This window comes from Centruroides sculpturatus, unplaced genomic scaffold (assembly GCF_000671375.1).
Source record: "Centruroides sculpturatus isolate CEXI.00-Female unplaced genomic scaffold, Cexi_2.0 scaffold45, whole genome shotgun sequence".
In the NCBI taxonomy this organism is placed as follows: domain Eukaryota; kingdom Metazoa; phylum Arthropoda; class Arachnida; order Scorpiones; family Buthidae; genus Centruroides; species Centruroides sculpturatus.
Window position 1 is genome coordinate 201,078 of NW_019384310.1, and position 72,089 is coordinate 273,166.

The following is a 72,089-nucleotide window of genomic DNA, read 5'->3' on the forward strand; positions in this document are numbered from 1 at the left end:
TCCAAAATGAAATAGCATCAAAGTTCTATATATATATATATATATATATATATAGGGTTTAGCAATGTTGGCATTAATGCTATTAAGTTTTAGTGATTAAAGGTTGAGGAGGAGCAAGAGAGAGTCGTGCCATCACAGGATCGTGAGGATTAGACTTACTGAAGATTTTACTTGTTATCAGCATTTACAATATTTTATAAAACTCATCACTACCCTCAAAATAAGCATTTTGCCATTTTATAATAATTAATAATATAAAAGTTATTTTTCAAATAAAATCTCATAACAGCCAACAAAGTTACATAACTTGCTGAATTTTTTTCTTTCCTGTTTTCACAAATTAATCTTTGAATTTCAATTCAAGAAATCACTATTCAAAACTGTATGAAATTTGATCATTTTTGAAATTCGGCACTTGGGCAATATGTAAGTTTTGCTGCAAAGTTGCTTGGTTTATTTAATTATGAAAGCATGACACAGGAAATAAAAATTATGGTTTTAACATGACTGGAATATTCATTGTTGCAAGTTAAGTTAAAACAACAATTATCAAGATGGAATTTCAATATAAAACAGTATAAGTTAAATTTACCTAACCTTAAGATTCATTGGTCTAGCAGCTTCAACAATTTGAGATGACAATTTGAATTTTGTAATCATTAGTTTGCACATCTGAATATCAAAATGTCCAAAATTATCTGCTGCTACATAATGTAAGGGTTTAGAAAGTTGATTCTAACCTCAAAATAAAAAAAAAATCTACCAAAGTTACAGTTAGTGTTGCAGATTTCTATGACTGGATCAAAGGACACTTCAAAATGATTAATGCTACCACTTTCAAACTTTCATGGTATCCCATCCTACCCCAACAGAGTGGAATTGAAGGAATTTTTAGTTAATAACTAAGCATCCTTTTTTCCCTCATGCAGTTTAGTGGTTTGGATATCTGGCTTTCACCCAGAAGGCCTGGGTTCAATGCCCAACACGGTGATATTTTAGTCAGATAGATGGCTATGATGGTTAAAGCATCAGCCTACTGTTCTGCAGAACCCAAGATTAAATCTGGGTGGTCTGTCCTTCACCATCTGGTCATCCCAATATGGGCCAGACTGATACTTGATGGGAATGACAAAAAGGTTCTCTTAGTGCCCACAGAATGAAAAAATAAAAACAAAAAAAATTGTTCATATTTTTAGATTTTGATTTTAAAATTATAGTTTTTCACATTGACTACTAATATGTGCAAATTTTTGTTTAAAATATCTAATAATAAACCATAGCTTTCTGTGGGAAAGATATGAATGGATAGATATTTAAGGATAGGAATATCCGTGCAGAAATTTGCCACTGTCATTACAAACCAACGGCATTGAAAAATGAAAATAAAAGACAAATTGCATCTTTTTCTTTCAATAAAAAACAATGACAGTTTAGTTAAAATAAAAAAAATATTAAACACTTTCCATTCACATAAATGCACTAAATCATAAAAAATAAATTTTCTTTAGTTTTCACAGTATTCTTGATATTACGTGATTAAAAACGAAAGCACGGGGAGCTCACAGGAAGCCGATAAAAATCGATAGAAAAGATAGCCGAGTATTTCCGAACACGAGTGCCACATTCTTTTAAGAAAACAACAACACATTTGGAAGTTTTTCTAATCATTAATTAAACTAAATTTTTGTGATAACTCAGGATGTATTTTCTTCATAATTGAAGTTTAGACTATTTACAAAAATTACAAAGAAAAGACATCCAGAGTTATCACAAAAATTGTAAATATACGCAAATAACGTAGACACCTTGTAACTACCACTAGAGAGCCAGAAGCAGTTTAAAAGTGGATAAAAATAATATGGCGCGAAGAATTTTGCGTTTTTAACGTAAAAGTGTCAGGACCTACAAGAAAAGGCTGGCACTCGATCTCTTTTAACATTGTGGAGTTTTCTACCAATTTTTTACCTTTGTTTAAGAAGCGTTCTTCAAAGCAATTTTAGACCGTTAATTCCGTGGCGGCGTATAAGGGATTAAAAGATAGACTCGACAATTTAATTTAATTTTTGTAAATAGTCTAAACTAAATTTTCTCGACACGCCACTATTTATCAAAAATATTAAATTTCAATACCGAGACTGGCTTTTTAAATCCAACAAATATCTTAGAATACACAACATACCATAACATTATACCACAAAACAATTGATTTTTCATCATAATCCAATATAACTTCGAATGTAATTAATCGTAATATACACACACGGTAGTCACAAATTCCGTCCGCCAAGCAATATAGGATTTATTTTTGAAATATTCCCTAAAACAACAAATCAGATGTCTCCTTATAGCCCAGACTTAAACTTTAAGAATTTACGTCGAATTATTGTAAAAGAGCTCACCCTACAACTGTAGAATATCTAAGAAAACTCAAAAATAGCTTCAATGACTTAACATCGAATTGAATTTGTGGCCATCGTATATAATTTTTACTTATTTATTGTTGATATTTTCGAAAATTTTAAAAACATAATTTTGCCAATAAAATAGTATCTGTACCTAATGTAAATAAATAAACAAACAATCATTGGCAAGATAGAATACTTTCACTTTCTGTTTACCAACGTTTGTTTTCAGAGGGGGAGAAAATACTCAAAGGATTCTTACCGAACAAAAAGCAATACAACAGAAATTTCTAATTAAAAACTATTCAATTACAACTTTAATCAAATGTTATCAAATTACCGTAAAGCCTTCTCCTTGCTCGGTCTTCACTATTTGACATATTTCTTCCGCTTTTTGTTTGCCAGTGATCTTGTAAACAGCCATATTTACTTAATCCGGACGAATTACACTAAATATCTGACGACTTCATTATTCATTTTAATGTTATTTGACGTTTACCGACGAAAACGGATAACTTATAATTGGCGACGAATAACCGCCCATTGTTGATATTATGGAGACGGGCTTCAAGAAGTGTTGCCGTATGGACAGCGGATGTAAAAGTCTAAACAAACCTAGCGTTAATATGGTTGATTTTCCTTATAAATATATAGTTTTCTGTTAGATAATATGTATTAGTTTATAATAAAAAGTTAATATCGTAAAAATAAGTTTAAGTACAAACTTTTTATGTAAATGGTTGGAACCTTTTACGTTTTTGTCTATTTCCGCTCTGTAATCACCACAGCCCTTTTTTCTAGGCTCATAGTGGATTCGACCGGGACCGCAATGGTGTTGAGAGAGAACGAACTAGAATATACTACATAGAATGGTTGTAGCGACGCCGTGTTTAAAGAAAATTTGAATACGCGTCCGCCATTTTCTTTTTAGTCAAGGAGCGTGCCACTTGTTTACAGGCAATGAGCTGGAATACAACGGTGATTTGCTAATTATGACTCGAAATCACTCTCGGATATCTTTCGTTCTATTTGTCGAATATAAATCAAATTTTGAAACCTGGTAGATGTCACTTTTCTTTACATTCTAAGAACATTTGAGTTCAATTGTTATAAAAGTGGAGGCAGCAGTTACGAGCGAAGTTGATGTGTGCATCGAGCTTCTTTCCGAAGATCTTTCATCCCGCGCTGTTGTAAAAGTCCTCAAGAACAATGGAATTCAAGTTTCCCAGTCTACAATTATCAGAGTTCTTGATAACAGAACGAAAAAGTGATAAGCGAATACTTCTGTGAGTTACGCCCAATATTTCCAAGGGCTTACGAATCTCTGAGTAAGGATAAGATAAGGAAAATTAAGAAAATGATTAGAAAAGAAAATCCACTTACCCAGAAAACCATAGCGAAACGTCTGGGTATATCTCAGTTCACAGCAGTGGCGTAGCGTAATGGCACTTTTTAGGGGGCGGCAAAATTTCACAGTAAATAATAATAATATCTTGTAAAAATTTGAACCATTTTATTTCATATTTTCGTCGCACCTACGATTCGGACCGATTGAAATGAGCACGGAATAGTGTTACCAACCGGACAGTCAGGGAATCGACTCACCGTCCGGGTGAACTATTAACTTTACCCGGCGATGTCGTGCGCGACCTGTCAACCTTTTTTTTTTTGCTTGTAAGATTCATTCGTAGTCATATACACCTCCAATATCCAATAGAGCTAAGTCATCTAGGTTACCTACGTTACTCCTACCCAAGCCTCCCCAGTCCCTAACTGTAACTGATTTTAAACCGGCATGCACTGCACATTATTCTTCGCATTGCGAAATGACATACGCACGCGTCAGGAACTTCTGTTCGAACAAACCTCACCCGCCGTCCGGGTCGGCAATTTTAAAAAGGTGGCGACGCTAGCACGGAATTTTTCATTACTTATTCTGTGACGAAACTGAATTTTAGTCTATTAAATTGAGATACCTAAATAAGGGGACGAGGAAATTTTCCTTTGCCCCGGGCGGCTGACACCCACGCTACGCTACTGGTTCACAGTTAACACCGTTAAACTTCTCGGTGTCGTATTTTAAAATATCAAAAAGTGATTCGATACGCTTTGGAGTACATTTTATATTTATTTATTAAGATTTTAAATTCATATTTCTTATATGTAAAATAACGATAACATAATATAAATAAAATAAGATCCGGTACAATAAAAATAGCATTACCGTGTAAATGCGGTAAAAAGTTTATTTCTGAAATTTGAAATAATATAAGAGTGCTTTTAAGCACACTTATGCTTTATTTTCACCATACCTATTATTAATACCCCCCTTAGAACTCAACCATATCGGTGGTCTCTCTTTTCTGTCCTTTCACCTTTCATCTGGCTTATCACACCAAAACTGCCGACGGGTATTTTAAACTGCACGAAGACAAAATAATATTCAAATACTATATAAAAATACAGTAATTTTGAAACGAAAAACAAAATTAATAATTCATATAGTTGACTTGAAAATTTAATAATTGTTTCGATGCTATTATTACAGAAACAATGATGATGATTGTTGCATTGTAAGGCCGTTTATTTCATAATTTATTGCTTATAATGTCGAGTGCCCGGGAGCACGCTTTCGTCTGACGTGGAATCCGGAAGCTCGAATCCGAAGATTCTTATTATAGTTACGATATTTATTATTACAGGAATGCTAGATACTTAGCGCCAGGTATACCACAAATTACACGCACCGTCTGACCCGGTTTGGAGTGCAATAAACTGTCCTCGGCGCCAGGTGGGTATTAGTCCGTCAATCGGAACGAATTTCAGGTTCGGAAACAAATGGATGGACAAGATAGACGACGTCGTAATGCTGGTGTTTGCAGAGGAGCGGCGAAAAGATAGAAAGACATCGAAGTCTTCGATCCACGACTGCACTATATCGAGGATGAAGAAGCACGAATTTCGTTATTTGGACGATTTCGACGGTTTCATTACAACATATTCTTACAAACACTTCTCGCCGTAACATTCACAATTGAACCATTATCTAGTTTGTTCGTCGCATCCAATATTTACATATCACGCTTCGTTATAGTAAACGACACCGTTACATAACACCAACACTGCTTCCCGAAATCCAACCCGTAGGTCCTCGTCCTGGGAAGTGGAAACGTCACTCGATGTTTTCGAGTGGCGGCTAAAGGGGCTCTGGTACTTCTTATGCAACTTTGTCAACACAGATGTAAGGATATTTAAAATGCTAAAACTTTCTAAAGATATTTTCATTGAAGAGCATGGATGCTGTGTTTCATAAGTATAAGGGAATCATGTAATTTATATATATATGAAAATGTTTGTTTGTTTGTATCGCTATACACTCCTAGGACGTTCGACCAATTGCTACGAAACTCGGTAGTTCTAACTCAGATCACTTCGCATATCCCATCCCTGAATATCTATTGAATTTCTGTGAATCAATTAATTTCTATCTACATTCAATTTTCTGATTTACACGTAGCGCCATATATTGGCAATAAATTTAACAAAATCATAAATTAAATATAATTCTTTCAAAACAAAATATAATTTTACATTCGCTCAATGGACATAGCTATTGCTTCATCTGTATCAAAGCCAACAGTAAAAAAAAAAATTGCAATAAAAATACAAATTTAAAAATTAAAACAGTAAAGCACGTTGAAACTTTACTAATCAAAATTAAATATAAAATTATAAAAATTCATGTAGCGGCTTGCAAATGAAGATCTGCAAGCCGCTACCAAGAAAAAAGCATCTGGACATCGCCTCACATCTACACACAAACAGAACCGAAATACTAACGCAAGGAAGCTCTATGAGAATCATCTGGCTGGAGGAAAAAGCAAGTTCATGACCATCCTAGATGAAGCGTATATATTCCTTGATTATTGTAATGGAACTTGAAAAATTCTGTACGTGTAGCCCGGACAGGAAGTGCCAGAACAATGACTTCTCAAATGTTACGAAAGATGGCCTGAAGATTTATGATTGTTGGAGGAATGACGGGCCAGGAACACTTCCCCTTAACACAGTGCCAAAAACTGTGAAAGTTAACGCTACTTACTATGTGGAAAACATTTTGAAACTATATTTGGAACGTAAGATTCCAAAGCTGTATCCTGGAGAAGCTAAAGCGACTCTTCACCATGACAAAGCGTCTAGTCACACAGCTAGATATACAACCACTTATCTCCAGAAGTTGAAGGCTGACTGTCGACCGAAACAAATTCCTGTAGAGGACATACCCATCAAAGCACTTGACATCAGCCTCATGGATTTCCTCGGATTTGACTTTCTGAAGCAACGTTTTTCTTCGTAAGGCTACAACATTAGATGATCTTTGAAAAGTAATTCAACAGGAGTGGTCATCGGTATCGGTCGAAACTTACAAGGTCTTCGAATCATGGAGACGACGACGTCATGCTGTGAGCCAACGAGATGGAGAACACATCGAGCAGACAAAGACGATTCATCGACGGGTGCTTCGTGAAATAAATTAAACGAAAAAGTGAGTCACAACTTGAAAATCACCCTCTGTATTCTAATTCGTTGAGTAAACGTAAGCAAAGGAAAGAAATTGTGGTGAGGATCAAAATACTCTACTTAGTTTTTTATTTAAGTTTAAAAATAAATAACAAGACCTTTCCTTTTCCTTATAGAGGAGTGTATTGATATTCGCTTTTACTCCGAAGAGAAGAGAGACAGGAGATAGATCGCAAGGCGACAGAAGAGCTAGCCTTATAGAAGACGGCCAGAAGATACACGAAGGGAGATAAAATGCCTTCCGGGAGGACTTTTTTGGGTAGCTGGCCCCTATTTAGGCGTCATCTACAAGGAGAAAACCCGGAAAACTCCAAGCTGCCAGCCTGTCCAATCGAGGCGCGAATCCGCAACCGAACGCCCAGTGTTTAGGGTCTAGTCACCGCCGCTATGAGCGGAGACGGAGTCTACTCGGCTACTGGTTGGAACAAGACATTGCTTTCTTTAACCCTTTATTTAAACGTTTCTAAACAAGACAAAATATTCTGTAGCGGTAAGTTAAATACAATTCTAAACATTCTTAATTAATTTTACTTTCCCAGCTATTATGTATACATAAAAAGGGAAAGTATTGAAATCGCATCAAATTTGACCCTCAGAGTTTTTTGCAAATCTTCACGTTTTGAGACCTCCTTAACCCAAAAATAGAAAAAAATGTTCCATTTGTGTGTGTTGACGTCTGTAAGAAACGAAATTTGGCATGAAAGCTTGTATATAAGCATTGATGCTATTAAATTTCCGTGGTCAAAGTTAAATGGGTGAGGAGATAGAGAAGTGTCATAGGTCATATTTCGAGAGAGGTCGGACTTAATGATGTTATTCGTTATTTACATTTATAATTTGTAAATTGGAAACCATTTGTCAGTAGAGGGAGACAAATTATTTAGTAATTAATTTAAAATAATCGCGATATAATAGCCCGATATAATCCGGAAGTTGTTGGCTTATTACATGGAATTTCTATTGTAAAATCGTTTAATAACACTGTATTGTTGAACATGGTTTCTTTAATAAAGATGCTATACCCATCGCTACGTTGATTGAAAATAATCTCTCTTTGCTGTATGAATAACTCCTTTCTTTTATCCATCGACATCTGCCTAAATTTTTTCTTTTTCAAAATTTAGATCAAACGCATTACACTTTAGATAGAGTGACCATCCGTCCCCGATTTCCAGGGAAAGTGCTCGTTTTTGCCCTGTCTCCGGCAAGGAAACGTCCACAGAATGGAGTCTTATCCCCGTTCTTTCGTTTCCTCGCGTTTACCGTAATATTGTCGCTCACACAGTTTTTCCGCCAGAGGAAACGCCCAATGTCTTCGGCATTCCAGGTAATTTTTTAAATGAAGCAACCAATGTTTTAAGGAAATGCCAGAGGAGTCAAGTTTTATAACGAAAACGAGCAATTATTTATTGTGGCATCGTTAAAATGCCAGGCAGCAATTTGTCGTTACAATGTTTTCAACGTTTAGTAGTGTCTTGCCCCTATACATCACACTTTTCCTTTAACAATAGAGTCGTGCCGGTCATCTATTTACTGTTTTCAGGGAAAAAGTTTTGAATTGAAATAACGTGACTTCCAGTTTTCATCGGAAGTTCGTATATAGTTAGTTGGAACCTCCCGCCCCTAAGGTTTCCATATCTGTTCTCGTCTTTCATACATTGGTGAGTGGTTTGTTTTATTTTATATAAATTTCAATCTAAATATTTTTTTCTATCTGTCCTATAAGACGACCCCGATTTTTTAAAAAGCTTTAAAATTCACAACCGTATTCCGACTGCAAGATTCCGTCCATTAGTTTTCATCTATCAATAGTTTGAAAACTGAAGAGTTACCCCATTACGTAGTTATTGTTAGTCGCATAAATGAACTACTGGACCAAGTTCACACGCGTAGTCATTTGTCAGGCGAGGTAAAACTATGGTACGATACTCCAACATTAGGATGTAAATGAACATAATGCTCTATTTTATCATTCCGATCAAACGAGAGTCGTAAATAGTTCTATGAATATGCATAATTATATGACGTTGTAATTGTCATAACAAGTAACACTCTTAAAATATTATAATCTCCATTATTAATGTTTAAATTTTAAATAAATTATTAAAGCTGAAAAATATAAATCCAAACTTTAAAAATTTTCATCACACAAAATTTTCTTGTGTAAATTTTCTGCATTCTGAATTATTGAAAGATTTAATAAAAAAAAAGAAAAAAAGCATTCACAAACCAAATATTTGCAATAATTAAGATAAATTTCTATAGAATGACTAGAATGTTATATACAAATTTAAGTATCCACGAAAAATTAGCAGCATTAAAATAATATAAATTACAATTTTCACTGTATATAATTTAGTGCCGACATGTCATAGCTCTAATCGTAACTGTGTATATTTCTGAGATGATGCTTAAAACAACTAGTAGTAATAAGCTTCCAAAAATGCAATATTTCACTAGCGGATAAAAAATTCGGAATAATCAATTTGTTTACGTCAACAATTTTCTTATACTGTACTTTATCACAAAATAACACTAAAATTTTGTCTTCAGTTTTCAGATTTACGTAAGAAGAGTGCGTATTAATTTGTTAAACGAGTTAAAAGTTGAAAATCTTATATAAAATAGGTATTAAAGTACAAGAAAAACGGAACGTAAATTGTCTGATTACTTCGAAAATGAGGAGTTTCCCTTCTGCAAAGTACTGTATTAATTAATAAATAAATTGTAAGATTTTCCAAGTCATTCGAAAACAAATAAATCTTTAAACGAACGGATTTATTTTCGTTCGATTCAGTTGTTATTAGTTTTATTATAACAAAAAATCTGAAATCGCACTCTTCTACTGCGAATAATGCAGAATCCGACACGTAAAAGCTAAAATAAGGTAATGTAAATAGCATTCTATAATATGTCAAGAATACGTGAATAAATAAACAACAACAACAACAACTGTTAAGGCTACTTTTTAATCTCTAGAAATGAAATAAAATTATTTGTCTGCATTCTGTATAATAATTATCTTAAATATAATAATAAAAACTTTAGAGAACATCAATTATATTAGAAATATAAACTTTTATTCTATTGAAAAAAGGCACATTCAAATGATTTTCTTTTGTTTTCATACAAATTTTCAAAATAAATTTATATATATATATATATTTGTAGTAAATTTATTAAGCGTTTCACAAGGCACATGTTTATTTATTTACCAAAAACACAAATTATTATTAGTTAAATTCTAATAGCAAAATTACAATTGATGAAATTAGATAAACTGAGAAACAATATACAACATATATATATATATATCTTTTAAATTAATTCCTTTATCAAATAAGTCAATTCCATAATTATAAAAAATTTTTAGAAAGGAGAGAAAAATATAACACAATTTTTTACTCTTTTTTCTTGTATTTTTATGGCACTACACACAATTTTTCTTGTTTATAACCAAAACAAACAGAAGCATAAAAATACGAAGTAATTTTTTCTTAAACGTTATCGTTAATAACTCTCTCTCTAAGAAAAATGTACGTAAAAATTCGTGTCACATTCGTACCGAAACCCAATACTGCAGAGATACAATCCAACAATGAAAAGATTTAAAAAAAATTAACTCGAATATATTCGTGGAATGATATAAAAAAATTTTCGTTTGGCTACACGATATAAAAATTTCTAGAAAAGCTCCTAACACACACAATTGTGAAATGAGATCATGGTTAGTGCTGCTACTCGGGGAACGCCCCTTGTCGAGAATTATCACAATTTCGTGGGAATTCTTTGGAAGAAATGTAACTTTTGCAGCTACTGAGCACTCCCACGTTTAAAAATCCAAGGCACTGTGTAATAACTAACTATATAAAATCTAATTATATAAATCCAACTTTGTGCTTTTTTTTTCTAGAGATCATACGAGAGAACTCACAACCGAGCAATTTATTATTTACGATAATACAGTTCTGATTCCATCAGCAAAGCTGCAATTATCACGTTATTTTATTTTTTAATTTTTAAATCGAGAAATTTTATCAACAATCATTCATTGCTAATAAAATTATTATTATTACAATAACAATTCTCTCTAACGTCAACGTCGTCATATTAGCAAACAATTTATGATCACAAATTCTTCATCTAACGCAAGATTATACTCCAGCATCTTTTTATAAACAATAAAAAACAAAATGCTGATATTTTCTTATTACATTACATCTTACGTAAATATCTTAAATACAATTGTATTAGTAAAATCTTCATTAATAAAATTAATAATATAATAATAATAATAAATTTAATCATCTTTTCTTAGAACAGAAAATGTTTCCCACAATTTGAATGAAAGTATGACGAATAAAAACCGATAGAAATCGTTATCATCAATTTTGAATCAGAAGTTTATTGTCAAAGCTGCCAGAACGGCTGCATTGCAGCAATATGAAGAATTCCATAGAAATTTATTTTAGTTTCTCCATCAAAATATAATTTTAAGTATAACTTTCATTAAGTTTAGTTTAATCTTAGTTAATTTTTACTTTATACATCCTAATTTAAAATATGATTTAACTACATTTTATAAAATAGTAATTAATAAAAATTTTTTGATTTATAAAATTTTCAATATTAACTTTACTTATTGTAGCCGGCAGATTTGATCCAAAAAAATAAAAATGATGCTCGATAAAAGAACTATCGATAATAACCGGATAAGAATGTATGCCAAGCGGACAAACAGCCATTAAGTTTAAATGTCTGTTAATTAAAATATCGACTTCATTCATTTTTACATTTATGGAAATGTGTATTAAGGAAACATAAAACTGTTACATAAATTTAGTCGATAGTTAAATTAACAAACATTTCAAGCTCATTTATTTTTCATATACTCCTATCCAGTAATTGGTTAGTTGCTTAAGAATAATACAAAGTCAGAAAAGATTACAAAAAAGAAATTTCTGAATATTATGTAATGAATACGTGGGAAGATAGATAAACATTTAGTGCATTTTAAAACCTGATATCTTTCCTTAGATAATTTTTATAAGAATGCATAGATTTTATCCAAGATTATGAATTCAGATAACAATATAAAATTTGTTATATATTTTTTAAATATTATCTAATACTTAAAGAAAAAAAATACAAAAATTAGTATATTTCAAATTTTAACAGATAATATTGCACAATTTGATCATTTTAAGCTAAAGCTATTGTTTTTTTTTTTCCGAATGTCAAAAGCTCTGCTATTTACTTACATTTTTATTATAAGTAATTTGCAACTCGTTATTGCTTACTAATTTAATAAATTTTCAAAAAATTTAGTTATTTACAATAATTGAAGTGCCTACAAAAATATAAACTATTCTTAAATTGCACTGTAATAAATTGTGGCAAGTTAATTAAATTATTTGTAATTTTTGGTTTAAACAATATTTAAAAGATTTCACTATTCAATAAAATGAATAATAAATCTTTTCTTTAGACTTTATAATTTTAATAAAACAAAAATCATTATGCTGTAATTAATTAATCTTTACTTATATTTAAAGAATATGTCATTATTTGCTGGTAAACTTCCTTGATTCTGAATTAAATCCAATAAAAGTTAACTAAACTGTTATAAGAAATCAATAAACTTCAAAGNATAAAACCATTGAACACTGGTACTTGGTCATGGATTTGTGCCTCTCCAACGGACTGGCCATGTGGAGTATTTTGGATTTTCTTCACATTTATAACACCTAAATAAGGTATAGTTTTCCTCAAAAGCCCTCCCTAGGCATATTGCCCACATGTTATGTTTGCTACTCTATTAATGTGATAAATATTAAATTATCATAATTATTAAATTTGATAAGAGCTAGCACGTAACATCTATCTCTGATACCAAATTACTTAAAATTTAATTATTAATAGTAGCAAAAAATAGACCAATACATTACAACAATCATTTAGCTTTGATTAATAAAATGATTTGAAATGTTTACATGTATATATACACCATGCCTGGATAAAGCAATAACTGTCTGAGTGCCATAGTGGATGATTATAAAGGCTGTGGGTGTAGGCATAGTAAAATGCAATTTATAAAATATTCTTATAAAAAAATTACTTTTTCATGAATTATTTTATGAACTAGTAGAGAAAGATCTTTTTCTTTTCCAGCAGTCGGGATGTAATTTTTTTGTTTTCTCTGCCATCACTTTTGCTTCATATGCATAAGCATCACGTTCTTCACTTTTTAATTTTTTCCAATGATCTCCCAGTAAAACACTTATAGCTCTGAAAACAAAGCCAAATAATTCATCAAATGCAAAATTTTACTAAATCTGATTAACTACTAATTATTATATTAACAAGTAATATTCTATTATAATAACAGAGAAAAACTAGAAGTTTTCTTGTTAGTTTGCATTTCATTTCAAATAAATTATATTTTATAATATATCCTATGAGACTTTTGGAAATTTATCTAATATTTACAATGTAAGGCAAAAGTTATGCAAGCGTAGGAACTTTATTATTAATACTCTGAGTCTCATGTAAGAAATACTGCTTTAAAAAAAATAATTTTAGGTTGATGCAAACATGGTGTAATTAAAAAGAAAACCCAAATACACAGATGAGTGGTGTAGCCCAAGAGAGAGTTATCATACGGCTAGTAACATCTACAAGGATTGCTGTAAATTTGCCACTGGAAACCCTACCTTTGTGTCAAGGATCATTACAGGGAATGAGAATTGTGTTTACAGTTACAACCCAGAAACTGAACAGCAGTCACCTCAGTAGAAGAGATCATATTCACCAAGACCAAACAGACAGGAACATAATAAAGACCTTGTTGATAGTTTTTTGACCATGTGAGAATTATGTACCAGAAATTTGTTCCTATCAGATATTAAGTTCAGACCTTTACTGTAACATTTTGAGCCAATTGCATGAGGATGTTTATTGTCAAAAGACCTCAACAGAACCTGGTTCTTTCAACATGACAATACTTCTGTACACACAACCTTCAAAGCATGAGTATTTTGGAAGAAAACATGAAGACCTCTTTACCTTCCTTACTCACTATAAGGAGTAAAGTCTGATCATTATTTTATGTTTTGGGCATTATTTTTAGTTATAGTTATTTTCTTTTCAGGGTCTGTTTTAAGACAGAAACTCTTAAGAAACCCCCAAAATGTGTTAAATTCGAAAATAAGAATTTAAATATACTATTTACATCAGTGACTGATCCCATGATGTGCTGACATGTAAATAGAGTAATGCAGAGTTACACTGATAGACAAATAAATGATGATATACCTGTTCAACAGTGTGGTGTAGCTCCTAACAGCTATCTTTATCAAAGCAAATTGTCTGGCATTCTTTGATACACAATCAGCTCTTAAGAAGTATATTCTTTGTTTAATTATTTTGGTGGAGATTTGATTAATTATATGAAAAAGAATTTCTTTCATTCATTGATTGTTTATTTTGTATATAATTGATCTCTTGGCGACGGTTTTTTTTTTTGGAATATTTTAAATATATACTTATTACTAATTCTTGTTATAATCATTGTTATTTTATATATAACTAATACTGTTCAATATAATAAATATTATTGTGGGTTTTTAATTATAAAAGTGTTGTTTTGGATCATTATATTTTGCTTCCCATTAAGTCTAGGCCTGGTACTTGATTTGAACACTAAATTGTGTAACCCTGCCTTTTGTGTTGTGTGGTACTGTACATTACACCACTAGATTTAGTCTTTTGTAACATTGACTTCTTTTTTCTCCAGAACAAAATTGAAGCTCAAAGGGCAATGTTTTGATATGGTCCAGTAGATTCAGGCCAAATAACAACAGGTGCTTTGAAATTTTCAAGAAAAAACCTTTCAAGGAGCATTTAAGACAGAAGCAGTGGGACTGCTGTAGGAAGGACTACTTTAAAGGGAGATGGTAGCTAAATTCCGGTTAGTTAAGTGCTAAAATCTGTATAGGCAAAATCTGGTGTTGTTTTGATTACACCTTATATTTCACACTGTCTTAAATAATAATATTTATTTTATATTTTTTTGCAAATAGTGTAAGCCTATCAGTGAACAAGTGGATAAAACCATTGAACACTGGTACTTGGTCATGGATTTGTGCCTCTCCAACGGACTGGCCATGTGGAGTATTTTGGATTTTCTTCACATTTATAACACCTAAATAAGGTATAGTTTTCCTCAAAAGCCCTCCCTAGGCATATTGCCCACATGTTATGTTTGCTACTCTATTAATGTGATAAATATTAAATTATCATAATTATTAAATTTGATAAGAGCTAGCACGTAACATCTATCTCTGATACCAAATTACTTAAAATTTAATTATTAATAGTAGCAAAAAATAGACCAATACATTACAACAATCATTTAGCTTTGATTAATAAAATGATTTGAAATGTTTACATGTATATATACACCATGCCTGGATAAAGCAATAACTGTCTGAGTGCCATAGTGGATGATTATAAAGGCTGTGGGTGTAGGATTTGTCCCCAGTCAGTCACATGAGTAACTGTAGATGTTTATATAGAGAATTAATTAAATATGTCTAGAGGCAAAGAATCACTTGGAGATCTGACTAGCATAACTGGCAATGTAGCCTCACAGTAAATGGGAGTTGCAGGTTTAAATCCTGCTCTGGGTCAATTCTTTTCTTACAGACTATTCTAAATTATTTAATAAATATTAAATTTGGTAAGAGATGGCACCTAATGTCTACCTCTATTACCAAATTACTTAAAATTTAATTACAAATAGTAATGAAAAATAGCCCAATACAGTACAGCAATCATTTGGCTTTGATTAATAACATTGGGTTTTCAGATGTTTATACAAAGTCTCTGTATTTGGTTAAATAAAATTTTTATTTTTCATATTAATTTTCAGATTGTTATATTTGAAGTGAGCACATGAGGAAACTGTCCATAATATTGATAATTGAAAAAGTGCTGCAACTATGCTACCCTATATCATATCAGCCTTGTCTTTTCTGCCCATCCACAGTAATGTCTGAAGCTTATTTGCTTGTGGTGACGTAGTATGTAACTTTGAATGAAAATATCTGAAAATAATTATGAATAAATAATAATTTCAATTAACCACATACAAGAGTTAAATCTACATAGACTTAATTTTTGCTAAACAGGAAATGATGTCACTTTTTAAAATTTTTTATTTATAAGCTTTAAATGTGAGGAATAATAATAATAATAATAATGTTAATAATACTGTAAAATAAAATAATTTTGTTATATAAAAAAAAAACTAAAATTGCAATGGTTTGAGCCTATGTTGTGTAGGTTCAAACAGCAGTGCCTAGCATCTTACCCACTTGGCTATTGTCATTAGAAGAAACGAAACTTCTGAAGACTTATAAGCAAAACACAATTTTCAGAGAACCATTTTTTGTAAACACTTGAGAAATGGATCCGATTATTTGGACAAGGAGCTGTTTGTGTTTAGGGCCTATGTGCTCACCAAGTTTTGTTCGAATCAGAAACCCAAATGTCTGGCAATCTTGCAATTATATATTTGAGTTCAGTCAACTGTCAGTTGGAAATTAACTATTCTCATAGCAGCTGAAGCAGACGAAAGTATTTTACAGACTAATTTATTATATTATTCATCAAATTGTTACTTTTTGCATTTATTGTATTTAATCTTTTTCTTTAAAATGAATAAATTTAAATCCATTTTTGAAAATTAAATAATGAAAGTGAAATTTTTTTGGCTAATTAAGATGTATGTTTCTTTATGTACTCAAAATTTTTTCCAACATAAATTAGTTATATCCATTTTTGGATTCTCATCATAAATTTTAGTATAACTTTCTCTTTATAAGAGAAATTTTAGATTAAAATATTCAGTTACCCGGTGATTTCTTTCTTATAAAAGGAATCATAGACTGACATTTAAAAAACAGACAAGCGAGTGTCAGATTCGCACATTTCAAATTCATCAGAGTCAACTATTTGTATATTGACTCCATTACACTGCTTAAGGGTAAGACTATAACTGTTATTAACTGTAGCCAGAAACACTTCAATATTAGATCTATTTCTCCATATAATTAAGATATCATCTACATACCTAGCAATAGGACTACTTGTTGGAGTAACTCAGGGTAGTTTTGATCTTTCTAATGTATGTATAACTAAGTCACATGAATCCCTTATGAGAGATTCATGTGACTTAGTTATTGGAATTAACAGATTAATGCCTACTGGAATTCCTACCCTAAAAAGGTAGGTCATTATATCTAACAAATGAGATGTAGCAGGGCTAGTTCTAGAATCTGCAGATAGTAATGGGATGAGAATTTCAAATGTTCCAAAAGGAAAGTTCTTCAAAAAAGCAGAAACAGGGTTGTAAGTATATCTAATGTCAGATATTATGATATATTCATCATCTATCAAAACATGGAGCACAGCTTACAATGCATCACTGGGCCTAAGCGGCCCAGTGATGCATTGGAAATCTGTATATGATCTCCTATGTAACTATTGGAAAATGGTCATCACAAAATTGATACAAAGAGATAGTTTTGATGGATAATGAATGTATCATAATATTTGACTGTTTTCCTTCACCCATCCATATGCTTACAACCCTGCTTTTGCTTTTTGAGAAACTTTGAAAAATGTAGCTATTTTATTACCTTTCTTTATACATATATGGTGGGTGATTGGTTAATGAACAGTTTGGTTAACGAACAAATCGGATAATGAACACTTTCACAAAAGGTTTTTATGTTCGGACAACAAACACATGATCGGATAACAAACACCTCACAGAACAAACACAAGAAGAAGCGATGTAAAATAATGAATACCGATTGGTCTTCCATTGTCTTCAGACAACAATTCAAAACTTTTTGGAGTGCAACAGATGTCGACATCGATGCTCAACCAAGTATATACTGATCGAATAGTATTCCTCCAAACTTTGAAATTCTCCCTTGTAATTCCAGCCTTTTATTTTTCTGACAAACAATTGTTTTATAGTATTTGCGACACTGTTGGATGGGCACTTGTTAAGTTTTGCGTTGGTTTTTATTTTTGAAAAGTGAGAGTATAATAGCAAAGGTAGAGAGTGGGCAAATGTCTGATGTTACTGGGCTGAGTATGGCTCAAACAGGTCTACAGTAGGCTGCAGTTCAATCTTACCTAAGAAAGATAACAGTATAATCAAGAAGACTCAAGCAGATTAAGGAGTAACAAAAATCACATCTGAGAAATAAACAACATTGAAGGAACATTGAAATGGAACTCATAATGGAACCTAAAATTGATCTGACAACAGAAGAACGCCAAGAATTCTTGAATGACAAACACCAAGAAACTTGGCAAGATATGTTTTCTTCTGAAAAAGAATATTAATGCCAATATCTGCTATTAAAGATCTTATGAAGTGGGAGGATGTCAGAACAACAGTCTTAGAATGGCATCCAAACCAGGTTGAGGTTAATAGGCTTAGGGATCTCTACAATTACAATGCTATTAATTACTTCTGAAAAATCCTGAAGAAGAGAGAAAAGCAATCGACATTAGACAGATTCTTTAACCCCCACAAACAGAAAAAACATGACTAATAAAAATGCAAGACTGTGTATATATGTATTTTTTTTTTATTATATAAAAATAAATGTAGTAAGAAAGTGTATATTTTTTATTTTTTGGAGTCTCTGGAACGAATTAATCAAATTCCCATAAAAACCTACGGAATATCAATAATCTGTTAATGAACAAAGTCTTAGAAAGGATTATGTTCATTAATTGATCACCCACTGTATATATTAAATATATATCCTGGATATTTCTGGCATTGACACATTCATTTAATTCAGTCACCTGGATTAGTTGTAATGCTGATGCATCATTCTCTTCAACTGATGTCATTTGACATCAGCTCAAAAGAAAGTGCAAATTGCATGATGGTACGCTGAGATAAACTTTGTGCAAGTTCAGCAAAACTTTCATTATGAGTTTGGAAAGGATCCTCCATCAAAGCATGGAAGGAACAATTCCTGCCACACAAGGAGTGTGTTAAAAGGTCATGGATGTGGAAAACCCTGACTGTCAAATGAGAATATAAAGACAATCAGGGAGCCTTTCCAATGAAGCCCACAGAAGTCCATTTATCAGGTAGCAAGACAACTCAGAGTTAATCCCTCAACTGTTTATGTGGCGCATCACAGATTATGCAATTTCTACGCAGCAAGAGTAAAACATGAAGAATTTATGATTTTATATAAAAAAAAAGGCATAAAATTAGAACTGTATCAATTTTTGCAATAAACTTGATGAGTTTGCCTTCAAATTGCATACCCTAATTTTACTGTAATTATTACCTAATTTTACTTACAACCTTTCAAAATATGTCAGTCTCAATCAGGATATTCTTTTTATCTAAAGCTTTGTCTCGTGATAGCTATATTTTTTATATTTTCTTTCATCTTATATACACAGTTTCTAAACTGTACAACTCAAAATTTAAATTGTATAAATACAATTTGAATTTTTAGAGTAACTAATACCTTACTGCTCTACCCCAGTAATCCCCAGCACATACACTGTTTTTCATTTCTGTTTCTCATTTATATATAATTTGGTATTTTATGCTCTTTTATATAAATACTAATTTATTTGTAACATTCTAAATTCATTGAATATATATGAATTAGACTAATCACTGCTTCATGCCTTCAATGCATCATAAAGATTTAAATATGCATCACATTTAAAATGCCATAAAATTTTAATATATTAAATATTTTTGTTCATAAAATGTAATGACAGAAAGTAATTACTAAAAAGCAAATATAAGTTTAAATTATCATCATATCTTCCTCAATTAACTATTTACTTTCTCCAATAATTAATTAATAAAATATAAATATCACAGCCACATTTAAAATAAGAAATAAAGCTCTTACCTGTTATCCTTTCCTGGATATTTCTGGGAGTACAATACTCTGAATTTACGAGCAAAAAGCATAAAACCATTCATTGGACGTTTTGGTTTTACCAATTCTGTTAAATTATCTTTTGCCTTGTTTTTATGTTTAGCAGGATAAATGTAACTTTTTAATTCTGTGAACTTCTGTTGCTAAATTGGACAAAGTTTCAATTATAACTAATACCAAAACAATAGAACAGTTTTTTATTAATGAAAAAAATTTATATCTTGTATATATGTAATGATATTACAAACTAATTTTTTATTATACAAATTAATTTAATAAATATAATTAGTTTTTTAATTTTAAGCTTCTTTCTTCCAATGAATTACTTAATTATCTAAAACTTCCAATTAGTGGAGACATAGGAGACTTATCACACTGTATTGAAGTGACAAAATAATTGAGATCACATCATTAAAAGAGTAATTTTAGTCGTGGAATGCATTTGTTTGTGTATAACTTAGGTATAAATAAAAAAGTAGCTGAAGAGGGTCTGTATATGACCATCTTCAGTAACTTTTTTATTAATATCTAAGTTAAAGTTTGCAATTTGTAACTATCAATATAAAAGTGGCTGAAGAGAGTCTATATAAAACTGAAATGCATTACATAAATAAATTTAGTCTTTTAACAATGCAATCTCCAATATTTTATTTCTCCAATAGAGTTTGATAATTCTCCTATATCTCCACTAATTGGAAGTTTGAGATAACTAATTAATAATTAGTTTTATTTATTTTTCAGCAGCATTCACATAAATTATAAAAAGTAATTGAATTAACTGACACTTACAGAAAGTAAAAAAAAAATTAAGTAAGAAAGAGAACAAAATTCTGTTAATAATAAAAACAAAACTATATCTTAAAATCTTCTGTGAAATTGGAATTTATTGTTTCTTCATTTTTCATTAGTTAGACTAAATAAAAGCGCATTTTTGTGAATTTTAATCAGTATACCTGACATTAAATTTCAATATATATTGATTGCATAGTCTTTTCACTGCTTTCTAATATATTTAATCTATATATATAAGGACCTTGAATAAGTTCTCGCTGTTTTTTGTGAAAATTAACACTTTATTTTAAAAAAGTCGTAATAAGCACGTCACTGAAAGTATTGTCCATCACTAGCCACTACTTTCTCCCATCGTTCTGGCAGCATTTGAATTCCATGTCGGAAAAACGTCACGTTTTTTGAGGCTATCCAAGAATCAACCCATTTTTTGGCATCTTCATAAGAACGAAAGTGCTGCTCAGCCAGGCCATGTGACATCGATCAGAACAAGTAATAATCGGAAGGGGCGATGTCTGGTGAATATGGCAGGTGGGGTAGGACTTCCCATTTAAGCATTTCCAAGTACGTTTTCACCGGTTGTGCAACATGTGGCCGAGCATTGTCATGTTGCAAAATCACTTTGTCGTGTCTCTGCTCATATAGCGGCCGTTTTTCCTTCAATGCTTGGCTCAAACGCATCAATTGTAGTCGATAGCGATCTCCCGTGATAGTTTCGTTTGGTTTGAGCAGCTCGTAATAAACTACACCTAGCTGATCCCACCAAATGCAGAGCAGAAGCTTCGAACCATGGATATTCGGCCTTGCTGACGATGTTGATGCATGACCGGGCTTACCCCACGATTTTCTACGCTTAGGGTTATCGTAGTGTATCCATTTTTCGTCACCCGTCACGATACGATGCAGAAAACCTTTCCTTTTCTGCCGTTGAAGCAGCTGTTCACATGTGAAAAGACGGCGTTCGACATCTCTCGGCTTCAACTCGTACGGCACCCAATGTCCTTGCTTTTGAATCATTCCTAATCCTTTTAAACGTTTCGAAACTGTTGTGTGATCAACTCCTAATGATTCTGCAAGTTCAGCTAGCGTCTGACATGAGTCTTCATGGAGTAATGCCTCTAATTCCTTGTCTTCAAACTTCTTTAGTGGACCAGATCGTTCTTTATCTTCAACATCAAAATCATTATTTTTGAAGCGTCTAAACCAATCTCTGCATGTTGTTTCCAACAGAGCATGGTCGCCGTAAGTCTCAACAAGAATTCTGTGTGCTTCTGCTGCAGATTTTTTTTGAATAAAATAGTGCAATAAAATTCCCTGCAAATACTCTTTTTTTTGGCACGAAACTAAACATGTTTAACACAATGAAAAAATAAGTTGTTTAACACTTCGGTGAAATGACGTATACTGAATTTCAAGGTGACTTATCACCATCTAAAAATAAACACACGTGGTTCTGGTAATGCCATCTGTTGGAAAACAGCGAGAACTTATTCAAGGTCCTTATATATAAAAATGAATGTGTGTGTGTGTCTGTCCTTCATGCATTACCACACCGTTTATCCGATTGCTGTGAAACTTTGGGAAGTTGTTTAATATACTCCCACGAAGGTTTCTGGCATAGTATGATTGCCATGAAACTTTGGAAAGTTTTTTAGTACACTCCCACGAAGGTTTCTGGCATAGTACATTTATCCTACAATAGATGGCGCGCGTTATACGAGCATTTTACTGTGTGTTCAATCGATTTCAAATTGTGAAGACCATTTCCCCCTCCAAAAAATATCTCTATATATGCATTTGTGAACTGTTATTTATGATATTTGTAATAATTTTTGTTTAATCACTTTATTTCAATTTTTTTTTTTTTGCTAATTATGTATTCGCTCGAACTTTGTTAAAACCTTAACTGTATCCCGAACAACAACCGAAGTTGTAGGAGGAAATTCGCCTATTTTACCGATCTAGGGATCCCCCTTTTCCAAATTTTAATATCAACTCAAAATAATTTAAAAAGACAAATTACAATAAAACGGTTTATTATCCAACTATCAGAAATTTCACAACATGGCAAGGAAGAGAGGAAGGAGCAAATTAAATAATTAAAATTATAAAGGATTAAAAAAAATATATAAAAATGGGGAATATCGCACTTCTGACAATCACTGCAAGTGTGTAGGCTAAATTTGGAGAATCCGTGCTTCTCGCATGGACAACTGTATGTGGCCAGCTCACGCATCGGAAAACCTTCTGATTTATTCGTGTACGCACCAGATGGAAAAAACAAAAAATATCGTGTATCCACAAGCACTCCAATAAATAAATAGAATTGAAATGACACTTTGAAATGTTTTCCCAACGAAAATGAATAATAACAATAAGTGTCAATAAAAATGATAAAATGTAAATTGAATTTTATTATAATGAGTTGGCTTGAATTTTGTTTCTTCTGAGATTGCAGCAATGCGCGACGGGTAAGCTAGTAGCAAATAAATATATTTTATCATTTAATAAAGTTAAGATTTTTAAATTATACTCTTTCAGAAATGAATCTAAAATGATTAAACAAACTTAAAACATTGTAATAATAAACCGAACATTAATAAATAGCTTTAAATGCATGAACCAATATCCTTTTTAAAGTTTTAACATTTTTAGAATAATTTCAATCACTTTCCTTAAAGTACAAATAAATAAATTAATTAAATTTAAAAATAGAAAACAGATACATAATTAAGCTCTGCCCAAACTTGAGATTAAGGCCAATTTTTTTTTATGTTTTGTTTTATTTCATTTATATTTCAAGTCTAATCACCGATCTAAAAAAACTATTCCTATCCCCTAATATTACTGTCTAACTAAAAGATTCAAAACTTGATACTGAATGTGTAATTTCCTAAACATCTTCATAAATCATTCTCCATTTATATTTTAATCTAATTTTGTGTTGAGACATCTTTCTCTTCTTATTTGATGATTCTTTTAAATAAGTTTTGATAGGGTATATTTTAATAAACAAGATAATCAAATTTTGTTTTTAACCTACTGTATAACAATTTTTATATTTTTTTGTTAAATTTAAAAGAAAATATTTTGATACTTTTCTTTAATTGGTTGCTTTTAACAAAGTATGGGTCATAAAAATAAATGTGTTTTGTCTTTATTTTTTAAATTTAAAAGGAATTATACTCTAATTTTTTAATAATTTTTTTGTAAAAAATAATTATTATTATACAATATATTCTGAATTATTTAGTTGTAAAAAGTGTGTTTATTAAAATATTATATGTGCATGCAAATAAAATCTCTCTCAGATAATTTAAATGCAAAAAATCTCATTTTTAGATATATTTCATAGTGTTTCAAGCTGTTTAAAATTTAATTATCTGTCATCAATTTTTAGAAAACTGCTAAAATAGTTATATATTTTATTAAGAAAAACCTTGTTAGAGAAAGTTCTGAATAATTTAATTTTCAAATTTTTCCCCTCTCTTTCATAAATGTGAATACAGTGATATCCCAAACTTACGCGATAGGTGAGACCAAGTGATAACCGCGTAAGTCAAATTCGCGTAAGTCGGGGTATAATTTCGCAATTTGTGTAAAATTCAAGTCGGATGTATGTAAGCTAATAAATGTTCTCGTTAATCTTATCTTGTCTTTTGATTCGTTCATGGTTACAAGAAATCAGCACATAGAGTCTCTGAAGGCTCTGTAGATATAACAAACACAGAAATAAATTGTAGCTATGTGTCGATTCCGCAAGACACATCCGAACATGTAAGCTGAACAATAGTGTGGGGGGAGTCAGTAATTGAGAGTTGCATGGCGCTCAAACAAAAGACGAATCAATGAGATTTGAAAATCGCGTAACTCTGGGTTCGCGTAAGTTGGGGTAGCGTAAGTCGAGGTATTACTGTATACAAGAAGATAATAATAAAATTACATTATATCATTGGCTATTTATAATTATTTCAGTATGATGAACAAGAATTATAAAATTGGTCATGAAAGATAACTTCCATAAACATTCGGAGAGCTTAAAAATTTACAAATTAACAAGGATAAATCCATAAAGTTTAAAGACCACAGATTATTTCTCAAGCATGAAAAGCATGGGGTGATATCCTAGTGAATAGGACATATTAATTAAGTTTTTCTGATATTTAGAAAGACAATATTTTGTAGTGTGTTATATATCTGTTTTTTTTCCACTGGGTTTAAACAACATTAAAATTGTATGTTAGCCTGAAGATGGCTAGTAAAAATAGCTGAAAACATTTGCTTAATTTGCATTAAAGTATACAATTGCTGATTTAAAAAGTTATATGACTTATTTTTATAATTATTTCTCTGAAAGTAAGATTTACATGTTTTAGAATTTTCAATTTTGATGTTTAATTAATGTAAAACTGTACATTAAAAAGTATCTAATTATAAAACAAATTTTTATTTGATTACTTGACTTAGAATAATCATTCTATGATACTAAACTAATTTAATAATAATAATAATAATAATAATCTTTATTTGGCGTAAAAGGCTTTCGCCTGTTACAAGGGCATTTGATTTTTTAACAATGCGTATTAACATCTCATATAATCATGTCTTAACAACACAATACTAAACTAATTAAAAAAGATAAAAAGTTATACTTAAAATTATTTAAATATTATATAAAAATAAAGATATGTTAATTTATATTTTTTTGTTATTACTAACCTGAGCCATTGTACTTAAAGTGTATGCAGCTGAGGTATCCTCAGGTGTCAAATCAGTCCTAAAAAATTTTAATTAAATGTATCAGAAAAAATTACTATTATTATTAATTAAAATGACAGCTTATTTTACTAGTTATTTGATTTAACAAAATTAATTATTTCTACTGATATTAATATTATTAAACTGAATTATTTTAATTTAAAATTTTAATAATTTTATGTTTATCTTTAATTAAAAAAAAAATCAAAATTTTACTGCAAGAAAGAATTCAGTAATTTTACATTATAAAAAGTTTTATGATGAATTAATCAAATCAAATGAAATATACTTAAACAACCACTCAAACAATATACTTATTCCTCTTTTTATGCAATTGATTTTATTATATGGGAAACCCACCGTTCCCAACTTCATACTTTAAACATTTTATTCCTTTTACTACTAAATACAGTAGAACCTCGCTTAACAAGCATAATTCGTTCCAGAATCTTACTCGTAACGCAAAACACTCATTAAGTGAAACAATTTTTCCCATATAAATTAATGTAAAATATGACTAATGCATTCCATGCCAAAAAAAATACTCAAATATTTTAGATATAACATTTATTCAAAGAAAATTATACAATATTCATTGTTAAGGAGCATGAATCATCATCATTATTTCTTCTAGCATGGAATGAACCAACCTGGAATGCAATTTGATTTTCAGAAAAAAAAAAAAAAAAAAAAATTTTATTTGGAACAGGTCATTAAATTTAATATGAGATGGCAGCATAACTGCCTACCTCTAGTCAAATTATTTAATTTCTAATATTTAATTATAGCCTTTACATAGCCCAAGAATTTAGCATATTGTTTGGCATGTTTATTGTATAAAGGAGTATGGTTGTTGATGTTTATATGTAATATTTGTTTGGAAAAATGTGTGATCACAAGCAACACTAAGATGCTAGCGAAATGAGTGCTAAACACAGACTGATGTAACATGCACACAATCCAGGACTTCCCCTCTTCTCATCACTCATTATGCAAAATGTTACTTGTTAAGCAAGTCATTTTTTACAATTTGTTTTGCTCATTAAGCAAGGTTCCACTGTATTTTCAAACTTTTGAAAATAATTAATAAATAGTTGTCAATTTGATAGTTATTTGATAAATATTATTATAAATTATAAAAATAACACTAATTCAACACTGGAGTGTAGTAAACTAACAATATCTTCAAACCTGTTACTGGTATGTTCTCCACCAATGACTGACAACGTAAAAATATACAGTTCGTTACTAATGTTTTCGAACTGAACAGGTTCTTCTTCAGGTAATGTTGAATTCCTGATGGAATGCAGAATGAAGAAAACAAATTTGAAACTCAAACATGCGCTTCTCAATTAAGTCTTCTTGGGCATGTGCTTCCCAGTGCTTGACAGTAATCATGAATTTTTGTCCATAAGTGCCTGCCACACCACTGATAGATTTATCTCTTCCTTGTGATTGATGCAGTTATTACTGCTAAGGTTAGCTATGCACACAGCCTCTAACCACCTGAGGTGGTGTGCATGTTGTGTAGTAAGGATAATCCTCGCTTGATTAAAATCTGGCTCTATGTCTGGATCCAATGCGTAAATGGCTAGAGCAGTGGTGGTCCTTTCATTCTGTATATCAGCTGAGTGTTCTTTCAATCTAACTCCTAAGGAGCACTTCGTAGAGCCTAAGTAGATTAGGTTTCTATTGCATCTGTGATCCATAATCGGGATGGTGTATACACTGGGGAGTCTTTTCTGGTCAGGCTCATCTTTTCCGTTACATAGGATGTTAAAAACAGATGTACATCTACTGTAAGCAATGCGGATGTGTCTCTTTTTAGTTATCTCAGTATACAGCGATCTGAGATAAGGGTTGTAAGTGACCAGAATGATTTCATCTTTCTCAGGATGGTCTTCTACCTGGGAAAGGACTTGGGCAGGATTTTGGTACAGGTGAAATTTGTCAATCAACCTGCAAGTGAGCCTGTGGTATCCGTGTTCATTAGTGTTGCATAAGGCTTAGCTCAGTCTGGAGAGCTTGCTGCGTGGATGCGTGCACGTGTGCTCTCTTAATTAAGCCTTCAAAGGCTGCAACTTTATACTGTGGTGAGTCACATGAGCCCACTGGTATGTACAAGCCCGTCAATCCGGGTTTACGGTACACCCCCATATGGATTGCCGTCCCTTTAATCTTGATGCTAATATTGAGGAAATGGTCCTCTGTGGGGTGTGCTTGATCTATTTCAAGGGTCAAGCCATACAAGTTGTCATTAATGGAGTTGACAAAAGCTGAGATGTCCAGAATCTCCTTCCAAAAAATGATAATGTCATCAATGTACCTCTTATATAACATGATGTTGTGGTGGTGTGGGAGGACCTTGGATTCCAGTTGCCTAATCACCATCTCACACAAGTCCACTGAGATGGGACTTTCCATCGGGACTCCTCTACCTTGCGCGTATACTATACCGTTAAATTGAAAAATGGATTATAACATAATAGACTTGCCAGCTCCAATATTTTTACATTGTCAGTCGTTGGTGGAGAACACACCAGTAACAGGTTTGAAGATATTGTTAGTTTATAAATAGGTAATAAATAAATAGTTGGAGAGTTTAAAATTTTTTCTGAAATTACTATCAAAATTTTAATAATTTGAATTATTTTTTAAAATGACTTAAATTTTTAAATTCTATTTTCTACCTTGAAATATTTATAATTGTTTTAACACTAACACTAATGGCAATTTTAAAGTTTCTATAAAAATGTTTAAAAATCAATTGAAATCAGTTTATTCAATGAAGATTTTATGCTTTATTAGAAATCATCATGGAACTATTTGACATCACAGAATAATACTTATTCATAAAGTGTACTTTAAGTTTATAATTAGTTGCTTTGTCTAATCATTCTCTAAAAACCAAATTTTATACTTACTGGTTGTACTTTTGATATATGTGTTCTTCAAAATGATATGTATTTCTTTGTTTAATTGTTGATTTCACTTCAGACACATCTGTTGTTGCTTTGGGAGGTCTGGCATAAGAATGCAAGGAAGACAAACTAAAAGATCTGAAAATTCAAAACACCAATTAACTTAAATAAATCTTCATTATTTTTTTTAATTAGAGACTAATATTAAAAAGAATTTGTTTAATACATGTAATAAAAAATTTTTTGATGATGCCTTTAACAAATTCTTAAATTATCGAAGTACTTTGTTGTAATAAAACTGAGTAAAGAATAATCTTTATCAGGAAACTCCATACCTTTTTCTTTTACAGATGCTTTCAGAGATTAAGAATGTCATCTTTAACAAATGCTTTAAAAAAAAATGAAACTTAAGGTAATGAAGCCATTAAAAGGACAACCTTTAATAAAAGTAACCAGTTCTTCCTGAATACATGTTACAAAAGATGAAAATACAAAAATATAAATTAGTCTTAATTAAGTATAATTTCATAAAGCATAAGAATAAAACATAAATAATGTTTAAGTCTTAATTTAAACATTCCATAAGTCTTCCTCAAATGTTTCCAGGGTTTAAGCTGTCGCTAATTTTTTTGATAAAATGCTACAAGAATTTAGATGTTCAAGTATTTTATTATTATAAGTAAACATACTAAATATTAAAAATAATTTTATCTAATATTTTTTCAATTAAAATATAATTTTGTTTATATTTTAAACTGTTTTACCAAAACTTAAAAATATTTTTATTGACTGCTGGCCCTATTTAAAATTGCCAGCCAAACCAACCCAATACGGGGCAGGTAGAAACATTAATGTCACCTTATCTCTCCCAAAATGGAACAATTTGTACCGACTGAGTATAATCTCTCATTGCTCCAACTACGCAAAAGAAAAGCCCACCTTAATAGACATCACCTTGTGTATGGGGCATCATGCATTCTCTTCTTTGTAGACATGAAAGTTTCCAATAAACAAATACTTAATTGTTAATATTGTAATTTTAAAAACAATTTCTGGAGTAGGATTTGTTTAAAAGATCTTTCACTGTTAGATGTAAGGATATGTAACCTGCTAAAGTTTATAAAATGATAGTTGTAAATGACCTTCTCTCAGATTATCCTCATATAAACAACAGTTATTGAATGTGTTCTTTCACATCCAGTGCACACTGTTGTGTGTGAAAGGTTTCAGTGAGACAACATTAACAAAAACTCCAATTGGAAACTGTCTTGATGTAACAAATGTTAATTATCTCCATAAATAGCCTCCCAGGATGGGAATTTGATTTTCATTCAGCAGTTGTTGCCTGGTGTGAATCAAAACCAAGAAGAATTGTTCAATAATGCAAGATACTTGTGGATTGTAGCAATAAATTTACGGTTATATTGGTAGTGCAGTACACTAATAATGGACAGTACCAATGAGAATAAACAAATGTTTAAACAATAGTGTATTGTGTATTGTTCTGGGCAGCCTCACAAATGATAAATGTTAGCTACAGTTTGTTAAATTTTGCTAAAACTTTTTTTCCTAAAATTAGCTAAAATGCTACAGAAAACTTTTTCCCAGCTTAAATCCTGACAGTTTATATTTTTAAACTGTTAAAACTATAAAATATATGCAACTGTAATTCTTATATTAGATCAAAATTCAAATTAAAATATTCACAACAGTTACAACAGAACTCCAGATGTGTATTTCCTATCTCACTTTTTCTACAGTTTAAACATTCTGTTCTCTATGAATGATATCATCCAAAGATTGAAGTTATATACTGTCAAAAGTACCTGCAAAATATATATTCTTCTGTAATGCTGATAGACAGTTGTGTGACTTAGCTTTTTACATTAGTATTTGGCATCCACAGTTATTTCTATTTTATTGATTTCATTCTAAACCATTAAACAAGTTGCTTTAAGCTGAAGACTGTCAGATATTTCACCAAAATATCTCATTTTTTCATTAAAGTGTTGGCTATCTGAACTAAGTAGTAATTTAATTTATCTATCAACAAAGTGCCAATTTTTGTGAAGTTTTTGTGTACAATATAAATCTTTTACAATTATTGCTTCTTTTCCATTTAAATGTTATACTGCTTTCATAAAAGAACTGCTATTTAATTAAATTAATACAACACCAACAATATTATTAATAATAAAAGAGTCTAACTTTAATAATGATCTAATTTTAACACAGTTGAACCTGTCTATCATGAATCTCATAGAAACAAGAAAAATATTTGATATGTATGTTACTGTGAATGACCGATATCTGGCAAATGTCAACATTCTCCGGTGAATGTCAGCATTCACACAGTCGTTTTGTGTATGTGTTACCGCTAAAGCTCGAAATCCGTTAATGTGCACATTACCTAGCTAATCTGCACATTAACTAGGGTGATCCGTTAAAGTTGCTAAAATTGTTCTATTTCTCAAATTACCTAGGTAATGTGCACAGTATCTAGGTAATCTGCACATTACCTACTAGGCACTCGGTAAAGTGAAAATAAGATTTTTGTTGGAACAACAGCAACATTTCTGTACGCTTAAATTAACATAATGTTATTTATTTAATTTTCAATATCCAAAGAATCAAGTTAAAGTTTAATGGAATTTTTTACATAGACTTATAATGGGAATCTGAAATTTGACGTATTGTCATTATTGTTTTTTGAGAAGAACTTCTGTGCAAGGTATAATATGGTTAAGATATGCTGGGTCAATTTTTCAAGAAAAATAGGGGTAAAAATAGGCATTTTAAAAAATTTGGCAAAAAGAACTTTGCCGTATTTCGAATGTTGGGTAGACGATCTTTGACCTCCGAAATCTCCCGTTCTAAGAACTTTAAAATTTGTCCTCTGTCACAACACGCCATTTTATTAGCAAAATTTCGTTCGAGTCGCTACTTCACAAGATTTGTCAATTTGAGTCGTAATTCAAAACCACTAAAGTTTAATAGCATCAATGCCTCTTATCCACAAGCTATAACAAGGGGACAATAAGATGTCTAGAAGTTAATATCTCAGGATGCGGAAATGATTAAGAAATAAACTTTGATACTGTAGCTTGTGTATAAGAGGCATTGATGCTATCAAACTTTGGTGGTTAGAGGTCAAGAGGGTAGGGAGATAGAGGGTGGGTCACGTGTGATATTTCAAGAGGGTTGGGGTTAATAGATTTTACTTGTTACTAGCATTTGTAATTTTTTTTTTATAAAACTCGTTTCTACACTTAAAATTAATCCTTTTGCGATTTTATAATAATTAAAAATACTGTATGAAAAGTTTACATAACAAAATCTCATAACAGATGGCGCCACACACAATTTTATTTATTATAATATAATTAAAAGTATAAAAGTTATCTTCTAAATAAAATCTCACAACAGCCGAGAAAGTTACGCATCTCGTTGCTATTGATAAATTTTTAAAAATAAAAACAATTACATTTCTTGAAACGAGCGATCTTTTTCTCAGTTTGAATATAGAAAGATCTATATTTCATTGTTTCGTGTAAAATACATACACGATATTTTCTATCGGTCAGGTGAATTCATAAAATTTGCTTATTTAATAACACTAATTAACGTTTACGTAACTAAACTATAATACGCATATTTAATATAATCGATGACGTCAGGTAAGCGCTCTTAAAATGGCGTCGGATAAACGAAATATTACGAAATTCAGTAAAAATTGCGCTGTCGGTCAATCGGAAACTTCGTCGGAAAATACCGGACGAACGAGAGGGAGGATTTCTTCTAGTTTTGGGGGTGGCGAGGTAAAGATGACGTTCGATTTTAGAAAATCTCGCTTCTAACCCCTTGTGGAGAATGGAAACCGAAGGCGGAGGGCGGTAGGGAGAGTCTCGATCCCAATCCGTCGTCACTCGGGGGATAGAAACGTGAAAAATGCAGATATTTAGCCTTAAAATTCAAAAAGAATCCGTGACGTCAATCGCATTCGAATTCGTTGCGAGCTTTCTAATCTCGCAACAATTGCCGTTTCTATGGAAACGCGTATTGTTGCAACACGATTTTGCGTCACTTTGCACGTTTTTCGCTTGCCGGACGGACGTGTGCGCTCTTTGCTCTTGTTTCTGCTGTGTTTTTTGCCTTTTTTCTGTGTTTTTTGCCTTTTTTACGTGGTTTTAAGAAGACTTGTGGACGCCGACATTACACCAAGTAAGATTTTAATTAGAATTTAGCTAGCTGTAAGATTTTATTTTCGTTTCGTTTAGTCCAACTTTCGGAGACGACATCGGCCGACTCGGACTTTGCATATTTGCGTTTAAATCTGCCGTCGCTTGTGTTTTTCGTTTGAATTACCATCCGAAACGCACCTCTTTCGACTTTTAAACGAGCCGCCACATTGGAAAGCGACCGAAGCGCCGAAAACGACGGAGGCAAAGGATTAAGTATTTGTTCATTGGTTTATTTTCGTAATTAATTAATTTAGATTATATTTTATAAACACGGTGAAAGAATAAGGATTATTTGCAAATATCTTATTTATAGAAATTCGATTAAAACTTATTTAATACTAACTCTAAATACGAATTGCGTATCGTAATTTTAACTAAAATATACACTCGAAACCGGATGGACCGAAGGATACACGGAGACCGCATTCTGAAGCATGACACGTTCCTTCGACACATCCGGGACGTCAAAAATTTCGCCCTTTCACCTCCGACTTCTCCATTGAATCTACGTATTAGTTACAACGCTTTTCAATGGCTTACTTTGCGAGAATTAAATTATCTGCAGCTGTGCGACTTAAAACACAATCTAATACACTTAACAGTTATCTATACAGGCTGGACACAAAGAATTCTTTTCCTTAAGCTGTTTGTCTCTTTCCACAACGCGGTCTTTTCCGAGTGCAGTCCATCTTCCACACTTACGTAACCCTTTGCAAATGCTTTGTGCCACTTAAACGTTCGTGTCCCGGCTGCGGGCACGTCTTGTGTTTTCGTCGACTCTCGTACGGAATTTCTTCGCACGAAACTCTCTTAAATGCCATCGTTGCGGTTAGGTGACGCACGTTAGGGTAAATTGCTCTAGAACGAAACTTGGGCTCGAGATCGAGTACGAGTGCCTTTTCGCATGGCTACTTTTCTGTCTTGTCTTTACTTTTCTGTCGTACAAATAAATACAAATTACACGCAAGAGAGTTTATTCGTTCCGGGTCGGTCGTCTCTACTGTAAATGCAGTTGGAACCTTCTAGCAATTTCCGGTAGGGTCTAACGCGAGTTACACGAATTCCGATCCGACGTGAGTATAATCTTGAGCTTTTTCTGCGTTAAGTATATCCGCATCCCATTAATATATATATATTTTTTTGTTTCTTTACAGAATGAAGAGCTGGCGGTTTTGGCGTTGGCTGCGGCCCAAGAAGATGAAGAAGTGTGAAGGGCGTTCTCCTTCCGCAATCGATGAAGAGAGGGTCTTTTCCCCCTTTGAGCGGGGAGAGGAACTCTCTTCCATCGATTGCGGAAGGGGTTCTTCCTTCACGGGATCGCCTTCGGGAATAGCGGATGTCGACAGCATTCTCTGTTCCGCGTTGAACGGAGAGGAGACATTTCGCCATTCGGACGTGTTCCGAAAGGTGAAATGTCTCCATGTTGACGACATCATCTTTGACGCACTGGGAGGGGAGGAATGTTTCGATCATTCCTCCCTTTTCCAACGAGTGGGATCCTCTCGTTCGGTGTGGGCAAAGATGGAAAGGAAAAAGCGTCGCTTCGTAAGAGAAGTGAACGACTTTTTCCTTTGCTATTTCTGAAGGATATTACTAACCTAGGATAAGAAGGCAAGAGGTTTTTTTCGTTTGTTTTTTCCTCTTGTCATACTAACAACATTTAAATTTAAGGTTTTAGTTTCAATTTACTAACGTAGGATAAGAAGGCAAGAGGTTTTTTTCGTTTGTTTTTTCCTCTTGTCATACTTATATTTACTAATTTAGGATAAGAAGGCAAGAGGTTTTTTTTTTTTTTTTCCTCTTGTCATACTAACATTCAAACTAAAACCTTAAATTTAATTTACTAATCTAGATGTAAGAAGACAAGGGGTTTTTATTTTTTTTCCCCTTGTCGTACTCACATTAGTTTAGTAATTCACATCCACGCACATAAACAACAACATCCCTCACGCTGAAACACACAGTTCAAACAACGACACATTCGTCGCATCCAATCACCAACCATTCCATTCACGTGCATTATAAACAACACCGTTTCACAACACGAACACGCTTCCCAAAATCCAACCTCTGGGTCCACGTCCCGGGAAGCGGTAACATCGGTCGATACGACCGATGGCTGAAGAGGCTCTGGTAACAATTTACTTTTCACTTATCTTCGCCATTAAAATTTAAATTCAAATTCTTGTAATGATTCGTTTACTTGTATTCAAATGAATTTTTGTTAATTATATAGATAAAAAATTTTTCACAGCATGTACAACAGTTCTTTTAGAGAGCCTATACATTTCGATAAACAGTTGATCGTCAAACTTTTCAATAGGATTGGATCGATCACAAATTAATCGTCGTAGAATTCGAAAGTAACTTTGTATTATTTCGTTTTCATACATGTACTCTGCAAAGTAAGACAAATCTTCTGCTATGTTTGTCGAGATTAGGACACTAATCGCCCGAATTTGTTGGATTAGTTACTAATCTTAAAATGATGTATAATAAGTAATCCTGGATTTAAGATAGTCGTTAATCCTGCAATTTGTCTAATCGTCTGTTGGTGAAATAGGGGGTTAATTTAGTTTAAAATACTCCTGTATTTAACAGAATAATAATAATTAATACAATCAAACAATCAACAAATTAGTTGATTNTCCTGGATTTAAGATAGTCGTTAATCCTGCAATTTGTCTAATCGTCTGTTGGTGAAATAGGGGGTTAATTTAGTTTAAAATACTCCTGTATTTAACAGAATAATAATAATTAATACAATCAAACAATCAACAAATTAGTTGATTGAATCAATCATCAATCAATTAAAAAAACTTTAATATTCAAAAATCAAACGGTTTAAAATATTACTACTATTAGGGAAATGAATTTGCAAAACATATGATAAAATTGTACTTACTTATTAGTGCAATCTAAACATTGGTGACATTTTGAATTACATAGCAATTGGTTTTTGTGACAAGCATGCCTATTTGTAGTACATTTAGATTTGCAGTCACATTTTCTGAAACCCTGCCCAGTACCAAGGGATTGTTTTATTGCTGTTTGGCGTAAAGATATTTCTACAGCAGGGACATCCATCTTCTTTTGTTAAAAATCTCTCTTTGCAAACACTAAATTCAGATTTTGCATACAAGCATACAGAAACGTTGCTGTTGTTTCAGCAAATATCTTATTTTCACTTTACCAAGTGCCTAGTAGGTAATGTGCAGATTACTTAGATACTGTGCACATTACCTAGGTAATTTGAGAAATAGAACAATTTTAGCAACTTTAATGGATCACCCTAGTTAATGTGCAGATTAGCTAGGTAATGTGCACATTAACGGATTTCGAGCTTTAGCGGTAACATATGTACAAAATATTTGCTAAATATCATTATTTCTCACTTACACCGGCAAATGTCGACATTCAGCATGCACTGATGGTGAATGTTGAATAAAAATATTTTTATTATGTTAAGATAAAAATGCAACATTTTAATATGTGAAAATAGGAGAAAGCTTAAGTAACGGCACATGTAAATAAACTGTCGAACCTAAAACGAACAGTACATTCTTAATCATTAAAGAAAATAATACAATAATAAACTTACACATAAATTATGTGATTAACGTTATACAATCTTATTTATTGCAACAACTTAAACTGTTATGGCACTTTGAATTGCATAAGAGTCCCTCGCTTTTACAACTGCATTTATTCGTAGAACACTTTTTTTGCAATGACAGCGCGTATAGCCTCGCCCTCCACTTTACGAATTAGCTGCAGCTGCTGCTCTCAGTGATATTTCTTGAGAAGAAATCTCATCTGGAAAATCATGGAAAGTAACTTTTCTTTACAAATTACAAATTGATCTGTTAATGGTGTCTTTTATTCAGACATCGCTGACGCCTTACCGATGACCCCTCTCATCCTCCATCACTCGACCTGACAAACCGATCCCCACCTCATGGGATCAAAAGACCTTGTCCTACCTCTGGCACCCACAAAGAACAAACTGTCGCCTCTCTCTGTTGACATTGGCTTCTCGGGTGTCGTTTCGACCTCCACCAAAGCTTATCTGTGCTTGTCCACATATACCGCCGATTGTTCGAATGTATAATAATATAACCAAATATTCAGTCTTTCACCAACATATTTTGTACGTGTCGACATTCACCGGAGAATATCAACATTCTCTAATTTCGGTCTTTCACAGTAACATATACAGTAGAGCAGCAATCCCCAACCTTTTTATCTCCACGGATCGGTCAACGTTTGATAATTTTACCGCGGCCCACTGAGGGGGAACGTTGATTTTTTATATTTTAGATTGATTTAATTTAATAATTTTAATTTAATTGTATTTAAACATGCCTTCAAAATACAGTTACACCAAAAAATAAATATAATGTGATTTAACATTTTAACTCACTAGAACGCTAAATCAATGAGAACCCTGAGCACGTTTCTTTGTAACGCGACAGTTCCATCTGGAGGAAGTAGGAGACAATAACACCCGAAGCGTGTTTCTTATGTCCAGTTTATTTCGTTGTTCCGAGAGAAATACACCATAGTAAATAAAACGGAAATAATTTAATGTTTCTTGGGCGGCCCGGTCCCATTTGATCCACGGACCGGTACCGGTCCGCGGCCCGGGGGTTGGGGACCACTGCAATAGAGCATCGATTATCCGACTCCCGATCAACCGTCACATTGGTTAACCGACCGCATTCTAGTAGGCAAATTCAAATGTCCGCTGGTGATGTGGTGCTATAATATTTAGCTAGTTTGATATTATTTTTGTTAAATTTTTGGTGTTTTAGCTGGCAACACTGTCTTAATCATGAAAGGGATGCCAGTATTTAAACGAGGCTTAATTTTCTAATTATAAGTGGTTGCTTGTTTTGTGAGCAATAAAATAATTTAAAAATAATTTTTAACGATACAATAGCGACGATTATTATTTTAAAAAAATTTTGTTAGGCTTAACATCAATGAAAATTCAATGCGAAGTAGGTTAATAGCAATATACTAATTACATGGGATATACTAATATACTATACTAATAATGTATTTTTTCATACTTTTCGGTTATCCATTTTTTCAGTTATCTGACCAACCCCAGTCCCCAATTGAGTCGGATAATCGATGCTCTACTGTACATATTTTGAGATATAGAGATTCCTACACAGTAAATAGGAATAGGTTTGATTGGAAGTATGGTATTTTATTAATACAATAGCATGTACAGTATATTCCTGTATTAGGTCTTAATAAAAGATTTTTGACATATCTTAACAGAAATAATTTGTCAATAGTTTCTGATGCCTGGCTTTCTTCAAGCCAAACCTCATAGCAAATCAGATAAAAGCATCATTAGTTGCACCTATATATTGTATTGTAGTTGAAATGTTTCTCAACTACAATTTATGCTATGAAAATATAATAGCTGAGCTTTAAATTTGTAATTGACACTTCAGACCATAATTTGAGATATGGAGGTTTTGGGAGAAAATTATTTGAGATAAAATATGAAAAATATATTGAGTTTAGGCTGAAAATGCAGAGAGAAAACTAAATTTGAAGATAAACATGTTTGACATAGACAGGTTTAACTGTAATTGATAAAAGATTTTTTTAGATTATTTATATCTCATGTCAGTATTCAAACAACTACATTAAACATACATCCAAACTAGAGTTCCAATTCTGCATCTTTTTTTGAAAACATTTCAAACAACCCTTCAAACATTGTAATGAATCTACTTCATTGAATTTACAGAATGTTTTTTAAAAAGTCCACAAGCACTACTTTCACAAGCCTTCAGATTTTTAAGATTTGAAATTTTAAAATTTTTTTCAAATCTTAAAAATCTTTTAAAAACTTTTTTGCATTCCTATATTCACAGACTGTAATTAAAAAAAATTATGCAAAAGTACTTAATCTCCAAAATTAATATGTATAATCAGATAGGACCTTGGTCTTCAAAACTGTACTATGAAAATTATACTCTTGGACGACATTAATCGCATTTTTCTCTATTAATCGCATCTTTAGTCCTTTCTTATTTCTTCAAGTCAGATAATAGTCAGACTCAAGGATCAAGATCATTGTCTTCAACCTGGGTCTAGTTATCATCTGAGGAAATAATAAATTAAAGATGTGACGAATGTCCAAGAATATGCTTTTCATAGGGCTTGGGATTTTAAAGCTATGCTAAGTGATTGCATTAATCAGTAATTTCAATATACGCTGAGTGGCCAAAAAATTAGACACACCTCTTATTTGAAAGTAAATCAGTTCGACAGTGATGTAAAGTGACATAACAATGCAGAGTTGCTTATATACGGTAAGCTCAGCTTTGGATAATGTAGTTATCATGGAAGTTAATGTCAAAATGGGTAAGACAAAAGATTTAAGTGACTTTGAACAAGGGATGATCATTGGTGCAAGAAAAGCTGGTGTCAGCATCTCTGAAATGATGACTCTTTTAGGATTTTCTTGCCCAACAGTATCTCAGGTGTTTAGAGAGTAGCAGTTGAGAAAAAAACTTCAAGCGATAAGGACAATTCTGGACGAAAAAGGCTGGTGAACAAGAGAGGTGAAAGGCGATTAGCATGCATAGTCTGCAGCAATAGAAGGGCAACAATACGACAAACTATAGCTGAATTCAATGCAGGTGCATCACAAAGCATATCCCAACACACAACAAAACATACTTTGCAAAGGATGGGCTTTAGCAGCAGGAGACCATCAAGAGTGCCTTTGGTATCACAGAAAAATAGGAAAAGACACCTGTTGTGGGCCCAGGAATGATGACTTTGGTCTCTTGAGGACTGGAAAAAATTAGCCTGGTCCAATGAATCTTGTTTCCTGCTCCATCATGCAGATGCCAGGATCAGAATATGATGCAAACAGCACAAATTCATGGACCCCTGCTGCCAAATGACAACTCTTCAGACTGGTGGGAGTGGAATTATGGTGTGGGGATTGTTTTCCTAGAGTACACTAGGTCCCTTGATATTTGTGGACACATCTCTGAATAGAACAGCTTACCTCAACATCATTGCCAATCACGTACCCTCATTTATGGCTGTAATGTTCCCTGATGGAGATGGTCACTTCAGCAGGACAATGCACCTTGTCACTGTGCTCAATTGGTCTCAAATTGGTTTGAGGAACATCAATCATAGTTTAACTTGCTTTCATGGCCAGCTCAGTCCCTGACCTCAATCCTATGGAGCATTTGTGGGATGAAGTCAAAAGATCATGTCAAAGCTTGGAAATGTCACCATCCAATCTGACCCAACTTACAGCTGCAATTATGTTAGCATGGGCCAACATTCCTCAGCAACGGTATCAGCAACTTGTTGAGTCCATACCAAGAAGAATATTGGCTTTGATCAGAGCTAAAGGTGGACCAACTCGTTATTAGAGGATGTCTTTAATTTTTTGGCCACTCAGTGTATATTCAATTTAGTTGCTTGGATACTGACAAGATATAAATAATCTTGAAAGACTTTTTTGATTATATTGTTATTAAAATTGGATTCCTTTATTATTAATAGTGTTGTTGGTGTTCTATAAGTGTAATAGAACCAATAATGATTAATAATATAATTAAATTAAACACAATAAAAATAAATAAATAATAACAGCATAACAAACTCGTTTTTCAATATCAAATGCATAAACACAAATGTTTTTAAATAATACAGGTTATACTATAAAATTAATTACTACTTAATTTATTTGTTAATTACATCATTATAATTAATTATTTGAATCATTAAATAATTTAAAATCTTCTGATATATTTTTAATTATAAAAAGTAATACAACTCTAGCCAATTATTAAAATCTGAAATCTGTCCAACTCATTACACTTTGAAACTTGTCCAACATTTTTTCACTCTAATTTTAATAGTTTCTAATTTATTTTGAATTAAAAGAATAATGCAGTGTTATTTTATCATCATTAAGTTATGTTCATGTATTTTCCTGTTGCGCCACCGTTAAGATACTGAAAGAACTAAGGAACTGCAGAACTATAAAATTGAGTATATAATTGATTTTGAAATGACTAATGTAAATTTGTTCATAATGCCAACTTTGTTAGTAATTGTGTTTTTATATTTTAAATTATAAAGAGAGTATTTTCAATTGTTTTTACACAAGTCTAAATTTTGCATCGTGAAGAAATAGCTTTTAAAACTGATCAAAATTTAAAGTAAAATTAAGAAAACCCAAATCCTTTTTTTCTTTTTGTTTCTAGAAAATAATTGGCAAAATTGGCTTCTGTAATTTTAGTAATATTCCACTGTTCTTATCTATCAGGAAAAATTTATACGTGTATTATTGTTTAATCATATAGTCCAAAATATTCACAGGATATCATAGAATTAAGTATAATGCAAAATTTTCAGATATTTTGCATAGTTTTTATTACAAACTTAAATTTTCTAATTTATTTTCATCAATTAGTACAGTAGATCCCCCTATAAAAGCGTTTCCTATAGTTATGATTCCTATAAAAATTGTGGCATTATCCGTAAACAACGGTAAAAATAACTCCTATAATACGTAAAACGTCATCGGGCAGCCGAACTACTTACCCGCCGTCCGTAGCGCCACGCTACGGAGAGATTTCTATCGTCTGGACAGTATTATATAAATTATATATAAATTAGGTACTGTACATATAATTATATATTAATTATATATAAATTAGGTACTGTATATATAATTATATATTAACTTAATTTATTGTAACTTTATTATAATTAAATATATATTTTTCGCCGTCTAGCGTCACGCTACGGCGAGTTAGGCGACCTATCGTCTGTTTAGTACTGTAATTTTATACATTTCTTGTGAAAGAAACATTTCTTATTTAACGGCCATAAAAATTATTTATATTAATGATGTCTCCAAAGGTCAACGAAGTTTTCGCAGAAAAATAATATCAGAAATCGCGGCCGCAATTTGATGCGCTGTTCCGCGACGAAACCAAGCTTTAGCAACGGGCGTAGTCGAACGGTACACACTCGGTAAGCAATCCTACAATTTTTTGTTTATAACGTAGTTTATACGGATTATTTTCAAAAAAATATACGTATTTTGGAAATGTTGAGTCGAATTAGTCTAGAATCGATTAATTTTATGAAAGAAAACCTTTCAAACAGCCGTAGTCCGTAAACTATGATTCCTACAAAATTGATTCATAAAGAACGGAACGTATCTACCGTCTTATAGGGGGATCTACTGTACTATAATATTAATATTATGGATTAATGACATGAGAGAATGCTATCTTTGGAATATCCAGCTATATTTGAATATTTTATTAGAAGTAAATATCACTAAGAAATATTTAATTATAAGAATTGTGGCTCTAGTAATTATTTTTCAAGTGGTAAAATAGGTGACATTTTAATTAATTAATAAATTGCCACAAAACACTTGTGTCCTTTAAGACAAATGTAGAGCCATCACAAATCTGCAAGTAATCATTCTGTATGGACTTGTCTTATGATGGTAAAGTTATTAATCTAGCTGGAGGTACATGCATGGCTTGTTACCCATTCTCTTCTTAAATTTTCTTCACATGGAAATGAATATAATCAGAACATTTGAATAATCAGAACATTTGCATCATGTTTTTGTGTACATCGCATACAGCATCAAATCACTTATAAAGAATACTATGGCTATTACAGCAGCCAACCACTACACAATATCTACCTGAACTGGTTTTACAAGGCATGTCACCAATGAAAAACTAAAAATTGCAGACTTACACTAATAACTAGCAGTATCTTAATGGTTGGCAAGACATACATCCTCGTGTGGCAGAAGTCAAAAACACATTCTGGAAACTTGTGAATAAACAAATCTAATTTAGAATAAATTTAAACTAGAAAAGAACATACCTTTTTCTGGGTAATGATGGACTATTCTGCAACAATGGACTTTGAGGGCTGGTTGCGATTATGGCAAGTTCCGTCAAACGATCGTAAACGGGATCCGGAACAAGGTTTGCATCAATTGGTCCATCCAGCTTCAATGGAGGTGGAACAGTTTTGGTTTTTCTCTGAATGAAACCAACCTCAGATTCATTATTAAATGTTTCTAAAGTATCGCTATTTTTAAATTTGTCATTCTGAACTTCATTTGATGGTACTGTTACAATAACTGATTCTATAGTTTCGAGAGGTTCTTCATTAATTTCAGACTTTTCAAACATTGGTGTAAGTTCATGGCATACAGAAAATGTTGTCATTGGTTGCTGCCAGACAGTACTTGCAATACTAGCAATCTTCATTTAGTATACAAAATATTGACTTTCCATATTAATATGTCTAGAAAAAATATAAATAAACTGTAAATAAAATACATATTTTATGCACGCACACAATAATTTACATATCACACAAAAAAACTAATTGGTATAGCTTAAACGAATAAGAAAACCAAAAGTTAATTTTCATAATAATTTAAATATTTGTATGCAGAATTTTTAAGCTAGCATTAGATTAATATACAATAAAACTATATAATCTGGCCTTAGATAGTTAGGCACCTCTCTGGACTAATATTTATTATTAAGTTTTGAATTAAATAATTTGAAAGAATTTGGAAAAGAAGATTAGTTTTCTAATAACTAATATTTAGATATTAGAAAATTGGAATTGGTTATTATTTGTATGTATATATTAAGAATAATTCAAATATAATTGCTAATTCTGCAGTAAATAATAAAAATATGACTTTAAAACCAGCAGAAAAGTTTAGTATAGTTGACTCGCCTTAAAACAAACACCAAAAGTGAATTTTTATATTAATTAAAGCCATTGTCAAATGTTTATTTTCGCATAAAAAAGTGAACAAAAATTTTACTAGAATTTGTTAAACAGAACTGTAAATTACCGTCACAACCCCTAGAAATAATCCTATTACCAATAATGGTTGCTTTTTATACTTTTCAAAGTGAACAATAAAAAGTGGTACTGTAATAAATGTTCCATTTTGATAGGAAAAGATTTTCTTCTGCTATTAGGCAAAGATGAATTTGTCCAATTGTTGAACAATTCAAACATCTGGTTTAGTGGAACAATGTATGTACTCAGAAACCAGGGTTAGAGTTTAAGGACATCCATTCCTTTAAATGGATGCATTCCATGCAAATATGTGCTAGTCTGCATATCATGGAATGCAGTGATGCCAAGTTTGGCTACTTTGTACCACATCTGGCTCCTTTTTCACTCTTTTGGCACCAAAACATATTTTACACTTTTCCAGACAATCAACAAAAACCATGAATTTCTCTTAGCATTGTTTTGTTTAACCACTCTGATATACTGCTCTACACTTAAATGATGAATACCATCTCAATAAGTTTCATAAAACCTTTCGCTCTTTTTCTAGCAGTTTCTTAATCCATAAGAGAACAAATGTTTTCGGCCATTTTAAATGGTCTTCTTCAGGTTCTATAACATTGGAACATCAGTTAACAAATATTCGAACGACGTCATTGTTTACAAAAGTTTCTTCTTTCTTATACAAAATAATTAAAGAAATTGATGACAGAGATAAGGAATTTTGGACAAACGTAAGTGAAAGTAAGAAATGGCTCCAGACTAATGAAGTCAACCTCACCAAGGCAGATAAAAGCAGAAATGTGGTTCTTATGAAGAAAGCTACATACATTACACCGCTCGAAGAATACATCAGTTCTACAGAATGCCAAAAAATAGAAAAAATATTTAGACAAACTCCACAATAGGGTTATAAGATTTACCAATACACCACTAACTAAACACCTATGACTAGGAAATGCCACAATGAAATCACCTGAGATACCAAGGCTATTTGGTTATGCTAAAACCCATAAACCAGGCAAACAAATACGGCCAATTGTGGACAAATCGAGATCCCCAACGCTATCCATTGAGAAGGGTTTACATGAGCTCCTCAGAGACATTTGAAAGAATATAACTACACCATTTCAAACACTCATGAACTCATTGATAAATTAAAAAATATTGCTCTAACAGATCAAGCAATCAATTAGATGAACAATATTTATTCAAACATAGTCTACTTAATTATAAAAAACAGTATTGATTAGAGGTGGCACAACACTTGTACAAAACTATAAAATAAGTACTGATTAGCTTATTTTTATCAGTTTGTATTTTTTTATTAAGCCATGCACTTTTAAAGGTAATTAACTTTTGAAAATATTTTCAAAAATTCAAACGAAATAATAAAAATAATTTTTTAGTCAAACTAAAATTAAAAATGAACTTATTTATGCTTCTTAGTGTAATATATAAAATATTTAATCTATTTATTTATTTTTAAAGGGTACTGTGACAACATTTTGAATTACACAAAATCATTTTTTTTTTTTACACTGGCACTTATTTATAGCACAGTTTTTGGTACAGGTGCACCTCATAAAACCTTGTCCTGTCCCAACTGAATGTTTGGTAGCTTCAATCCTTAGTGAGATTTGAACATCTTGATTAACGTCACTTTCTTGTAGAAATTTTTGAGTACATGGTCGAATTCAGTTCTGTAATAAACAAATATTTTATTTTGACTAAATTACATAGCATACTTAGACCAAACAAAACGGCATTTAACTTTGAAAATCTTTATCAGGCCTTCATTATAAGTAAATATTATACAAAAACCCTATCTGAAAATACTCATAAAACTTGAAAACCTCTTCCAAATATAAAAACAATAATCATCGAAATCAGTTCAGATTTGACAGTGAAATAGAGTAACATGGTCATTAAAAAAGAATTTCTTTTTTTTGAAGTAATTTGAGAAAAAATAAATAATAAAATGCATAGCTAGCCTGCAATAGAGTATCTGCAATATTCAATGCTTAGTTCTAATTTTGTACAGGCCATCATTGTTTATTTCAAGACCAACGCCAATAACATTTCTTAGGTTGCCCCTTCCTCTGTCAAAAAAAAAATCTGAAATCTGCTTTCTGACAAATCGCATCCCACTATAGCTGGCGGATGCGATTTGTCAGAAAGCAGATTTCAGATTTTTTTTGCCTGTTTCTGAAGGTTTTCAGCAGCTGTTTGTCTTGCTTTTTGGATATCATCACCAATTTTAGAAGTTTCAGTATCATTACCATCACTATCATCTCCTGAATCATTGTGATCATTTGTCTATGAGTTAAATCAGTTTCAATAAGTTTTTGAAGGTCATCTTCATCTTGAATATCCTTCATTATTTCTGGTAGTAGTAATGTCGTTGAAAGACCAATTCTGGGTTCAACTCCAAACATAGCTTCGTAAGGTGATTGTTTTATGCCCAAATGATAGGCCCCGGTTTTCATAAATTGTACATATCTCAAGCCTTCTGATCATTTAGTCGATTGATTACCTTTTAGCCAACAACTGATCATGTTCTTGATGTCTTGGTTGGCTCTCTTGGTTGATGTCTTGGTTGGCTGACTTTGGCTGTGCCGTGGTTTTCCATGCACTAGCTTAAGTTCTGGCCAAAGACTCGTCATTTCACATATAATACGATTGATGAATTCTCTTCCATTGTCTGACTGCAAAATACATGGGGCACCTATCGTCAAAAATATGTCATTCAAATGGTAGGCTACTTCTTTAGCTCATTTAGATTCCAAAGCACGAAGCAAAATAAACTTGGTCAAGTGGTCTTGGTAGACCATGATAAATTTAAACTTTCCATCAGGTTGAGTCTGAAAATCAATGAGATCCACTTGGCACCTACTGTTCATTTCAAAATGTAAAATTGGCTTAGAAACTAAACCTCTTTTTTTTTTTTTGTCTTCTTTTCTTGACATGTTACACACAGGTTAATCATCTGTTTTGTGACATTAGCATATTTTAAAGATGTCTCAGCCAATAATCTGTCACGTCCATCGTGACCGACAGCTCTGTGAGTTGCATCATCATCATCATCATCATACACTTCCTCAGCGGGAATAAAGTATTTTATGTTCTCTTCACTATGGGCAACAAATTTTTTTTTAACAGAACCAATGTTTAAAATTGCAAATCTGTTTAATCGCCTTTGATGAAGTGGTGTCTTAATTTGAGCTTTTTCATCCTCTTCCACTTATAGGATAAGATCTAAGTATTTATCCTTTGTTAAAACATTAAAATGAGAAGACTTTATATTTTCACTTTGCAAAATTTCTTTTAAAAACCGCTCTCTCCATTTTAACTGATCAACTTGAACACTAGACGATGGCTCATCCATAATAACAATATGAAAACAACACAAAACTTTTAAACTAGGTACGTTCAAAAAATCAAATTAATACAGTTTCACAAATTGCACGTAGGTACACAAGTCACAACACGATTGCATGTAATGAGTGAATTCGCATTTTTCACCGGATGCTCGTCCTCTGGTGTTTAAAAATAAAACTATTTTATCTGGGTCATTTGAATCATTTTTGTGTATTAGCAGTAAAGATGAATAGCAATAGAGAAGCTTTCTGTTGCATTCCAAATTGAAATTTCAAAGCCATATGGGAGCCCAATATAAGTTTTTGTCTATTCCCACATGAAAAAACATACAATTATTCAAAAATCAGTTGGTTATATTTATTAGCTTCTCTGAATTCTGAAAGAGTGGATTAGACTTAAGAATTGGCAAAAGTTTCCCCACTGTCCAGCTTTACATGAAGTTATAATGTCAATTTTAAAGGATTTTTCCTTAAGTTTAAAATGCCAGTAATTTTATAGGGGATGTCAGAGCTGATATTTTTTAACACAAAGGGCACAAATTTGTATAGAACGATCTCACTCATTTGTTTTGATACCACATAATGACGTGTCCTGCTAGCAATAATTGTTCTCCTATAAAATTTCTCGATTATCAGCTATAAGCAGTGTATATCATATAGTTCATATTTAAAATTTTTTTTTAATTTTCATTTATATGTTTTTCAAGTAATCTTAAGAATGTTTCATTTCCGCATTCCATTTGAGAATGCTTTAACCTGCAGAAGATCTGTGTAGATCAAAAATGTTTGTGTTTGCATTAAGATAACCTGGAATTGTACTTTTAAGGTTCAGAGGTGTGCTGTTTTTATGATATATATCATTATATCGGACAGTAATATATGATTAATTTTATATTACTAGTTACAAACGACCCAGATAAAGTAGCCATTTTGTAAAAATTGCAGTGCCCTCTATAGTTCGTGAAAAACGCAAACAACAACAAAAGCACGATAAAAAGAGGCGCAGGAGATGAATCCCTGCATTAATAGGCTGCAATGTGTTTATTTTATCACTTGCAACAAATAAATCAGTTCGGCCTAGGCTAAACTAGATTGTCCTGGGCTAAACTAGTATATTCTGACATTCATACAATAAACCCGTTTGGCCTGAAATTGGGTTTGGCCGGTAACATATATATTCAAACATCAAAAATTATTAGTGTTTTGTTGTATATTTACAAGATAGTTTTCTCTACATCCTTTGTCAGATAAGTATGTAGAAAACTCTTTATCTTGTAAATTTGTAAATGCACTAGTGATAAAGAGTAGATATTTGAGAAAGGAAAAGGCTTATCAATTTGCATTTATTACAGATGTTACAACCTTTATTATTGATAACAAATTTAGAGTCACTCAATTGTTACCATGTTTAAATTAAATAATTAATTACTACAATAATTTATAACATTACAGTACCATGCAATCTTTCACAACTCCAGTCTAAAGGCAATCAATCAATCTTTATTGAACGTATAATAATAATAACAATAAAAAAAAATACATACTCGGTTCCACGAGGCATAGCCAAGATAGTAGGTACAAGAAATAAGAGGTATAGTTTTACAGTGGTGATATTGAATGAAGTGATTATAGGTGGTAATAATAACAATAAGAATAACAGTAGTGAGGTTAACAATATTAGGAATACAATGAATATACAAAATAATAAAATAAGTACAATAAGTATATACAATGTCAATTGTACAGAGGATGACAGCAAATACTGCTAGAAATTAGCAAAACCAAAAGTAAAGTGAGGTGATATACAAGATAAAAAATGTACAAAAGTATTTACAATCCAGTCTAAAGGCAGTGATAAAAATCATGCTGACAAATTCTGTAAAACCTTCAGGTTCCTTTCAGGAAAGAAATGCAGTCTTTGAAGTCTAGGCTGTTTGCTAAGTAACAAATGGATAGTTGACAATTTCTGTCTACACTCAGTCCCATGAGAAGTTATTTAGGTATTTTTTGTTGTTTCAATACTTTGTTATATGACATTTTGTCTCATACACCAAGCATTTCATCAAGGCTGCACAAGCTTTCAAATCCTTTATTAACATCAGGTGTACCTCTATTAAGCTCATACACACATACACCTGTCTGGTATATCTGAACTTATAGATGACAAGAACTGTCAGTTTTTTCATCCATACATTTAAGTATACTTGCCAGATATAGGCTACTAGTACTTGTGTACTTGGCTTTATATTTAAATTCCTAAATAGCAAATCAATGATACTGCTTTACTCACAAGTCTATGAAACCACTTTGTGGCTTCTCACTGTCAGCCTTTCTCTTGAAATCTTTGTCTTTTACATACTTCTCACAAAAGCACTCTCCATACTTTGTCTGCACTATTGCAACATACATCATGCATAGCACATTTCACTTGTAGCATTGTCACCTTAATTCTTAGTTCCATAAAAAATGAGTGAATTACATCTGGTTCAAAATATACAGTCTTGCAGCATTCTCTGCCTTAGCTTTTTTATTAAGGATTTGTTACAAGGTCCTTGACATTGATTTTCTCATATGATTTTAATGTTATATGCCCCCCATTAGAAGGAAAATCTTCCTCATAATATCAGAATTTCTGAGAATTTGAACAAGACAATAAAGTAAACAGGAACCTTTCCAAAAGGTGCAAAGGACAGCACTACAATATTCTTGATGTCTAGGTATACAAATATCTTTCAAAATGTTCTCTGACAAGTTGTCTCATATAATAGTTATAAATTATAACAAATTTTTCTTTTTTACTTTTACTTATCTATTTCTGTTATTGTTTGAAGACTGGTAGAATTAGTTGGCTCGATTCTTCTTTAATATTAGTTTGAACAACAGTAATGAGATCAAGATGCTACTTCTTATCAGACTTGTCATTGAAGTAAACAAGCCAAACCTACTTATTACAACATTCTATAATCCAAACAATTCATACGTATATAGCATACAATTATTTAAAATAGACTGTCAGTAACTGAAATAACATAGTTAAATATGAAATACATAAAATACTTCTCAATGACTGGAAGTAAATACTAAGCACAATCAACTAAACCTTTAACTTCCAGTAATGAAAAATTTAATGTCAAATTGACAAGTTTTGAAAAGTCGTGTTCTGCAAATTCCATTTTGGAATATTGTTGGAAATCTGATGCAGATCTTGGTTAAGATCGAAAACATTTGTCAAGTTGACACTAAATTTTTCATTACTGGAAGTTAAAGGCTTAGTTGATTGTGTTTATTATGAAATACATAATTATCAACACACAACATCTGGTTCAAGATATCACTCAAATAACAGTACACAGGTATTAGGTCATACACACATTTCTCTCATTAATTTATTAATTGCAACATTGTGCAATGGCAACTCGGAGAACTATACCAAGCAATTAAATAACCAAGGGCCAGATTTATATGCATTTAAAATCATAGTATGTGCACATATACATGCATGTAAAAATGCCAGATATATGCACTGCTATATTCATGTTAAACTGCTTGAAATATGCATTATGCTTGTTAAAACCACTAGTAACTTACACTATGCCAGAATGAAAATAGATTTGAAATTTGGATATAATTTTAAATTATCTACTTATTTAATTTAAAATTATCATATATAAAACATTTTATGATTTATTATTCTGTTATAAAAATTCATTTAGATAAATGAAATGTTAATTAATTACAATGTTGTCAAAAAATGAATTTATTTAATATGGATATTTCACAGTTCATTTTCTTGTGAGCAATTGCATATATTAAATTTATTTATTGTTTTTTTGAAGTTTCTTAATAAGATTTTGTAAACGTAAACAAAAAACATTGCTATTATAGATATCATTTCATAATATTTATAAAAAAAAATTATTTTCATATTTAACTATTTCTGATCTAATTTTTATTTGTCTAAACATTAAAATAAAGATGCACAACTTAAGTAATATCTTAGGAAGTCTCTAATAATATATTATCCTATGTCTGTATAGTACATCTGCATATCTATGACAAACACTTTTTATATTAGTGGAAAGCATGTGCTATGGCAGCTGTATTTGAATTCAAATATTTCTTAGAACAGATCTGTTAAATTTTGACAGTTAAGTAATTAATCATTTAATTTATAATAATTCTTGAGTTTAAATTCACTTACATTCAAGAAAATAAATTACCTCTGAAGCTACAACCCAGCCTAAAATTATGAGGTTTTATTTCTACTATAAATTTTGATAAATAACAACTTTTATAAGTTATACTTTTTTCTTAGTTTCTTTACTTTCTTTCTTCTTAGTTTCTTTCTTAATCAGTTAAATACTAAAGCTAAAATGGATTTTTGTAGAATTAACTGTGTGTGTATAAATCCAATATTAAACTCAAATATTGTTGGATTACAAGGATATAAATTAATTATAATTATAATGTGTTTATGAATATTTGACCTATTGACATAGAAAATATTTTAATCAAAATCAGGCAGTATGCAGCATTAAAATGTTTATATCTTATTTTGTGCATCCCAATGAAAACAAATAATTGATCAAATTATACTTGGTTTTACAGTATGCTCTCAAGAGCATATTATAAAGCCAAGTAAATGACACCTCCAGATCACTAACATATATAAGTACAGTAAACCCCAGTTATTCTAATCATAGATTACATCTATTGGTTAATGTTATCAGAATTAGCATCTCTCAAAACACGCAAGTTATTTGTCATAGCATATTCTTACATCCTCAAACTCGCGAGCGAACATTTTCGGCCACGATCGGCAATGCAAATTAGTATCAATCTTCCCTTTATTTTCCTTTCGACCATATCTTGGCTCATAGCACCCAAAGAATAACTCAGAAGTTAGAAAACGTTTGTCTCGAGATAGTTTTTGTTTTCTTCATGCCGGTTATCAATTCCGCATTCGTCATTACATATTTCCCGGTGCGATACGTCATAATTTATATTTTGGCTCACCACATATCAAGATTACACACACATACCAATGTTATTAATAAACTATTTTGCAATTAAATTGACTCCCTCATCACAAAATAAGATAAAGTTTACTATTTAACCAAAAGAATTATTGTTAACATTAATAAAAAAAATAACTATAATTCATAAATCTTCAAGTTATATATTTTTAATCATTTTAACAAGTTCTTTTAATATCAGTTAATAAAACCAACGTTTAACCAATTACGATTTTATCGACTCAATGTTATCGGTACAGGCAAGCCTCAAAAACGATCACAATAAGCAAATTCTACTAAGCCAGTATCCCTCGCGCATATAAAATAAGAATTTTATACGATAAAGAAGAAAAAATGTATTTATTTAAACCGAATTTTTTTTGTCACATAAAATTCATTCCGACCATTACAGTAATATTTCAATTCATTGCATTACAAAATATTTCTTGTTTACTCAATTAGGCATATGTTTCATACATATGAAATGTTAATAAAAAAAATGTATATGGAAATTATTGGTAAATAAATTTTAATTTTGAATATTTTCATTTAATCTAATTGAAATGTCTTTGAAACTTATGGAATATTAATAGTTTCGATTTAACTGATTACAAAATATCTATTTTGAGAAGAGGAAAAATCTAATCAATCAATCAACTTATTGCATTCATTCATTTTGTTAATAACTTAATTTAACTGAAATTTAATTAAATAATTATAACGAATTTAAATTTTACGAGGGAAAAGTTGGCGTAAAATCATCCAACGTTTTTGAATGAATTCATGAGATAATTTTTTGACAAACTTCATCCTTATCCTTAAGCCTATAAATTAATTCTCCTTTAAAATACCATTTATATTTTTGTCATTTAATAATGTATTAAAAATTAAAATAGATATTTAATTATTTATCGAAATTCACTCGTAATCTTACCAAAATAGAATTTTATCGTCACCTAAAAATGATTTAATTTGCTTATCCTAATCAGTTTATTGACGCCATGTTTGTGTTTACGACAATCAATTGCGCCACCTTCGGTTAAAACCATNCGAGAATAGTAACGATCACTTGTTGCACGGCCGATTATCGCATTGAAATTAATAGATTGCGCCACCTTCGGTTAAAACCATAAAATAAAATAAATTTCTATTTTTCTCGTCTGTTTTTTTTTTTTCGTATTGTAATTTGAGAATTTTATAAAAGATTAAAATTTAATAGTAATTAACATTTATGATTTTATAATAGTAATAATAATAATTCTCATTAAATCACCTTGGCGAGACGAGAGAGCTCGGTAGTATATACAGTAGCTACGTAGACCAGAGAATAAGCTTCTGTTAGGTCATTGCTAGTGTTTCCAAATGGCATTGGAAAAATATAATAAAATCAGTTAATTGATTTTCATAAAATCTTCCGGTTAATTTCAATAGTAATATACTGTAGTTCAGTAGCGTAAACTTGTTTTCGGCATAACTAAGTTTCTACTGTACAGTACAATACATTCGAGTAATTATAAATATGGTAATTATGGTAACTAAAGGACTTTCATTTAAAAGTTCATTAAAGGATTATCATTAAAAAGTTATAACTTTGTGTCATTTATATTGCGTAACAAATTATTGTTATGTTATTTCTTTGTAGTGTTTACATTACTATTTGGCGAAATCCAATTTCTTTTTAAAAATAAAAATGTAACAAACGATATGAAAAATTACTAATGCATTTAACAAAGCATACCTTAAGCCTTAGCCTGATAGTAACATGCCTTAGGGCCTAAGGCGTATTAATATCAGAAAAAAGTTTTTCTTGTCTATTTTGTTAATATAACAAAATAGACGAATATTCACCCGAAAGGAGTTAATTAAATACATTACCGGCACGACTCGATTGATAAAGACAAAAAATATGATGTACTGTACAGGGGAAAAACACTACTAATTTGAAGGGGAAGAGCGTATATTTTAAATTAAATAAATTTAACAATATGATTAAAATTGCAACCCGGCAGTGTGACGATGTCAAAATAAAATAATTGCTCGTTATTATTATGTAAATTTCCTTAAAATTTACACAGGGGCTTCAGAGTTCGGGAATTTCATTTAGCCATTTTGTTATTATTCCTACAGACAACATTATACATATCATTTTTTTTTTTATCACTGTCGGTTCTTACTTTAATAAAACAAATTATATCCAAGAAAAAAGAAAGAATTAATTGGAGTTAGTTGTTATTTAAAATAGTCAGTCTTTCAGGCCATTTTCATTTTTTGTTGACCAAGAAAATATTTATGAGTAGAAGTTCTTACGCTCTTGGGAAATGTTAGCCTGAATCTTCACTCTTTGATAGAGAATTTTCCAGAAAAGAAAATGACGATGGTTTTAGTGGCGATCCATGGTCATGAAGAATGCATGATAATATAAACTATTGATTGCGCATGTAGCTCTTTGATGTAACCGTTTTTTCATGGCAGTAAACAAAATGTACTGCTTTACTGATTAAAAAGTTGACTATCATTTCTACGTTTGTTTTTTGTTCCTTCAGAAACTACAGTTATTTTTTGTAGTAAAAGTTTTACCAGTTTTTGAGTCTAGCAATCCTGTATCTTTGGCTGCCATTTCTTTTGCCAAGAACTTTCCAGGTTGTTGTTGTTTGTCTATTAATTTATGGCAACGCAACACTTGGACAATCTGCCTAAAGGGGATACCTTCCGGGAGGTTTTTTAAGGGTAACTGGTCCCCGGACGTGGAGAAAACCCGGAAAACTACGTGGCCAGCCCGTCCTGGCGAGGCGCGAACCCACGACCGAACTCTTCGTGTTCGGGGAATGGAAGCGCTTGGCCACTAGTGAAATAACTTTCCAGGTATACCACTGTGTACAGAATGACAAGTAACTTCATAAATTGTGAATATTCTGTCGTGTCTTCGGAGATGTTTGGAGATGATACCGAAATCTCGGTCTATAACAAACTATACTTCAGACAGGAAAATACAGTACTGCATTGTCTGAAATAGATCAGTACCTGCGAGTGAGTAGATGGCGGAAAATAATCTTATTTTTATCTTGAAAATTTAAACATTACTATTGAAACTTAATTTAATTTGATGAAAGTCAGTAACATTGTTGTCACCTCATTTTTTAAAATGGATAATGTTAGTGAAATAAGTCCGTTCAAATAGAAAAAAATCGCAAACTACGACATTGCGACATTGTTTCTTTTACTGATATTATTTTGTGCGCACCTTAAATATCTCGCAGCGTTTTTGTTAGTGGGTGTTTTACGACTGCCATTTAAACAAAACTGTAGTATACTTATTGACAATGGTTCTGAAGTTCTGTTGTCATACATGAAACGTCTTCGTCGATTACGGTTAAATTTTCCTTGGTATTGCACACAATCTAAGAATACAGTCTGTCTCAACGAACCGGACCCATCGATGGCCAAATGGATAAATTGTAAAACGGGAGTATAATTTTTAAATTAAATAATTCATTAATTTTAAAATATTGAAATCTGTGATAGATTTTTATATGTTATTATTTTCAGTGGTCAATTATTTTGTAATCATTTGAACTTTCGATACTGTATATCATTTTAAAATCAGCAGTTGGTTTGCCGACGCTTTATTATTATTATTTATTCTCTTCGTCCTATGGGTACAAAGAACCGGATCCACGATGGAGCAGCCAGATAGTGAGGATAGGGCTCGAAGTATGCTGTACGCACGACCCCGAAAAATAACTGGAGATTCCAATTTGTGGGTATCCCAGAAGGGCAGGCTAATACCGCAACCACTCGGCCAATTGACCATCGATCTAATGGATCATATAGCCCGTAGTGCTTGATAATCGGGGTCGGATCTTCACATAAGCTAAAAAATCAGCTTAGGACTTCGCGTTATGAGTTTATATTTTAGGGCCTCACATTTTTACATGTATTATTATTTGGTGAAGAGAAAGCACATGCTATATGTTATTGCTCAGGGCCACAAGTCTAGGTTTAACCCTATTGATATACGAATTATTACAGAGATAAACGAATCAGCCTACAACTCTGAAGGATCAAGCTTTGTCTTTTGGTTCGTATGGCGACAGCTTTGGTCATAAATCCAAAAGTCGCCACCAGGTGGAACTCGGAACTTAACGTACCTGGCAACCTGACACTATGACTTCACTTTTGGGTTCGAACTTCGCCAGGTGCCCACGTGTATCGATTCTATGTTCACCCGGTAGTTTAACCCAATGTAACATACGGAATTAAAACAGTTTTCGAATTATTTTGTCTGTAGCCTGATACTGTATTGTAAGGTAATTACATACGATTTAGCGCTACAAACTGGTGACCCAAACTGATTTACGGTGCCCTCTACCCGAAGAAGAAAGTGCAGTACGACAGGAAAATTTCATCCATTCGCATCGGATGCAAACGTTGGACTTCCATCTCCCCTATTCATTCATCTAGACCTTAAAAAAGTGTAAGGCTAAGACTCCACTACCGTAAAAACGGCGCCTAACCACGGATGTTTTTCGTCGACGGTGGTCGAGGTTCAACGGAAAGATATTGTACGTGCCATCCTTCTTTGTCCTCTCGCCACGTGCTAAACTGTGCGCGCAACGTAATTTACTTATGTGAGGAACCGGACCTAACGAATTTTTGAGAGAAAATTCGTTTTTTGTCTTTCGAAAAATTTTTCCCATTTTTATTACCGGAGAATGATCACATCTCTCCCCGGAGTCGTTTCCTTTCCCAGGGAACTCGTCAGATGTGTCACTGGGAACTACTATCAAAAATTCTTGATTGCTATAAAAAATAACGTGATTTGGAGGTATAAAAAGGAGTGACTCAAGGACAAGGGGTCGTCGAGAGTTCGCGAGGTGCCCTGAAAAAAAAAAAAAAAAGAGGGGTCGTCGTCCAGGCTACCCGGAATTTCCTATCCTGTGTTTTTAAGAACACCGTCGAACTGCCCGGATTAAATCCTCCAGTTCTCCATCTCTTCCTCGACCGCCATCCAGGAAAAAGAAACCCTCAACCGCTCTTGTATTCCGTCCCGACCGAGCAAACGACCGAAGTCAAGATCTAAAAATCCGCACTATTATCAGTGCATCACAGGTATCTAATTTTCTCGACATCCTGTAAACTCTCTCTCTCTCTCTCGACCATTATTCGATAGCATAGAGATATGTATTTTTTTTTTTTTTGTTGATTAAATCGGTTATTTTAGTTGTTAATCTTGTATCCGAGTGAATCACTTTCGATCCGTCTCTCAACCCTCCTCCATCCCGAATCCGATCGGCCGCGTACGTGACCGCTCGCGCATATTCTAAAGTTGCGGTTTCTGTGTCTATCCTAAAAACACTGGTGTCAGTCCTGACGAGGCACTAAAGAGGTGCCGACCCTCTGGTCACACTTATACCCGCCTTCGGACTGCCGCAACTACGCCGAAATCACGGCTGAGGGGCATGATTCTAGGACCGGGTGAGGGGAGGAACCCCCAAACGATAGATCCCCCCGTGCGATCAAAAAATACGAGCGACCCTTCACGAGCGGTCTTGTGTTCCCAGAAGCCCATCGTCGTATAACCGCGATATTGTGGCGCGCTGTCGGAAACTATTATTGATCCTGGAGCGATGTATCTTAACATGTGGCTCCACAGAACACGTCTGCTTTTGTTGTCCACCTGAAAGAATACGAAAAAATATAACACAAAACGTCTAAAATGCGCCAATGTATCGTATGCCGGACTGCATCTTCCGGCATACCGAACTTCCACGAGAACTAAAAAATAAAAGGAAATAATGTTTAGCTACTACTTATATGCTAGCACATAAGCTCTCGCGTTTCCCGACAATAGGCGCCAATTATAGTTATTTGGTGGCCCATAGTTACGCGTCCGTGATTGTATTTCCGTCTCCTGGTGAAGGTTTCGTCGATCCGAAAAGAAAACATATGTATATAGACATAGACGTATCATCGACATCTCGATTACATTGCACAGTTCAACACCGACATCAGGCATGTCATTCACTCGAACAACGTTGTGGCAGATACCCCTTCTCGGATCAACGAGATTCGACTTCCCGTGACAGACTTTACGCCACAGCGGAAGCTCAAGCTAACCACACTTTTCACGGACGACAAAACATCACTCACGCTACAGTCACTTCGAATCAGCCCGTCACTACAGCTATATTGTGACACAAAGGACAGCAAGGTTTGCCCATATATACCTGTCCAATTTCGCCGTCAAGTCTTCTCTTCCATGCACAATTTGGCCCATCCAGAAATTCGTGCCACGAGACGTCTAATCCAATAACGTTTCGTGTGGCCTTCGATGCAGAAGGACATCGCTAACTGGACCCGTTCCTGCATAAATTGCCAACGGTCCAAACTCCAAAGTGAATCGGTATACCAACAGCCCTCTCCAGAGATTCGACCTTCCTTCCAATCGATTTGCACATGTGCATCTTGACCTCGTCGGACCACTTCCACCTTCAGATGGATCTACCTACTTATTCACCTGCATAGATAGATTCACGAGGTGGCCTGAAGCTGTTCCCCTCTACGACATCTCTGCTAAAACAGTCGCTGGCACTTTGGATCTCCGGATTTAAAGTGCAGCGACTGTTTCTCGTTGGATCTCCAGATTCGGCGTGCCCTTCATCATCACCACCGATCAAGGCCGACAATTCCAATCTCTCCGGTTCGCCTCCCTGACAGCTATGCTGGGCATCCACTTAACGACACCATTCCACCCACGGCGAATGGTTTAGTTCTCCCCCTAAAACAAGCTCTCAGATGTCCGAACACTGGACAGAATACCTCCCAATCGTTCTTCTCGGCCTTCGATTAGCGTTAAGACATCAACGGTACTTGTACGGCACAACCTTTCGTCTCCCTGCAGAGTTCTTTCATCCTTCGCGGGAACCCTCAGCAGATCCTTCATCCTTTCTCCATCGCCTACGGTCCACAATGCAGTCGCTTACGCCGACTCCAACATCTGCACATTTAAAACCCTCATACTTTGTTCATCCGGCGCTCAACACACGCTCGCACGTTTTCGTGCGAATATTAGGGCATAGAACTTCTCTGATCTCCCCTTACGACGGCCCCTTCCCAGTTACAACGCGGACACCAAGCATCTCACGATCCTAGCAAACGGAAAAACGACAATAGTTAACATCGACCGACTAAAGCCGGCATTTTCGGACAGCGAAAACGTCAGAACATCGTCAAACTCGTACGGGACAACACTCCTAGACTCCCCAGAACGACCAATTATAAGCACCCGAGTGACTCCACACCTACCGACACGATCGGGAAGCAGAGTTAAGTTGAACCCCCGATATGTCTAGCTTCGTACCTACATATTGGGGGGAGTACTGCGGTGACAGCTTTGGTCATAAATCCAAAAGTCGTCACCAGGAGGAACTCTGAACTTAGGACCTGGCAACCCGACACTATGACCTCACTTTTGGGTTCGAAACCTATGTAACATACGGAATTAAAATATTTTTCGAATTATTTTGTCTGTAACCCGATACTGTATTCTTTATTTTTAATCTTTAGGACGGGCCGCGGTGGCACACGTGGGCGATTTAAATTGAAAACACCCTTATAAATTAGCCCTAAAAAGATCTTTAATAAATAATATTTATATAAAAGAGGAAAAGGAGACCGTTAATAAAACTTCTGGAATTAATTGGGCCAGAAGATTTCTCTTTCAAATAATCGTTTATAGCAAGATTTAAGAAAATAGCAGCGCCTCTATTGTCAAAATTCGTAACTAATCGGAGTGATGGATATTACGAAGTATATGTGCGAGAGATATAGAGAAATGTATGAATTTCGAGAATAGTAACGATCACTTGTTGCACGGCCGATTATCGCATTGAAATTAATAGTTAACAGTGATAAATACGAAAGTCAAAATGCAATTATATCGTAACCANAAAATTATTTTCATATTTAACTATTTCTGATCTAATTTTTATTTGTCTAAACATTAAAATAAAGATGCACAACTTAAGTAATATCTTAGGAAGTCTCTAATAATATATTATCCTATGTCTGTATAGTACATCTGCATATCTATGACAAACACTTTTTATATTAGTGGAAAGCATGTGCTATGGCAGCTGTATTTGAATTCAAATATTTCTTAGAACAGATCTGTTAAATTTTGACAGTTAAGTAATTAATCATTTAATTTATAATAATTCTTGAGTTTAAATTCACTTACATTCAAGAAAATAAATTACCTCTGAAGCTACAACCCAGCCTAAAATTATGAGGTTTTATTTCTACTATAAATTTTGATAAATAACAACTTTTATAAGTTATACTTTTTTCTTAGTTTCTTTACTTTCTTTCTTCTTAGTTTCTTTCTTAATCAGTTAAATACTAAAGCTAAAATGGATTTTTGTAGAATTAACTGTGTGTGTATAAATCCAATATTAAACTCAAATATTGTTGGATTACAAGGATATAAATTAATTATAATTATAATGTGTTTATGAATATTTGACCTATTGACATAGAAAATATTTTAATCAAAATCAGGCAGTATGCAGCATTAAAATGTTTATATCTTATTTTGTGCATCCCAATGAAAACAAATAATTGATCAAATTATACTTGGTTTTACAGTATGCTCTCAAGAGCATATTATAAAGCCAAGTAAATGACACCTCCAGATCACTAACATATATAAGTACAGTAAACCCCAGTTATTCTAATCATAGATTACATCTATTGGTTAATGTTATCAGAATTAGCATCTCTCAAAACACGCAAGTTATTTGTCATAGCATATTCTTACATCCTCAAACTCGCGAGCGAACATTTTCGGCCACGATCGGCAATGCAAATTAGTATCAATCTTCCCTTTATTTTCCTTTCGACCATATCTTGGCTCATAGCACCCAAAGAATAACTCAGAAGTTAGAAAACGTTTGTCTCGAGATAGTTTTTGTTTTCTTCATGCCGGTTATCAATTCCGCATTCGTCATTACATATTTCCCGGTGCGATACGTCATAATTTATATTTTGGCTCACCACATATCAAGATTACACACACGTACCAATGTTATTAATAAACTATTTTGCAATTAAATTGACTCCCTCATCACAAAATAAGATAAAGTTTACTATTTAACCAAAAGAATTATTATTAACATTAATAAAAAAAATAACTATAATTCATAAATCTTCAAGTTATATATTTTTAATCATTTTAACAAGTTCTTTTAATATCAGTTAATAAAACCAACGTTTAACCAATTACGATTTTATCGACTCAATGTTATCGGTACAGGCAAGCCTCAAAAACGATCACAATAAGCAAATTCTACTAAGCCAGTATCCCTCGCACATATAAAATAAGAATTTTATACGATAAAGAAGAAAAAATGTATTTATTTAAACCGAATTTTTTTTGTCACATAAAATTCATTCCGACCATTACAGTAATATTTCAATTCATTGCATTACAAAATATTTCTTGTTTACTCAATTAGGCATATGTTTCATACATATGAAATGTTAATAAAAAAAATGTATATGGAAATTATTGGTAAATAAATTTTAATTTTGAATATTTTCATTTAATCTAATTGAAATGTCTTTGAAACTTATGGAATATTAATNGAAGTATATGTGCGAGAGATATAGAGAAATGTATGAATTTCGAGAATAGTAACGATCACTTGTTGCACGGCCGATTATCGCATTGAAATTAATAGTTAACAGTGATAAATACGAAAGTCAAAATGCAATTATATCGTAACCATCAAATTTTGATCACATGAATCTAATTTCCTGGTAGGCTTAAGTTCGATCCGGATTTTGCCTTTTTATTTATTTATTTATTTATTTCTTTTTTTTTGCATCCAACAAGGTCAAGGTACTTAAAATAAAAAGGTATTATTCTTTGTATACGTTATTTTACCTTAATAAAAATTAATACGTAATTTTTTTTAACGTTTATACGCGAAGGTTTTAATGTAAACAAAAGTATTTAATTAATTGAACATAACTTTTGGTAGATGTAAAGTTTAAGTAATTTGTATACACTGTATAGGTTTACATACACATACACACACTAATAAATGAGTTTAAAGTAGCTTCTGTCTAACTTTCTTTATATCTTTAAAGATGATCAAAGACAAATTGTTTGTTTTTGTGGCATTTTATATTTATTCGGTTATATAATATATAAAATCAAGAAGAATCGCTGAAAAAAATCTTATTTTTAAGTTGCTTAGATATATTCTTCGTGTACTTTTTTTACAAATTTGAAAAAATACAAGGAAAAAGAGAAAATGGAGCGGTTTGTTTAAAGTGAGATTTATATCTCTTAACGTTTATTCCGAAGTGTTTATAAAATTGTAGAGTTCTTCGTTAAATTTCCGGTCGGTTAGTTTCCTTGTACTCGAAAGTATTTTTTGAAAGTCTAAAATTAACGAAAGTATAAAAATTGAATCAAATGTTATGTAAAAGTTACGTCATTAATTTATATAACGTTACTTTAAAAATGAAAAAATAATGGTGTTATTATCGAAACGTATTTTAAAAATCAAAAGTTAACGAAAAGTACAAAAATTTGATGGCGTAATGTTTATATAAAAAGCATCGTTAGTAAATGTTTTGCGTTAATGGAAATCTGCCATTAAATTGTTTAATATTGGGATTTAATTGAAACAAATCTCAATCCAATAAAATTTTTATCAGACTGCGGCGCTAATGATTTTTAAAGTTTGGTTTTTCTAAATGGTTTTGTATTTATTTACGTGTCATACGTAAGAGAAAAATCAAATTTGAAGTTATTTAAATATATAATTACTGATATATTTCTTAATTTTTTTTAAACAAAATTTTAAGATGATTGTCCACTTTTTTAAGTTAGAAATTATAAACTTCACTTTGTATTAGTTTTAATTCTTAATTTATGTAATTGTTACAAGTATTTACATAATTATTGAGTGACTGATATGAATTGTGATATTGAATTACTGTATTTAGTTATTGGCATATAAAAATTAAATGAAATTACAGAAACTGTAGTTTGAATTACTTGTAATGTAAGATGTATATATTAAAAAGTAGAAAGCTTTCTTTTTATTTTTTGTTTTTTCTATTTAAAATGAAAAATATTTATTATTATTATTATTATTATAAGTAAGAAAAAAGTTAGCAGAATTTGTAAAATTATTAAAGTTACTGATAACTAAAAAACAATAATAGATAATTAACTTTATTAATAATTTAATAAATTAATAAATCTCATTAAATGTTTATTTTAAGTAAAGGGATAATAAAATGTTTTATTTTAATTATAGAATGCTAATTTAGAAATTATTATTTTTAAAATGAATTATTATATTAATTAATAAAAATTAATTTTAAATATTTTTTATTACTTGCTGTTTTAATTTTATAAAGTTTGTGTAGGTTATAAGAATTTCTTAGTTATTAATTATTAAGAACTTGATTTGTATGCACATTCATGGTTTTTTTTTTTTTTAATTCTATGATGATCAAACCTCTATATGAAAACAATTTGGGTATAAGTGGATGAAATTTAAGGTTGTCCAAGAATGCATATTTTTAGATTTGACCATTTTTGGGATTAAATAAATGCTTTATAAACTTCATAGTTTGTTTGTTTGATTACAAGTGCTAATTTTTCAAATGATCTATAATCTATTTCTGCTATTTGTGCAAACAATCTTTTTTGTGTATGTACAGTACAATAAGTGGAAAAATTTCACTTTGTGATCCAATTACAGATGAGCACACAACATTTAAATGTTTTAAATCTGAACTGTCTAGCTCAATTCTTTTAAACATGTTTTGAATTGATGTAAAAATATCTCATTTTTAAATTCTGAAAATTCTTCACAATAATTTTAGTCCAATTAATTCAATTATTATATTTATTAATTTAAAAATGTTAAATTTAAATCTTTCAAAAAATTGTGTAAATATAATGTTTAATTAAATATAACAGATAATTTATTGTGAATCAAATAATCAAAACTTATGCAAATGAGTGTGCAGAAAAGATTGTTATATCAAGTTCACTTTAATGAACAATATGGGTAAAACAGCAAAATCTAATGCTGAATTGCTAAGAAAGTATGTACAGGAGTTTGGATCCTAGACATTTGAAAAAATTCTTTATNGTGTAGGTTATAAGAATTTCTTAGTTATTAATTATTAAGAACTTGATTTGTATGCACATTCATGGTTTTTTTTTTTTTTAATTCTATGATGATCAAACCTCTATATGAAAACAATTTGGGTATAAGTGGATGAAATTTAAGGTTGTCCAAGAATGCATATTTTTAGATTTGACCATTTTTGGGATTAAATAAATGCTTTATAAACTTCATAGTTTGTTTGTTTGATTACAAGTGCTAATTTTTCAAATGATCTATAATCTATTTCTGCTATTTGTGCAAACAATCTTTTTTGTGTATGTACAGTACAATAAGTGGAAAAATTTCACTTTGTGATCCAATTACAGATGAGCACACAACATTTAAATGTTTTAAATCTGAACTGTCTAGCTCAATTCTTTTAAACATGTTTTGAATTGATGTAAAAATATCTCATTTTTAAATTCTGAAAATTCTTCACAATAATTTTAGTCCAATAGATTCAATTATTATCAGCGCCTCTATTGTCAAAATTCGTAACTAATCGGAGTGATGGATATTACGAAGTATATGTGCGAGAGATATAGAGAAATGTATGAATTTCGAGAATAGTAACGATCACTTGTTGCACGGCCGATTATCGCATTGAAATTAATAGTTAACAGTGATAAATACGAAAGTCAAAATGCAATTATATCGTAACCATCAAATTTTGATCACATGAATCTAATTTCCTGGTAGGCTTAAGTTCGATCCGGATTTTGCCTTTTTATTTATTTATTTATTTATTTCTTTTTTTTTGCATCCAACAAGGTCAAGGTACTTAAAATAAAAAGGTATTATTCTTTGTATACGTTATTTTACCTTAATAAAAATTAATACGTAATTTTTTTTAACGTTTATACGCGAAGGTTTTAATGTAAACAAAAGTATTTAATTAATTGAACATAACTTTTGGTAGATGTAAAGTTTAAGTAATTTGTATACANCTCAATTCTTTTAAACATGTTTTGAATTGATGTAAAAATATCTCATTTTTAAATTCTGAAAATTCTTCACAATAATTTTAGTCCAATTAATTCAATTATTATATTTATTAATTTAAAAATGTTAAATTTAAATCTTTCAAAAAATTGTGTAAATATAATGTTTAATTAAATATAACAGATAATTTATTGTGAATCAAATAATCAAAACTTATGCAAATGAGTGTGCAGAAAAGATTGTTATATCAAGTTCACTTTAATGAACAATATGGGTAAAACAGCAAAATCTAATGCTGAATTGCTAAGAAAGTATGTACAGGAGTTTGGATCCTAGACATTTGAAAAAATTCTTTATTGTAAATATACCACAAATCATTTCCTTCTATAAAAACATGTTGAAATGCCCTTATATCAACAAAACATGAAATGTCAAAACAAGCCAAAACAGCAATTGATCATAGATAAGTTCTACAAGTAGCTTCACTGAAACTAAGTTTAGTAGTGTTTGTATCAGTTGGGAGTGAAACTTAACTATCAGCTTCATCACTAAATCTATAATTAGTTAATAAGAACCTTTACTCATTTCTTATTATTTGTACAAGGCTACAAGCAAAAATACATGACTACTTTAGACCAGTGACATAACTATAGAACAAGGGAAACTAAGCTAATTAAGTCATCCTCAAACATCTTGTAAACAATTGTATATATAGAAATAAATTCAATAATGATTATGATTAGATAGCATAGAAAGTTATAAAATTTAATTGAATATGTAATTGAATTGACTGTGTTCCTACATGAAATATTATTTTAATACATGCTTTGTGATGCCATAATTTTCAAATTCCTTATCACCTATTGTCACATCGTCATGTTTATTTTATTCCACCTATAAAGTGTGACATAATAAACATTAGTAGGATTTGCTCATGCATTTCAATGTACAAATTTTAATGTATATTACTGATGCTATTAACATGCATAATGAATATTTCAGGCATTTTAACATACTGTAAATACAGCAGAGCTTATATCTGGCATTTTTACACGCACATATATGCATGTATATTGCAATTTGAAATGCATAGGAGTGATGGATATTACGAAGTATATGTGCGAGAGATATAGAGAAATGTATGAATTTCGAGAATAGTAACGATCACTTGTTGCACGGCCGATTATCGCATTGAAATTAATAGTTAACAGTGATAAATACGAAAGTCAAAATGCAATTATATCGTAACCATCAAATTTTGATCACATGAATCTAATTTCCTGGTAGGCTTAAGTTCGATCCGGATTTTGCCTTTTTATTTATTTATTTATTTATTTCTTTTTTTTTGCATCCAACAAGGTCAAGGTACTTAAAATAAAAAGGTATTATTCTTTGTATACGTTATTTTACCTTAATAAAAATTAATACGTAATTTTTTTTAACGTTTATACGCGAAGGTTTTAATGTAAACAAAAGTATTTAATTAATTGAACATAACTTTTGGTAGATGTAAAGTTTAAGTAATTTGTATACACTGTATAGGTTTACATACACATACACACACTAATAAATGAGTTTAAAGTAGCTTCTGTCTAACTTTCTTTATATCTTTAAAGATGATCAAAGACAAATTGTTTGTTTTTGTGGCATTTTATATTTATTCGGTTATATAATATATAAAATCAAGAAGAATCGCTGAAAAAAATCTTATTTTTAAGTTGCTTAGATATATTCTTCGTGTACTTTTTTTACAAATTTGAAAAAATACAAGGAAAAAGAGAAAATGGAGCGGTTTGTTTAAAGTGAGATTTATATCTCTTAACGTTTATTCCGAAGTGTTTATAAAATTGTAGAGTTCTTCGTTAAATTTCCGGTCGGTTAGTTTCCTTGTACTCGAAAGTATTTTTTGAAAGTCTAAAATTAACGAAAGTATAAAAATTGAATCAAATGTTATGTAAAAGTTACGTCATTAATTTATATAACGTTACTTTAAAAATGAAAAAATAATGGTGTTATTATCGAAACGTATTTTAAAAATCAAAAGTTAACGAAAAGTACAAAAATTTGATGGCGTAATGTTTATATAAAAAGCATCGTTAGTAAATGTTTTGCGTTAATGGAAATCTGCCATTAAATTGTTTAATATTGGGATTTAATTGAAACAAATCTCAATCCAATAAAATTTTTATCAGACTGCGGCGCTAATGATTTTTAAAGTTTGGTTTTTCTAAATGGTTTTGTATTTATTTACGTGTCATACGTAAGAGAAAAATCAAATTTGAAGTTATTTAAATATATAATTACTGATATATTTCTTAATTTTTTTTAAACAAAATTTTAAGATGATTGTCCACTTTTTTAAGTTAGAAATTATAAACTTCACTTTGTATTAGTTTTAATTCTTAATTTATGTAATTGTTACAAGTATTTACATAATTATTGAGTGACTGATATGAATTGTGATANACACAAATAATCTTGAAAAGCATACCAACAGTAAATAAATTCAGCATACATACATTTGGTTTTTAATGTAATCTAGGATGGCTTATCTATGGGTCAATCGCATTTATAAGATAATGGCATTTGATTTATCTGACCTAATGACCACAATATCAATAGTATGCAACCATCTTTTAGATCTTCCAGAAAGAAGTTAATTGCAATGGAACACAAGTATTGTGGATTTGAAAGGCATCCTTCCATCAATAGAATTCTTTGTAAATTTGACCGTCTTATAAGTGATTTTCTAAATCTTATTAGCACATTTTATTTAAAACTAAAGAAAGTTATATTTTTTATTCATAGATTACTTTACAATTTAACTATTTAACTACTGATACAATAGACTTTTTCAGCAAACTAGATTTGACTCAAGCATTAATAAACTTGTGGGTAAATTATATTGATAAACACAAATATAAATCTGGATTTTTCAATTCATTTTTAAAATTAATAATAAATATAGTAAGTTAACCTTTCTTCATTTTTAATTACAATAGTTTTTAGAGTATAAACTGCACCTAGGTATAAATAGCAGGGAGTAAAAATAGGTTGTTATTGTAAACTAATCGACTGATAAGCCACACTAAATTTTAGTTGCTGATAAATACTCAATGTTAAAAATACAAATGCTTAATTAAAAACAATAGTTACAATTATCATTTAAAAATATTACTTGCAACAAATGAAATTCATTGACATTAAAACCACACTTTAAATACTAGATGTATTTCATTGACAATTTAAAATATGCAATTACCATCAAACCAGGAAAAATTCAACTTAACTAATCATTAAACAAACATTTTCATCTATTTTCAACAGTCATCCTCAGATTTCAAAGTAATGGAATGTTTGTCCAAAGAATGCAAATTCCAAAGATTTTTAAGAAGTTGCATGTTGTGGAAATATACACATGTTCAATGTTGCATTTAAGAAGGTTAAATTCGACTTCAAACTGGCTCCCAATTTTTTAAAAAATACTAAATTTATATGAAATATAAAAACGAAACCTGACCAAGATCTATAGCACATCAAAATATACCCGCCACACAGCCACTAATGAGTCCACTTCTTTAAACTTAATTGCTGTCCTACTCCAAAATGCTTTAAATATTTCCATTTGTTTAACAATTAGTTTAAATCAAATTTTTGCTGGTTTAATGATAATTGCATATTTTATTTGTCTTGTATATCAGTAATATCATGATGGTTGCAATGACAATTTCAAAGTTCAATAGCATTAGGTCATTAAACTTGTAAATTTCAATAATTCCTAATATCAGTGATACTGAATGTCAATATTAGCCAGTATTCTTTTTTCTGATTTCAATATTAGAAAATATTGTATTGATAATCAATTATTTGATAGTATTGAACACCACTAGTTCAGATGCTGCTGCCAACTGCAAAGTGATTCTTAAATGATGTGAAACTTTCCACACCTAAGCTGCAATCTTTTTTTCATTGTAAAAACAACACATAAGTCATGGATTATATTCCAAAAATTACATAAGAATATAAATATCCAAATCCAATATTTATATATTAAAGCCAAATGATTTCCAAATTATATCATGCTATATTATTACTATTTTCTTCCAGAAACTTTAAATTATTAAAATATTAATTTAATTATAATTATTAAATTTAGCAAGAGATGGCACCTAATGCTTGCCTCTAATGCCAAATTACTTAGCATTTAATTATTATTATTAGTAGTAATATAGCCTGATATAATTTGGCAATTATTTGGCTTTATGATGTAAGGATTTAATACACTACAGTATTCTAAAAACACTATGCTACAACTAAGTTTCTGTCAAATACTTAAAGAGAATTAAAACTATACACTTCAGCACTAGTCTCTAAGAAAAAGTCTATTTGCCTGTGAGCTAATACAGTATATTATTCATGGACTTATCCATCAAAAATATAATTTTTTTCAGTTTATAAAAATTTCATAATATTTTTTTTTAATTTATAAAATTTAAATATTTTAAAAATTCAAGTAAATCTATTATGTAAATAATAATAAACTACAGTCGACCCCCCCTATAACACTGTTGATTTTTCTGTTTTATATGAATTCCATGTTGTACGAGTCACTTAGATTTTACAAATACGTGTGCCGGGCTGTGAACAGCTCACATATTTGTATAATCTAAGTGACTCAAACAACATGGAATTCATATAAAATGGAATTATCAACAGTGTTATGGGGGTCGACTGTATATATTATAATAGTTTAAAATTTATCTATAAAAGTCAAACAGATATTAAACACCTGCAACTATCATAATCAAGAAGTAAAATATTACTAAATATAGCAGTAAATATTCAATGAATATTTAAATAAACAAATTTCTATTACAGCATATATAAATTTATAATTTTTATAATAATAATGACTATATGTAATAAAGTTTCTATAATAAAAGTTTATGTAATTTGTTATATTTCAGATGTACAAGAAAAAACTCAATCTTTACTTTAGCTATGGAAAAAAAAATATCTGGCTCATTTTACATTTACTCAATTTGCAAACATAATAACTAGCAAATGAAAAGTGTACTGAACTTTCTTAGTGCAAAGGTCACAATTGGTGCATTTAGTGATGAAGTATATATGTTATGGACAAAGTAATTAATACGGGCATTATGAATAATGACCAACAAAATCAAGCATTGTAATAAATTTCAATAATTTATCAAATTGACCAGTCATTATGAATACTGCTATCACCTAGTTGAGCAAAGTGATGATAATACTTTGAGGAGTTATCATCCAACATAGGCTAGCCAATCAGCACTCACATCTGAGTTATGCATGCGTATTACGTTTAGTACCAAATCTGGTGGCAGTTGTGACTGTTTGTGCTCCCAACAGACTCCTCCCAGAGAGGAGCCGTCAGCAGGCCGCAAATTGTTGATTCACTGTAGTTGTTGAACACACATATCAATAACTAGTGACATTAAACAATCGGCAGCCTGCCAGCGGCTCTCCGGTGCAGCGGTTAAGAGCACAAACAGTCGTGACCGCTGCCATGACTGTGTACATAATTAAACAGTAAAATTTTACCTAATATAGTTAATAGTACTTAGTTTTAAAAGATTGCATATTCTTTTTAAAATACTTTGAAATAATTCACAAAAAAATTAATATTTCTAAATGAAATAAGTGGAGTTTTTAAATCAAATTAAAATGTTGCACAAGATTAACTATTGGTTGCATAAATTTAAAATTCAGTACTAAATGCGATACACGCAACTCAGAGTGCCAATTGGCTAATGTATGTCAGATGATCACTCCTCAACATATTATCATCACTTTGCCCGACTAGGTGATAGCAGTATTCATAATGATCGGTCAATTTGATAAATTAATCAACATTTATCACACTGCACGTCCTTTTTGGTCATTATTCATAATGACCAGACATTATGAATAATGCCTGATTAATCACTTTGTCCATAACATATACACATGAAGGACATGAAAAAATAAAACACTACTCCAGTCCTCTCTGAAGCTCAAAAATTTAGGAATAAAATCAATAAATCACACAAGTTTTATTATTACTTGTCAGAAGATATTTTTATTTATATCATTTTTTTCATACAAAACACTAATTCTGGAAATACCTGTCCAGAATCCAGATCAAATAGATTTGCTATACCCATTTTCATATAACAGTATAAAACTGTTTAATTAAACACCAAATTTATTTCTGAAATCCCTTCCTCTTCAAAAAGGAAAAGTTTAATAGAATTATTCTGCTTCAATGACAACAGGAACTTCAATTAAATTGGCTTAAAAATTATTATATAATTATTTTAAAAAGTTAAATATGAAAATAACAATAGAAATACTGTTTAAAAATGGTATTAATTTGAATATCTCAGAAAAATAATAGTATGTTGTTTTTTATAGTATTTTAATTTAATACATCCAAAAAAAATTTGTATTTCTACAATTATTTAAATCAACACTAATCATTGGATTATTAACTAATAAAATCAGACTAAAAATATAAATAAAATCAGTAATTTACTCTTTCATGCTTCACAAATCCAATATCTTAATACTATTTCATCTGGATTATTTAAAATTAATTAAAGAACATGAAAAAACATATTTAAAACTAACATAAATAGTGTTAGCCAGGCTAAGTTCTTTCTCTTGTGTTTTAAAATATAATCCTATTTCTGAATGATATATCAGAATTGTGATAAAATGTAAAAAAATCTCAAAATCTACATTTATATGGAATGTGAAAAAGTTTTGAAGGGATATAAAATTTGTATTCTCATTTTCAAAAAAATTGTAATGATTCAAAATGCATATAATGAATGTTTTTCACATATATTAACTATTCCTTTATTGTCATATTATATATTTTTTTATTATTATATAAGTTGACCATTTTAATTGTTTTTTCTTATTGCTATTTCAATATTTTAAAATTTTGGCCTCTTT

At 31.4% G+C, this 72,089-nt stretch overlaps 3 protein-coding genes and 1 long non-coding RNA gene across 10 annotated transcripts in view; 2 read left to right on the forward strand and 2 right to left on the reverse strand.

The window, feature by feature from the left end:
• Nucleotides 1-3,013, reverse strand: part of LOC111621072 (nischarin-like) — a 42,582-nt gene extending 39,569 nt beyond the window's left edge. The window contains exon 1 of the mRNA XM_023363133.1: nucleotides 2,743-3,013. Within this exon, the coding sequence (XP_023218901.1) occupies nucleotides 2,743-2,826 (84 nt within the window). The 5' untranslated portion in view covers nucleotides 2,827-3,013. The remainder of the gene's footprint in view (nucleotides 1-2,742) is intronic.
• Nucleotides 3,014-4,965: 1,952 nt separating this feature from the next.
• LOC111621138 lies at nucleotides 4,966-9,675 on the forward strand. The gene is made up of 3 exons (XR_002756006.1): nucleotides 4,966-7,022; nucleotides 7,100-7,473; nucleotides 9,537-9,675. It is a non-coding gene; the product is annotated as an uncharacterized LOC111621138 (long non-coding RNA).
• Nucleotides 9,676-13,074: 3,399 nt separating this feature from the next.
• LOC111621147 (HMG box-containing protein 1-like) lies at nucleotides 13,075-53,005 on the reverse strand. 3 transcript variants are annotated; one of them, XM_023363227.1, is made up of 6 exons: nucleotides 52,901-53,005; nucleotides 42,627-43,055; nucleotides 28,465-28,599; nucleotides 25,502-25,559; nucleotides 19,964-20,130; nucleotides 13,075-13,271 (listed from the first exon to the last, which is right to left on the reverse strand). In XM_023363227.1, the coding sequence occupies exons 2-6, from the start codon at nucleotides 43,016-43,018 to the stop codon at nucleotides 13,118-13,120; spliced, it is 906 nt and encodes a 301-aa protein (XP_023218995.1). In that variant the 5' UTR covers nucleotides 43,019-43,055; nucleotides 52,901-53,005; the 3' UTR covers nucleotides 13,075-13,117. The 3 variants fall into 3 exon arrangements, with proteins under 3 accessions (XP_023218995.1, XP_023218988.1, XP_023218981.1); XM_023363220.1 differs by lacking the exon at nucleotides 52,901-53,005 and adding an exon at nucleotides 45,153-45,529 and having other exon boundaries at nucleotides 13,076-13,271; nucleotides 19,964-20,136; XM_023363213.1 differs by having other exon boundaries at nucleotides 13,077-13,271; nucleotides 19,964-20,136.
• An 11,663-nt stretch (nucleotides 53,006-64,668) lies between these two features.
• Nucleotides 64,669-72,089, forward strand: part of LOC111621182 — a 66,498-nt gene continuing 59,077 nt past the window's right edge. For 3 of the 5 annotated variants that reach the window (XM_023363264.1, XM_023363280.1, XM_023363287.1), the window contains exons 1-2: nucleotides 66,210-66,391; nucleotides 66,468-66,490. The gene's annotated coding sequence lies outside the window, so the exon portion shown is untranslated. Of the gene's footprint in view, nucleotides 64,961-66,209; nucleotides 66,491-72,089 lie in introns of those variants that run through there. The other 2 variants (XM_023363275.1, XM_023363271.1) reach the window with 2 other exon arrangements.

What these genes read in the sequence shown, in the direction of transcription:
- LOC111621147 (XM_023363220.1), bottom strand. Translation starts at nt 43,018, where the DNA reads ATGAAGATTGCTAGTATTGCAAGTACTGTCTGGCAGCAACCAATGACA. An exon ending in CCATCATTACCCAGAAAAAG is followed by an intron (nt 28,600 to 42,626) that starts GTATGTTCTTTT and finishes TTGAATTTTCAG; the next exon opens with ATCTTTTAGTTTGTCTTCCT. An exon ending in CTTTAAGTACAATGGCTCAG is followed by an intron (nt 20,137 to 25,501) that starts GTTAGTAATAAC and finishes TGTCCAATTTAG; the next exon opens with CAACAGAAGTTCACAGAATT.